We start from the raw sequence: 72,089 nt of genomic DNA, 5'->3' as shown, positions 1-72,089 counted from the left end.
AGTTTCAAGAACGAAGTAGTCAGGTTTCAAAAATCAAAGAGTATGGAAGCCGTCTTGTCTTATCATTCAACTGCATACATTATTCACTTGCTTGGTTCAGTAATTAAAATACTCAACAATTACAAGTTACACTTGACAGTTCTTTCAGAGACACCGTGTATCTGGTTCCATGGTTGTCTCATTATCAAATATTTATTTTCTATAAACCCTCTTAATATTTCAAAACCAAATCTAACATTAATATAATGTATTCCACAATCAGATTCCACAAACTAACCCTTACTAAGATCCTTATCAATTCATGCCACATGACGTTTGATAATATTTTTTACTTTGAACATGATTGACAGAAAGCAATACAGTTTAATAATAGGTTGTGTAATATCACACTTGTGTAAAGCGAAATCGGGCTTATTCTATTCTATTCTATTCTATTCTATTCTATTCTATTCTCTTCTATTCTGTTCTATTGTACTCCACTCTATTCTATTCTATTCACATAGTATTTTTGTATAATTATATAGCAAATTTAATTCCCGTTTTATATTCTTCTGTATCTACCTTATACAGACTTGACATTGAGTATGGAATATTTCTTCACAAAGTGCCAAGACTAGTTGAAAGAGCTCTGCATAAACCGCATGGGCTAAGTAATAATTGGGGTGTGTCGGTAGATGTAAAATAATTGTTTGATATAAAATGTGCTTTCCATGAGTTTACATTGTGGTGCATTTGCCTAAAATTATAAAATTCTATAATTATCCTCTGCTATACTGTTGTATTCTATACTAGTTTATTATATTCTACATAATTCTAAGGATATTCTATTCTATTTCATTCCATGATTTTCTATTCTTCTAAATCCACATAATATACTTATTTTAACATTTCATTCCATGCAATTCTTTTATTAAAAAAATATATTCCATTCTATTATATATGCTATGATATGCTATACCATTATATTCTAGTTATCATGGTTATATTCATTTCATTCCACTCTTCTATATCTTTCTTATAGTAGTTTTTTCTACGCATAGGCCGACATAATAATAACATCAGACAACATTACAGATGAATTAGACTAATTTTATACAATATGATTTATATATTTTACGAACAAAATGTCGTCATAAGATATGGTTTGTGGGTAGCTTAATTATACTTTTTGTACACTTTGTTTTGGTCACTTTTATTGACAAATTTCGGAGTAACTAAATAGATCACTACACTGTGTACTTTTGTGTTATATGTAAATATTCGCGGTTCCAAAATTGTAACATATTCCAGGTTTGTCCCCGGCAAATTCACCGTGACCTTTCCAGCAATAAACCCGCTTAGTGAAAATTAAACCGATATATGCCGTACTAAACCATTATAGTAATCTAATGTCCAATACAAATTTATTACCACGTGATAATATTAATCCAATGAGCGATCGAATTGTCCGCTACGGTCGACTAATCCAATCGATAATGACGCTATTGATATGTACAAGCGAAGCTCCACTGAACATTATGACCATATTTTTCCATTGTACATGTACTCATAAACATTTCATATATTCAGTATTTGTATTCTATTCTATTTTATTCTATTCTATTCTATTCTATTCTATTCTATTCTATTCTATTCTATTCTATTCTATTCTATTCTATATGCTATGCTATATGCTATGATATACACGTATGCTATGCTATATGCTATGCTATATGCTATATGCTCTGAAATTATTCTATTCTATCTTATATTCATTCATTCCATTCTATACTATATCTTTCTTACTAGTTAATTTATATTCTACTCCGACATAATTATAACACCAGGCAACATTTAAACGTGATTATAATTACTACTAATTTGATACCGACTCATGATTTACATTTTTATACAGATCATGATTTGTCATAAGATGTTGTATACATGATGGTTATTTATAATTTTTGTACACTTTGTTTGTTCAAAGCTAGAGAGACATATCTGGCTGCAGCAGATCACCAGTTATTACGCTGTGTACTTTGTGTTAAATGTATAATTCACATTTCACAATAAAGGATAAGCATATACACCACTGTTGTTTCACACCATAGGACTATAAAGGATTCACAGTGTTGTACAGTCATTACAATGCCTATGCATTAGACTTTAAGGCCCCGTATCAATAGGCTGTTCCCTTGTGGCGTGTGCCCTTGTCCGTGTTCACTTGTTCCCATGTGACCTGCCACCCAGACAACGAACCTTTGTTTTGCTTAGTGGCCGTATCCATAGGTTGTCTGTGTGGCAGGTCACATGGGAAAAAGTGAACACGGAACAAGGGCACACGCCACAAGGGAACAGTCTATGGATACGAGGCCTAAGAGCCACTACCAGTACGACCAGAGGTGTACCGTCAGTACCGACCGGGTAGCGCAAGTTGCCTCCTCGTCTGGCTCAAGGTTGTCTGGTGCATTTTACGTGTTTTAGGCCACAATTCGTCAGCTGAATGCAAGAAGGTAGTAACTACTTTCTTATAACTATGCAATTACGACCTTCTTACAGACAGATGACGAATTGTCCTAATTTGTGGCCATTTTTTATAAATTGCAAATTGTCGCGCGCTTCGTCCTGGTAAAGTCATTTTAATAGCGGGTCAGTGGGACGGTTTGGAGATGTTGCCCGTACCCTGGGCTCACTACGAAATCCGTGCGCGTTTTGCGCGGAAGGCATTAACTCTAGACGTCTGCCCTTAAATGTCTAAGTCTTAACAGAGCTTGTGAGTTGTTGTCCTTCAACCAATCTGGACATCTTCTCTGCTCAATTGGCGTACAATAATTCCTTATAGTTGTATTTTATTCGTTTCTTCAATTTCTCAAGAGATGTGAACAGTTGTTTTAAGCAATTTTAGGTACAGGCTGTAGAATACAGCGGAAGACATTGGACGATTGTATAAATGCAAGATAAACTATAACGGTTTAAGCATCCCATTACCATTATGTTTAACTTGAATTGTAATCCTGGTTTTTAATTATCTCAACTGTAAACATATGTAGTATATATTTGATATTCATCAAAGTCATTTACTGCTCGTTTGGTTTGCTTTGCCATGGCCACACTTGGTCTTTTTGATACTTACTCTTCTTCAAATAGTTTCTCAAAAGCCACCTCAAACTCGAAGCGTGTTCTGGCATCCATGTTGCATTTATAAGTAGCCTCAAGATCGTTGTAGAAGGCGTTCTTATCTTCGCAGTATTTGCTATACCATTTTTCCAGATGTCTGCCCGTAAATGTCTTGAAGGCTTTACAGAGTATAGTGAGTTCCTTGTTATTCTTCAGCCAATCTTGGACATCTTCTGTCTCCCATTTACGTACAAGCTTCTTCGCCTGTCTGCTACCCTTTTCTGTGGATTTTCCAGGAGTGCCTTGGACCTCTTGTAGGGTAGGGTGCATTGGTCCTGTATCGAAAAAAGTATACAAAACGGAAACAATTATTACAAACTGATTCCTTTACTTATCGATCGATATCAGTGCACATAATTAGTCATAGAAGTAAAACAGATTTGTTCACATATTGTTTGCAAGTGCCACGAAATTGACCTTGAATACAATAAAATATTGTTAAGTCCAAGGTTGATAAAAAGGGGAGAATATGCTCTTCCCCTGTTACGCAATGTACTTTAGAACGGACTGACCACCGACTTTATCAACGTCATATCTGCAAGACTTCCCGCCATCTTAGCGTCTAATTGATTTAGTGACGTGATCTCATGGTAGAGCTTAGTGATGTTAAGATTATTTACGTTTTACTCAATAGTACTTTTACCACTGACCTTCAACTTCGTCAACGTCATTACCAAGAGCAGATTGTATAGATGCACAAATTCGAGGCATTTTGGATTCTAACTGACTTGGTGACGTGATATCATGATATAGGGTGGTGAGGCCAATGGGTCCCAACCAGCCGTCAGGTTTATACTCTTTTTCTAGAAGTAGTGGAACGATGGGTTTCTTCAATGCAAACGCGTATTCCGCCTCTACGGATTAACAATATGACATTAAAAAATAATGGTTTTCAATATGTTTGTGATTACAAATGAAGGCATAAGAGAAAGATTTATTTATTTTATTACCATTTTAACCATCCCAGCAAAAAGATTCGAGCCAGGTATACCAACTTGGTGTGGGGAACAAAGACAAAGACAAGAAAAAAACCTAATGCAGTATGTAAACCAGAATGGTGTACATGCACTGTTACGTCTGCATTAGAAAAAATCCAAATCAGAGATGGTAGACAAAGTTAACAAAAATACAACCCACGTTTCGAGCAGATAAACTGCTCTTCTTCAGGGACATACAAGAAAATATAAAAGCAAACGTCGGGTTATATAAAGGACATACGGGGTATAAAACGTTTTCATAACATTAAAAAACATTTACTGATAACCTAATGTAAATATTCTAACTTAATATTATTAAGTGTTAACAAAATATTTGACAACAAATATTTGCAAAATATATTTTACAATAACAATATTACATTTTGAAAACATTTTAGAAATATAGTTGTAGTGTGTTTTCGTACATAACGTTTTAAAACGTTTCCATGACACTTATATAACCCGACATTTTAATGTTATTAAAACGTTTTTGTCTAAATCGAAATCCAAAATATAACATGTTTAAAACGTTTTAAAAACATTTTTGTGTCAGCCAATACAGCTAAGGTTAAAAAATTATTAATGTAATTGTCATTGAACTCGAAAAGAAACATAGGAGAAACCAATATTGTGTGGTGGTCATGTTCTATACCAACCTAGAGCTAGAGATCATTTGGTTTATTTATAAAGAATATCCTCTATGGGATTTCTTAATTATCTCATACCAAAGAAAAATGCCTCTGACAACAGACATAAACATAATCTGCGCGTATTTAAAGGCACAGTATTTCTCATGACGTTATTATCATTAATAATTTAAATATGTTTGACTCCATGGTAAAATGCCCCCTGACCATTCGTTAGATGTGTTACAAAAATGCCCCAGAGGAGGTTTTTAATTTGTAAATACGGTAATGTAGAAAAAGTATGAATTATAAGGGAATAGCATGACTTCTACTTGTATTGTAATCAAATGTAGTTGAGTATTCTTTATATTACCTGCTCGACAATTAGTACTTCTCTTGTATTTTTCGGACATACATATAAGCACAAGCGATGATGTTACTACAGCTTTTGACATTGCACCCAGCAGACTGCCATCTGTTATAAATAGGGGGAACGAGAAAATATCTTATGAAAGTTATAGCCATGAGATTTTAGAAAGAGATTTCCGTGGGTGATTTCTGCCTAAGTTGCAATGATTTATATTTCATTTTTCGCCATATTCCTCTTTTTCTCCCACATCCATCATTTTTTAAATTTTGAGAGTCATTTCCAATAAAGAGCACACACTTTCTGCATCCCTGCGATGGGAATATCACAGAAACATCTTACTTATTCCTGCTATAATATATTGACGCACCCTCACCATATCCACCATCATCATATTTGGTAAAAAAGCTATTTATATAATTATATTTATCCTTAATTTGTAATAAAGCTATAAAAGCAGCAATAAGATGCCATGCCATTTGCCATGGTGTCTTTCTTTTGGTCGATTTATTTTTGTTATGAAATATCAAAAAACAACTGTAGATACTTTTAAGACGTACCCATGTGCGTGATATCCATCCACACTTGGTATCCGGCGTTCACCAAATTATCTCTCAGTCTTATTGTCGTGTCCTGGTTATCCCATTGGTAGCTTATCATTAATTGTTGACCCTTTCTGGATGAAGCAGACTTTGCAGGATGCGAGATGGCATCTTCGTAACTTGGCGGCGCTTCTTTTAATTGACTCGATGCAGGTTTCGTACTTGTAAGATGACCTTTGATTTGCGCCAGAGCATTGGCACAGATCTCTTGTAAATTTTGGTTGTCGGACATTGCCAATTTGTCCAGTGCTGAAATTATACAAAAGAATATAAGCTACTTAAGAAATCTGTATTTTCACAGAATGCTTTCAAATAGATCATTATTATGCGTATCCCATCAACAACATACAGTGTTACCGTAATGTTTTACATTACCTACCTTTAACCGACGTCTGTAGTTCCTTGGATGTCCTGATCTTGTCTATAAATGCCAAATTCCATAGAGCTTGTACGGCTTCACGCTGATCGTATTCAGAGAAATCATTACCTAGCATTCGAGTGAACACAGGAATCCCTCCGTGCTTTGCGATTTCTGTCTTGATTGTATCATTAACAGCTAGCATATTTAGCCCTCGGAGAAAATTACCTGCTGAAAATTTGGAGCCCCCAACACCCGCGCGATGGTATTGGTTGGAGATGGCATCTTTCAAAAACGACAACAACACAACAACTCCGGCGTTAGTTCTCTGAAGAAGGCTACTCTCTTCCTCATCAACTATATATGTGAGAGTAAACATTGCTGTTAATTTGATAGTCATGGTTTTACAATCCAGATACCTTGTCAAGACTGAGACTGCATCCGCTTCTCGATAAATTGGCCTGCTGAGGTTTTCGGTATGTATAACAACGTTCAATAAAATAATAGATATTAGTTCGAGTGGGCCTTCCCCACCACTATACTCATTTCTGTGCGTTTCCATAGCTTGCAGCATCAAACGTATGCAGCCGCCTTCTACCATCTCTTTCGCAACCTCAGCAGATATTGTTATGATGTGGGAATACATTGTAAGGATCTGCCAAAGTGCATTATACTCGTATACGTATTCTTCACCAGTATTTGTGACGAAACCTGACAGTGATGGCCAAATCTGTTTAAAAAACTTGCCCAAATTAAATTGGGTTACATGTTTGACAAGAGCTTTCTCTTTATCAAGTTGATCACGAATGCTCTCCAAGACTCGATTAATGGCCAAAGCAGCTTTGCATACCTCGTATAAACCGACAGACGAAGTGTAATCCGCGGACTTTTGTAGGTACTCAATGTTTTTTGTTACCTTCGCTTTCAGCTCTTCTATAGACATCTTGCGTCTGGACTTGATAACCTGTCATATAAAAATAAAAGATGAGAAAAATGTTTTTAGAAGACTGTAAAGGATATCGAAGTCAAATATTTCAATTTGATATTGGATTGCGATAAACGTCATTTCTGATTATGATTGTAATCGCAGTATCTAAAACAGTTAGTGCAATACTTTTGCTCCTTAGTTATTTTTAGTTAGCATAAAACAAAATATTGTCCTTTTTACATTATGACTTTTCATTAAGGAAAATAAACAAATTTACAAATAAAAAATGCATAGGGTTTAATTTTTCAGGGATAGGAGTAAAAGTTGGACGATGGTTAGCGCTACATAGGATAAGGAAAACATACTATCACTATGGTTAGGATTAGCCTATAAAAGAGGGTTAGATTAAAGGCTGGGTGTCACCCATCATGCTAGTTGATAATGCTTCAACAACTATAATTATATTGTTTGCTGCAGGATTTCAATATCCATGGTTGCACATAGTTGATATTGTATCTAGTTTAAGCCCTGAACGTTGCTTGTCATGTCATCATTAAAGTGATCCCACAGACTAATTGTGTAATATTTAAACACATTTAGTGACGCTAATAAAATATGGCTGTCATATTCGGCTGTGACAGTGAGAGGGTTACATCATACCATCAAAGGCGTCTTTAGCTTTGCTGACGCTTTCAGCAATACATGTATACGTACAGTGAGAACTTGTTACATTAAAAAAACACTGTTATCTCACCTGAATAATTGCAACCCTAGACTCATGGATACAGCATGGTCATTATGGTTTCCGTCAATACACGCCTACTGATAATCTGAAGTATATAATCAAACATTTAATCACACTATGCAACTCTTAGGTTCAATCTAAGGATGATTTTACTTCTTACAATATGTCCTTCAATCATGAACGTAGACCAGTCTGATGCTGTAATACATGCAAGTTTTCTCAAAAGAGAGAACTTTTACAAAATAATAAAAAACAAGATAAAACGAAAATATCTTCGAAGTATTCAACCTATGGTATTTGCCATAAATGAACAGTTGTGATACTGAAATACCTGGTTTCTTCTCTGAATCGTTGACCTAGAACCGAAGTAAATAAATACTTTCATTTTGCACAATTAGTTTTTTAAGTATTAACAATGTTGGCAGCATTTTTAAATGTGGTAGCATTTTTAAAAGCAGATCAAGACCTGCAAGAAATCATATAATAATGCGCTGTCCATTATATGTGAAAGGAACCTCTGTCCGTTTGAAAAGCAAGATCATATTAAAAAAGTTTTAGAACCACACACTGTTCAAATCTAAGTACAAGTATCTATTCTCTATGTTTGTGTCATGGTTGCCTCGTGAACATTTTGGAATAATTGTAGAGGAATAAAATAAACTTAGTTTATCTCAAGATATACTGGATTGTTTATCAGGTGACAGAAATTGCTTCTTGAAGCGCCCCACCAACCTCAGACTTGATACCTTAACAGTGCTACACATTTTAAACGACATAAGGCAGTTTTTAATTGCACCTACGAATTTCTTCCACTCATAAGGCGATATGACAAATGAAGGAGTTTCAGTGTTCATTTGAATAAAGTTAGCTTCCAAACTAAGTATCATTGTTATACTAATTCAATCTCATATCTGATCTAAGTATTGCAAAGGATGTTTATTTAGGGTGCTCCAAGATGCAAACTAGTAATAGGGATAACCATCAAAATTTCATGTTGCCCCTATTGCTACAAAATATTGTTTTCTGGATAGAACTCATCAATAGAAGTATTTTGGTGGTTAAATTGTCAAAATCGGTCAAAAACTTATGAATTTTCAAAGTTTCCCATTCTGACCGGTCATTGGAACGAAATAAAATGACAAGGTCCAAAAATATCAATTGGGAGCAAAATTGGCATAAGCATATATTTACCTTTATATATTTCTTTATTTTAACATATATGCAAACATGAAACAAGCATATTGTGAAAGTATCAAAGGGGTTTCTTATGAAATGGCACTTTACTAGTCAATGGCATAAATTATTTTTTCAAACCGAGGCATTGAAATCATGTATTTAGAGAACATTTTGCCAAAAATCATCCAAGATGGCCGATATGGCACAAAATCAAAATTGCAAAATCAAAGTCCACTTTTTTTTTCACAACCAAAAATTTCAATGTTATTAGGTTTAATATGACCAATTAGTAGGTTTATGCAAATTAAATCTTAAGTGTCATTGAAGGTCATTGACTCATTCACAACAATAGAGGTTATCCACTTCACTCATCATGCTCATGTGTGACTTCTAACAAAAGGTGCTGGTTCCCGTAGTATTCATCATTCAAAACAATTCAATACATGACCTTGGAGTCACCTGCATGACTTCCGCGGGCTATTTTGAAACAGTTATGGTTGCACATTCAGGTACTTCTTTTGAAAGTTCTAAACAAGGTATAGCCAGCAGCAAGTTGTATATGGTATAGGCCTAAATATAAGAAAACGTTTAGGGTTGAAATCAGGTGAAAAATACATCGAATGGGCACCACGGTTGTTTGATGTATATAGAATTGGCTTCATTATTAACTAAATGCAAACTATAGATGGCGCTATTTATCCTAAATCATATTTTTTAATTGCAAGGGATAGGTGATTAATACTGCCATTAAAACAGCTGGAATAGGTGAAACAAACAATAAGGAAATTTTATAAACATATTTTATCAAACAGCAAAAGGAATTATTTGTATTAAAAGCTTGAAAGAGTAATTTCCAGTAACTAAATAGCGCCACCAATTTTGTCATTAACAGATACATTTTATATCCAAAAAAGTTATAAAAATGCTATAAAAGTGAAAAATTTTGTAAAAGAGGGGAAATTAAAGTTGAGAATAACTCAAAAGCATATGTATACATTAGGGTGATATCACATTTAGCTGTTTAAACCTAAAATTTGATTGTACATGATGTTTTGTTTGAAAAACTAATAATTTTAATTTTATTTAACTGATAGTATAGGTATTTCCTACCCAAAATGCAAGCCTCGATTTAATCACACCTACCTTTACACTTTGCGACTCGTAGTTTCAATCTATTGTCTTAAAACCATTGGCTTCTATACATTAGGTCGGTATCATGAACGTATAGTATACAGCAGGAAATACACCACAGTACATACAAGAAAACGCTAATAATGAGACAGGTAGATCATAAAGTATGTCAAACCGAGTTTAATATCTCTTTGCAATCAACTGCATTTAACATAATGACCTTTTTTATCAAAGGGGAAACGTTACTTTTCATCAAAAAATAGACATCATATCTGATAATGATATCGATATTAAATAATCATACCAAACAAAGTAAATATTGAAGGTTACACGACACAAAGGGCATTGTTCCTTTACATGACAATAATTTGCTCCTGATTCCAGAAAAATACAGCACTAATATTTTGGTATAAAAAAATATATTATCCTGTTTTGTCTAATGAAACATAGTTTTAAAAATCCTAATCCTTTAGTTTAGTTCGAAATAACTGGCAATAAAATAAACTTATTTTGGCCATTGTTCTGGAAAGAAAGGCCAAAAAGATACAATTTTGCACAACTGTAGTCACAAATTTTACAGATTTGGTCCAAGTCTAAGCATTCAAAATCTTGTGTTTAGGCTAAGGGTTTACTCATAATTGTAATTTTTTATGTTAATTTTAATAATTGATTATAAATGATATTGGAAAATGTGTTTTCAAAAATTAGAATGAATAACTTGAAATTAAATCATTGTTGAAGTCTTGGAACTTGAATTGATTGTTACAGCAAATGGAAAACACCCTGAAACGCATGTTTTGGCCCTTATTATCAACATGTGTCCATACAGTGGCGGATTTAAGCTGTCAGCAAGTCAGCAGTTGTTTTATACCATATTGTACGCTCGTCAAATGTACACAAAGATGAAGTTGCTATCTACTGAAGATAGTAACAGTTCTGTTGACCCTTGATGTGTCCAGTCTCTAAAATCTGCCCGATTTAACATTTTAAAATAAACAATACAGCCTTAAAAGCATTCATTGCAATTGAGCAGGCCTACGGACAAGAGGCTTTCACTCAAGTATATTGAAAACTCGTTTCGTTTAGGGTCATAATCACACAGTTATTAATGATATTTTATATTATATGCATAATATTGTAGGCTTACACGACAATTTTGTTATATTATTATATTACCTATGTTGGTGTTTGCAGGTGGTCATGTGTTATAATACATGTAATACCAAATAACATCACTGAACATGTGGTACACTTCTCTCATATATATACAAGGTTTTTTCGTTGCAAATGTCATTAAGATACTTGTAATAATATGCACCAGTTTTTACTCAACATTTCAGCCTCTTTTGTAATATGTGTGATTTCAATTGACCATTCCCTAATGATCTGGAAATATTTGGCAACATTTCTTACACGCTTACTAAATTGTTAATTCATTGTGAAAATATCACTGAATTCCTGCATTGCGAGTTGAAGTGACGGTTGAAAAAGTAAAGGTACAGACACCTGTTTTTATAGGACTCAGACAATCCGGGACAAAATTGTTGGATGACTTTTAAGTTTTAGTATGTGCTTTGTAATTGATCCCCCTTTCCCTTAAGTCCTTGAATTTCGTTTCTGATGCTGAGTACCCAACACTGGGGGAGAAGGGGGAGGGGGAGGGGGAGGGATTGGGGAATAGGTATTGGTTTAAGCTCTGTGTTACAAATCAACATGTTTCCATGGTGACTGTGAGGTCATTTGAAGCTTCAAAAACACCTTGGGTGATCTAACACATTTTGTCCTGGATTGTAGAGAGCAGTTCTGCACCGTTTCGTAGTACCTGAATGATACTGCAATCCAATTATTTCTAGAAAATACCAATACTGCCACCTACGGCACTAGAAGCCAATACCAAATACAATACCAAACGCATCGACTCAAGATGGCGTAATGACTGAACACATATACAATCAGGGGATGACATATACTGTGGTGTTTCATTCTAATAAGCCTACGTGTAGGGAGTTCAGATATAGGCCTACTATAATTATACACTTTTTGGTGGGTATTTCTATAAAATACAGACTTGATATTTAGTATGGAATATTTTTTCGAAAAAATATCAAGACTGGTCTGGAAGGGACCTGCATAAACCGCACGGGCTAAATATAAATTGGGGTGTGTCGGGAGATGGTGTAAAATAAATGGCGGGTTTAGGAAGGTTGAGTTTGAGCTATGTGGGGGACACAATTTCGGACTTTATGCAGCATTGTTCTGTTATTATCAAATTTATAGGGGTTTGAGGTGATATTTCCAAAACTTTGCTAGCAATTGGTATTTATCACAGCTGAAATACACTTGCAATGTACCAAGTTTTTAAACATGGGAGGAGCTTAAAATGTGGCTTTTAAAAGTGGTACGTACTCTGAAAGTTTGATTGGCCTCCCTGAGGTCAAATGTTATAAACTGAAGGTACAAAACAATTGCGCGAGTTCTTGGTTGTCCAATGAACTCACGCTGTTTCTTTGTGTACAGTAAGTTTATAACATTTGGCCCCAGGGGCCATTTAAAATTTCTGAGTGCGTACCTCTCTTCAGTGCCATATTTTTAAAAGCTCCTCCCACTTCCAAAACTAGTAGATTACAAGTGCATTTCAGTTCTGACGAACACTTATTGGTATTTAGCTTCAGTAAATATCACCTCAAACCTCAATAAATTGATAACATCAGAATAATGTTGCTCAAATTCAGAAAAATTCAGTCTCCCAAAATCCGCCATTTTAAGCTAATTCACTACATTATGAGAACCATAAGTTAAACTAATGGAAAGCGTTATCTCAAGGACAATATTGTTCAAGGTTGCGCCGCAGGCTTACAAAGAGACAATATTGTTCAAGGTTGCGCCGCAGGCTTACAAAGAAACAATAGCAATCAAGCTTAAACTTTAAATTAGCACCCGATAGAGGGCAGGGCCTGAAGAATGAGGGAAATTATGGGGTAATATTTAACGGAATAAACTGCATAATCATATTATTTAGATTTATTCCGTTAAAAATCTTATTTTAACTTATCAAATTACTAATTTTTATATTCTATGGTGTCAAATATTTAATATGTGATCCTGTCTTCTGGAGTACAAGAGTATACTCTCACATGATACTTAATATGTGATCCTAATACAGTATCTCATATTAGTTTTCATGTTCTCCTACCCACTATGGGTGCCAGACCAGTCTTTAGAATTTTGCGAACAATTATTCCATACTAAATGTCAAGTCTGTATTACTATAAATTACAATATAGGCTATATGAAGATTAAACGGTAAATGATGTGTTTGTGTAGGCATATGTGACGTATGTGTACATATGGGGTGTGTGGGGTGGATATGTTGGTGGGTGATGGAGGTGTGGGGTTTATTTGGTTTCGCCTTAAAGATCAGATGTTCGTCCCTTTTTACTGCCTCTGAATATTCTTGCAAACGACTAGATTGATTTCGTCTTTTCCACGCACTTTTAGATTATTGCCACACTGAACGGTCATTTCCATCTTCTCGATCCCTTTTTATTGTGTTAATTCAGGCGAGAAGTTTCCGTGAACGTTATTTCTAACTATATCAAGGGTTTCACTTTGAGTGGAAGCAGAAAATATCAACTGTTTCTTTTTAAATTAATGCCATGCCAAATATCGCCTAAATGCCATACACTCATAGAAATGACTTGTTCGCCTTGTTGGCGCAATTCAAAAGGAGTAAGTTTGGACAACTCAAACATAGTGTAAAAGTTGCCAAAACAAAATTCATTAAGTTATCCGAACTTAAAAAATGCTGAAATAGCTCAAAAGTTCCGTCAACTAATCAACTTTGTTGGCATTACTTAAAAGTTGATGTAAGTCGTTGCGTCAACTTTTAAGTAATGCCAACTTAGAAAAATAAACAAGGTTCAAAGAACCAATTAGTTGAGTTATTGTAACTCAACATGTAAGTTGATGTAACTCGTTCATATTAAGTTACTGGTACTTATTGTTTTGAGTTATTCCAATTTGGTACTTTGTTACTTAATTCACGTAATTGGATCACTTTTTGCACAATTAGCAGTATTCACATATTTATTTTTGTAATCAGTGCAAAAGTTTGTATAGCACACCTCTAGAAAATTATGCTAACCTAGTTTCATTTTCTGAGTTGTAACAACTCAATAAAGTAAGTGCAAATTAGTGCAACCAACATAATGATATCGAGTCAGCGTTACTCAAATTGTACGCGTTGGCATTACTCGGAAAGTTGACGCAACGACTTACATCAACTTACTGAGTAATGCCAACGAACAATTTCTATGAGTGTAGGCTAATTGCTTTACCAGAAGAGGAGATAACGCTCAGGTCCAATCTTCCAATTCCTTGTTATTTTACAATCTATGGTTTTGATCTGATAATTAAGCAAATCAATGTGGAATTCAAATAATTTAATTTTGCTTTATCATGTTTATTGTGGCCCTATGATATTTACATGTTATTTCACAAGACCCCCTGCTGGGATCACAATTGTAATTATACTCTTTATTAACATATTGTACATGTAGGTATGTACAATCAGCATCAGAACAGAGATGTGATAGAAAAGTGGTGCCACTGAACCTACAGCCTGTCTAAAAAAAATGTGCAAATGAAAAGCGCCCTCTTTGGCATTTAGAAAATACTCTTGTGACATGATGCTTACATCAACGTCACGGGCATGGTCTTAGCTCTAAAATGCCGTTTGTTCTGTTCAATTTGCTTGTTTTAATCTCGAGATATGTTTAGTTAACGACGAAAGGGTAAAATCACAATTGTGCCACTTTTACTAGGGAAGAGGGCTTTACATGTAAACCAGTGATAGCATCAAGTTTATCAAGAGTTCCTTCGTGAAATCAAAAGAATGCATCAATTACACAATACAATTTTTTAACTGTTTTTACTGTCTTATCATGATGCAGGAATAATGATTCTCTGTTTGCACTTAAAAAAGATTAAATGATAAATAGATATTTCACATTCTGCTGTAAAATTAAATACATGTGCATGTTAATGATTTTATCGTGGTAAATACTGTTCTCTTAGTCACTTAAGACAAGTTAAAAGACAAACAAATATTGCACACTTATAATTAATTAATGGTTAATGAACGCGTATTATTTGTTGGGAGAGAAATTAGACAAAATAATGCACGCGCGCTGAATTGTTGATGCGTCTAATGCACGAGTCCCGAAGAGGGAGTGCATTAGACACATCAACATCAGCTATTGATTTACATGTACAGCTCTCTTCCCTAGTAAAAGTGGCACAATTGTGATTTTACCCTTTCGTTGTTAAATAAACATATCTCGAAATTGAAAGCAAATTGAACAGAACAAACGGCATTTGAGAACTCAGAATGCGCCCTTGACGTTGATGTAAGCATCATGTCACAACGGTATTTTCTAATTGCCAAAGAGGGCGCTTGTCACTTGCACAATACCTACACGTTTTTTGTATAGTGTGTAACAACTGCACTGGTACAAATTATCAGATCTTATAATGTTCACAAAACGTGCAGTTTTGCCACAAAATAAACATGTTATATTGAAATTTGCATATCTCTTAGGTTATGAATATTCCTCAAGTGATAAAGTTAAAATATTGATATTCTATACATTTCAGTCAACCACCTTCGCAAAATCTGTAAATGTATATTCAACTACAAACTGATTAAACTTTGTTTGACTCTATATAGAAAAGTTGGTTCGGTTGTCAAGTCTGTCTGTCTGTCTGTTGTTTTGGCTGATTCGATATGGACCACTGAGTGTCAGGGTCAGGTGTATACAATGTAGAAAAGAAAGAAATTATTCAGAAATTCAAGTTCGTTCCCAGTTCAATACTTTTAAATTAAAATTATCTGATTATACATTATACAATCCCAGGGAGGGGGGGGCAGTGGCGTAACTAGGGGGGCAACATGCCCTGGCGCCACCCTTAGGGGCGCCAAAATGAGCAATCAAACATCGATTCTGCGCCCCTCTAAGCGATGAAAGTCAAAATTTTCGCGCCTTATTTGTCCTAAATATCAAGAATTGGGATTGGCGGGGGGGCAATATGTATCCTTAGCCCTGGGCGCCACAACCCCTAGCCTACGCCACTGCTTGCGTCTAAAATATTCTCCGGGGGGGGGGGGGTGATTTGTGCCAATTTTGTTTCTTGCCGCCGTCACTTCCAACCCTAGTTACGCCACTGCGTGGGTGGGGATGGTCTCGCCCTGGTTGAATGTATTCGGGGATATTTATCCAAAAATATTCACGAGAAATGGGCACGAACATTGTACATGCATGCATGCATTGGATCGTTTCTTTTATAAAGAGAGGTAACCATGTTTACCAAAAATGTAACAATAGTCCGAGAGGCACGAGATATCCAATATTTATGTGGAATTTTATCCATTTTATGTTTTAGAAATGTACTTGTTTGTTGATTATCAATTAAAAGCAAAAGTTGTCATTTCAACAAGAAATCCTTTCTTTCTTTTTTTCTTTCTTTCTTTCTTTCTTTCTTTCTTTCTTTCTTTCTTTCTTTCTTTCTTTCTTTCTTTCTTTCTTTCTTTCTTTCTTTCTTTCTTTCTTTCTTTCTTTCTTTCTTTCTTTCTTTCTTTCTTTCTTTCTTTCTTTCTTTCTTTCTTTCTTTCTTTCTTTCTTTCTTTCTTTCTTTCTTTCTTTCTTTTTCTTTCTTTCTTTTTTTTCTTTCTTTCTTTCTTTCTTTCTTTCTTTCTTTCTTTCTTTTCTTTCTTTCTTTCTTTTTTCTTTCTTTCTTTTTCTTTCTTTCTTTCTTTCTTTCTTTCTTTCTTTCTTTCTTTCTTTCTTTCTTTCTTTCTTTCGTTCTTTCTTTCTTTCTTTCTTTCTTTCTTTCTTTCTTTTTTCTTTCTTTCTTTTTCTTTCTTTCTTTCTTTCTTTCTTTCTTTCTTTCTTTCTTTCTTTCTTTCTTTCTTTCTTTCTTTCTTTCTTTCTTTCTTTCTTTCTTTCTTTCTTTCTTTCTTTCTTTCTTTCTTTCTTTCTTTCTTTCTTTCTTTCTTTCTTCCTAGCCGTACATGTATTTTGGTGTTGGACTTTAATACACAACATCAGTCATGCAGGGGGTTCTCAGTGGTTGAAGCTGTACGGGGATTTTTGAACGATTTTCGTATTGATAGGTGCGTTTTCAGTGAAGAGCAATGCGCCCAATTGTGCGCATGTTGGCAAAAGTACCTTTAAAAGCACAAAGGCAGGTGCTTTTTGAGTGCGTTTTGCAAAAACTTTGGCATATTGATGGGTCGCAAAGAAAGCAAAAATTCAGCTTGGCACAAACCCCCAAATGCGGATAGCTTATACACGATAAGTCGCAGGGCGGATCTTCCAATTATTCCTTAAGGGGGTACTACACCCATTGATTTTTTTTTTGCATTTTTTTGCATTTTGTGAAGAAATTACAAAAAAAAATTGGACAAAGTGGTATGCAAAATGAAGGGGCAAATCTTCTTGTTTTATTGGTGGCATCGGTATCAATGTAGCTTACATGCTTTTAAAAGTAGAAGCAAAAAGGTGGTACATCACTGATGATTTAAATTCACTTCATTTTGGAAAGCTTACTATCAACGGATTTCGTTAAATGTTGGATATGTGTTGCTAACACATTAGGGAAATAAAGTTGATATGTAAAATGGGAATAAGTGGTTCCTGATTTCTTTTATGACTTCATGAACTTGGTGCTCCACAACTATCAAAAAGGAACTGGTTAAAATGCTTCTATTTTCAATGTTGAGCTATATTTTGTATTTTTAACTTGCGACATTATTTCACTGAAACTTAATTAAGCCATAGGTAACAGGTTACCACAACCATACTACAGCAATGTTGAAAAAATTGTATTTCTTGTCACCTATATACCACCATATTGGGTAGTTCTAAATTGTACTCACCATTTACATCCCAAGGTATATTAGTATATCCACCTTGCACTTCTCGATATATATCCAGTTTAAGACAGAATATCAAAATTTTGCCTCATTATGATATCACAGACACTCACATGTGTATTCAAAATTGATGCTTAAATTTTACCTGAACCAATTGACCTATAACCTGACATACGGTGACCTAATTGCCTTTTCTTCTCATAACGCCACATTATAGTATTAAATTGACTAATGACTATGCATCCATTGTATAAGTGTTTATTTAATTTATTCAGAAATTTTCTATAGAGAGTATAACAAAGGATTTAATGTATTCTATTCATGTAATCTACTTGAACATGTTGAATAGAATAAATTATAGTTTGTTATGAAACACACTTCTGAGTTACTAGTATACAGAAAACAAAAAAATATATAGGGCTAAAATGACTTACTAATCTGGTTTAAAAGCACTTTGTATGTAGATATATTTTATAAGTTCAGGACATGAGGTGATGAACATATTTATGTACTTCATAAATTTGCAAGAAAAAAAAGAAGAGGGGTACTGATGAAAATCAGGGTATTATTCCCCCTTAAGCTGTTATTTTACAGCTTATGCTTAGTTGATCCGAGTCAAGCAAAGTTAAGTCGGTATTCAAATAAAATAAAGGTATTATATCACGCATGTTTTATGAGTGACGCACAATTTGTCGAAACGACAGAATACGTGGAACACAGCGAGTATGAATAAAACCCAGTTGAACTTACTTAACCAACTTCATGGTTGAATAAATTCGGAATTTTGTTGATGCACACCATCAATGAAAAACTCCACGTCAAGGGTGTTTTATTTGGTTATTTTATTATTAAGGTCACTGGGTCACTAGGTGCATGTATACAAGAAAATAAAGAAATTATTCAGATTGTCGAGTTCATGAATTTATTCCCATTTCAAGTGTAGAAAATATAATAAAATTTATATATATTATTATTCAACACCACCAGTCACATCACTAACAATTATATTACTTTATATTGTAGACACATAAGTGCTGACCTGGCTGGCGATGGTTCAAAATGAATGATATCCATACTGAAAAACCTCCTCAAAATGCACTTAATGTAGCCAATTAGACTTCCAGGGAGGGAGCTGAACAGGGCAATTATTTAGGCATTTAGAGGTTTTTCCATGCATTATTTTATTCTCAAATAGGTGGTTCTGTGTTTTTAGTGATATTGTTAAACATGTTAAAAGGTGTTTTTTTTTGCTCATTCAGTTGGTGATTTTTTTTAAAAACTTCCAGCCCCAAGTCTAATGCCAGGGTCTAACGGTGCGTCCCTTATATTGCACTCTCTTGCATTGACCAGAACTGGTCAGAATCAGTATTTTAATTTTTTTTGGCAACTTTTCCCATTTCCCCCAACCCCGTCCAATAGAGACTCGTGCAAGTACTGGTGCCGCAGGTTTTAACCTGCATAAATGCTACTCTATTACGAAGCCACAAATTATACAAAATCGAAGCTTTCATGGTACGTGATTTAGTTGGAATCTGGAACACTGAACGGGACTTGCTAAACGTAAACACCCATAATATCAAAGCCACGTTAATACTATAAAGTATGTGAGCTTTGCTATACCACTTGCTATAGTTCAATTTTATGCAATTACATGTATGACGATTGCAGTTCGATTCGATATAAAAATAAATAATTTTCTTCTTGCAAGCTCCAATACTGACCCCCTGACTGACTGTCTAACAAACACAAAAACCTTTTACAGACGAACGCACAAAGGTTGCCTGAAAGGTTTAAAGTTGGGTTATTAAAGGTTGTTCAATGCATTGAGAATATTTTCAAATAATATTTCCAAATGTCCTAATACATCAATGTGGCACCATTTAGTCAGGTGGAATATGCAAAGGCAAAGACTGCACTGGTAGAAGGGAAGAGTTGCGGAGAGGATGGTATACCACCAGAGGTACTGAAAAGATGTGATCTGGATGGCATAGTTCTGGAGTTTTGCAACAATGCACTGATTAAAGGAAGCAAGCCTGACCAGTGGTCTATTCTCAACATAGTACCAATTCCTAAGTCAGGAGAACTTAGTCAAGCAAGGAACTATCGAGGGATTAGCTTAAGCTCAGTTGTTGCCAAGATATTCAACAAAATGATACTCAACAGGATCAGACCTGAAGTAGACAAAGTTCTTAGGATCAACCAGAATGGCTTCAGGGTTGGCCGAACAACAGTAAGCCACATACTGGCCCTAAGGAGGATCATAGAAGGAGTGAAGGCTAAAAACCTGCCTGCAATAATAACCTTCATAGACTTCAGGAAAGCCTTTGATACCATTCATAGAGGAAAGATGCTGCAAATTCTCAAGGCCTATGGAATCCCTAATCAACTTGTGGAAGCAATAGCAAGAATGTATGAAAACACCAAGGCAAAAGTAGTTTCACCAGATGGAGAAACGGAACCGTTTGATATACTTGCTGGTGTACTGCAAGGAGACACCCTCGCCCCATACCTCTTTGTGGTTGTATTGGACTATGCATTGAGAGAGGCAGTTGAAGGCAAAGAAGAGCAGATTGGATTCCGGGTGGAGAAGAGAAGAAGCAGACGGATCGGACCTGAAGTGCTAACAGATTTAGACTTTGCAGACGACATAGCCCTGTTGTTTGAGGAAATCCACCAAACACAAGAGCTACTGCAAAGGGTTGAATCATCGGTTGGAAAAGTAGGCCTCAAAATGAACGCTTCAAAAACTAAGTTCATGTCTTTCAACCACAATCAACAGATATCTATCCAGACAAACAATGGCACCAACCTAGAAGAGGTGAGCGACTTCAAGTATCTAGGTGCATGGATGGCTAGCACGGAAAAAGATGTAAAAACACGCAAAGCAGCTGCATGGAGAGCATGTAACAGCCTGAACCAAATCTGGTCAACTCTCCCAAGGAAATTCAAGATCCGTTTGTTTGCTGCTACCGTCGAATCCGTCCTAACCTATGGATGTGAAGCATGGACTATGTCTCCCAGACTATGTAAAGAACTTGATGGTTGCTACACAAGAATGCTTAGAACAGTATACAACATCAATTGGAAGCAGCACATCACGAACAAAGAACTGTATGGTGACCTATCGAAACTTTCACAGAAGATCAGAGAGAGAAGGACACGTTTCGCTGGGCACGCGTACAGAAGCAAAAATGAACCTGTAGCTAAGCTGATCCATTGGACACCAAAACATGGAAGCAGAAAACCTGGTAGACCCCCTCTAACATACGTGGATGTATTGAAACAGGACACTGGACTGGATGTTATGGATTTGGGAACGGCCATGCAGGACAGAAGGGTTTGGCGTGCTGTTGTAGTTCGAGGACACCACTCATCTTAAGCAAGTAAGTAAGCAATACATTATTGTGTTTGCTGTGGATCTCCAATAACCAATTATATCATAATTAGGCCTATTACTTATTTCTTTATAGTTATATATATATATACTATTGCAAATTATTATAACCTCATCCAAGCAAAACCAGAAATCATAGGTACTAGTTGATATACCCGACACCTTCTACATTATTACATAATCATATTATATAGCAACATCTCTTATTACCTTCATATAACCAAAATTAATATCAATATAGGATGTTTGATATAGGCATATAATGTTATCAATACAAATAGTTTCGTATTGATATTATTTTTTAACAATACAGTAAAATACACTGTTCGTATTCGTATTAATGTAGAAAATACAACAATACCTCATTTCAGCATCTTATCTCCCTTAATAAATCGACTCGTTTCAAGTTTCAAGTGTGCGATATCATTTTTAAATGTGTTGTTTGAAAGACAACGCAGGCTGAACGCTAGTCAGTCGATGCCTATTGTTCAACAAGACCCACTCAGTCACTTAATTAGGCGCTTGAAACGATCGAATTCGGTGTTGAAATAAGCTAAATTTTGAGTTACACCTGTTCACGCAATAATTAATTTTCATTTCTTCGGTAAATGTCAGAAGAAAACTATAATGCTTGGTACTGTATAATTTTTTCAAACCCTGGTGTTTAAACTTAGGTGTGAAATGTAGGCTTCTAGTGTAACATTTTCGATTTTCACAGGCTTCATTTTGCCCCGCAAGCTTTTTCTGGGGTTAACGTTTTTGCTTTTCAAAGTAACATAATTCGCTGACGAAAGATATTTCCCAACTTTCTAAAGCACATCATAATGGGCTATATGTCATAATTTTGTCAGAATTTCGGTTTTGATTGCACCATTTTTCAATTCCGACTACCAATTTTGTCAAAATCAACTCGCGAATGTACCCATGGATGGATGATTTTGCAATCCACAACAGAAATATCGATTATTTCTCCTGGTTAAAAAAAAAAATAAATTAGAAATGAAGCACTGGTTGGACATTTTGGGAGTCGCAAGTGGAAAAAGGTGAAATCAAAAACCCTAAAACATGAATTCCGAAATCTTACAGTAAAAGACACAATTTCATGCCTAATTTTAACACCAGGATTTGTTTTTTAAATGTATATCCAAGCACTATGTTTTTAACTGACATTACTGAAGGAAAAAAATATTGCTTTATATTTGACCGAGAAAATTAATTTCAAAGCAAACAGGTGTATTTCTGAATTATGCTGATTTTAACATGTATCGATCGACTTTTTGCGCGACTAGACTAGGAGCCCAGACGATTTATTCAGCTGAGAAGAGACAAAAGGTTTGATGGCCTGGTTATGTTAGTATAGGCCCAAGATTCAATATTCCATATTGCTGCCGGGTATAAGGGGCCAAAATAAGGGGCCAAAAAATGCATTTATTCAGCTCAAGAGAGACATGGACAAAACTTGTTGGATATCACTCCCAGGAGGATACTTATCATGCCTATATCAATGACAGCAATTTTGGCCTGTACGGGGGCCCAGACAGTAGCCCCAAAGGGGCCCGCCCATATGGTGTTATTCAGCTGAAGAGAGACAAGGACGAATCTTTTTGCATTGGAACTATTACACTTTGGGGTGCACAAAATACCAATGGCAGCAACTTTGTCCTGTACAGGGGCCCAGACAGTAGCCTTAAAGGGCCCAATGTCCCATAGCTGATTTATTCAGCTGAAGAGAGACATGGATGAATCTTTTTGCATTGGAACTATTACCCATTGGGGTTTACAAAAATACCAATGACAGCAACTTTTTCCTGTACGGGGCCCAGACAGTAGCCTCAAAGGGCCCGATGCCCCATAACAGGTTATTCAGCTGAAGGAAGACATGGATAAATCTTTTTGCATTGGAACTATTACACATTGGGGTGCACAAGAGTACCAATGACAGCAACTTTTTCCTGTACAGGGGCCCAGACAGTAGCCTCAAACGGCCCGATGCCGTAACAGGTTATTCAGCTGAAGGAAAAATGGATGAATCTTATTGCATTGTAACTATTACACATTGTGGTGCACAAAAATACCAATGACAGCAACGTTTTTCTGTTCGGATCCCAGACAGTAGCTTCAAAGGGCCCAATGTCCAATAACTGATTTATTCAGCTAAAGAGAAACATGGTTGTATCTTTTTGCATTGGAACTATTACACATTGGGGTTTACAAAAATACAATGACACAGCAACTTTTTCCTGTACAGGGGCCCAGACAGTAGCCTGAAAGAGCCCGATGCCCTATAACTGGTTATTCAGCTAAAGGAAGACATGCATAAATCTTTTGCATTGGAACTATTACACATTGGGGTACACAAAAATACCAATGGCAGCATTTTGTTCCTGTACAGAGGCCCAGACAGTAGCCTCGAAGACCCCGATGTCCCATAACAGGTTATTCAGCTGAAGGAAGACATGCATAAATATTTTTGCATTGGACTTTTAAACATTAGGGTGCACAAAAATACCAATGACAGCTAATTTTTCCTGTGCGGGGGCCCAGACAGTAGCCTCAAAGGGCCCAATGTCCCATAACTGATTTTTCCAATTTTCCAAAGGGCCCAATATCCCATAACTGATTTTTCTAATTTTGTCATCTTCCAAGAGAGAACTACACCAGGAGTGAAGAAGGGTGAAATTAGACTCCGAAGATGACCGCGCTGGTGATCTACCAATGAACTACCCATTCAGCTGAAGAGACACATGGATGAATCTTTTGAATTGTAACTATTACCCATTAGGTATACAAAAAAATACCAATGACACCAACTTTTTCCTGTACGGGGGCCCAGACGGTAGCCTCAATGGGCCCGATATCCCATAACTGGTTATTCAGCTGAAGAGACATATGAATGGATCTTGTTGAATTGGAACTATTGTACATTGGGGTCTACAAAAATACCAAGGATAGCAACTTTTTCCTGTACGGGGGCCCAGACAGTAGCCTCAAAGGGTTTGATGTCCCAAACTGGTTATTCAGCCAAATAAACACATGGATCTTTTTGAATTGGAACTATTGCATATTGACAAGTTATGGGACATCGGGCCCTTTGAGGCTACTGTCTGGGTCCCTGAATAGGAAAAAAGTTGCTGTCATTGGTATTTTGTAAACCCCTAATATGCAATTGTTCCAATTCAAAAAGATCTGTGTGTCTCTTTGGCTGGAAAACATTTTTACTGGTTTTTAAATACTAAAGTGAAGAGTGACACATTTCAAGGCACTCGATTATGTAGGCACTATATAAAAGAAAACCACATTTGCCAATCAGTGGTTCACCGTATAGGAACAACAAGTGTGAAGGGTAAAGCATCAGACATGTGAAATAAGATCCTTATGCACGCTGCTCTTGAAGGATGGTGCTCCGTTGTCAGATATGTCTCCGACTACCCCATCTGGTAAGCTATTCCAGCTGAACTGAAGTGTGGATGAAGGTCCTGCCAGAAACTGGTACTGTGAGAGCATGGCAAGGTATGGACAGGCTTCAGCGGGTAACCCTTCTGTCTACAAATGACTTTGGTAGCTGTGCTTTCAGATCTGGTGGGAACCCCCGGGGTGGGAACAAGCTGGTGTGCATTTTATAAAGGACTGTTGTTGCAGCCACTTAACGTTTTTGATGGAGAGATGTGATGTTCAGCTCTGTACTTGCTTCCTCTTCGCTCACGCTTATGATTCGAAGGTCCTTCCTCTCTGGATAGAGTCTAGTAATCCTAGAGTGGATGTGCTGGCACTCATCTTAGACAGTGAGGCATATTCCATCACACTGCAAACTTTAGCCTTGTAAACAGTTGCTCTGCCTCTGAAGCCTCTCTAACATCAAGTTTATTTGCAACTCTCCTCAGACCGCCCAACTTATGTCCTGCTCTGTATGAGACGTTAGAATTGTGCTTTGTCCAGGTTAGCTTGCTGTCAACTGTGATCTCCAGCTCCTTCTCACCCAGTGTGGTGGTACCAAACAGAATATTCATCTTGGTTGGATTCCTCTTTATTGATATTGCCATTGCCTTACGTTCCGATGTCTCGAAGGTCACCATTCGTCTGTCATGTCTATCTGCCCAGATCCTCATTTTCTCCAGGTCTCTGTTTAGGCTAACCGGGCTGTCTCTAGATGTAACCTCACAAAACAAGGTGGAATCATCTGCGTAGATGTAGAATTGGGTTTCACACTCATCACCCAGGTTATCAACGAAGACAGAGAATAAAAGTGGGTTCAATATTGACCCCTAATGGAGGATGGCCAGATACAGACAACTTTGATGGAATGATCTGCCAGGTATAATTATATAGCTACTAATCCAGATGAGCAGCTTGCCGGATACTCCTTTTGCCACGATCAAAGTCCATTATGACAGACATTATTGAATGCTTCTTTGATATCCAGGGCAGTCAGATGCAGGTCGTTGCCTCTGTCCAGGAAGTTGGACCACTCTTGGGTCAGAATGGTAAAGATATCAGTTATATTGTGGTATGGCCTAAATCCAAACTGTCTATCTGATATCAGTTGGGTTTCAAGGAGGTAATTCTGAAGTTGGTTCTGTACAACAGCCTCCTTGCTCTTGCTGATGATGCAGAGCAGAGGTACATAGATGAATTAGACTTCGCATCTCTTGTAAACAGGGATGAAAAATGCAGTCTTCCATTGGCTTGGAAAAACTCCCTTAAAGAAGCAAAGCTCAAACAGCAGACTGAGTGGTCTTGCCAGTTATGCGCTGTATTCCTTCAGGATGCTTGCAATGATTTCATCAGGACCAGTAGCTTTATCTTTTCCTTTGAGCATGTTGCTGAAGCTGAACTTCAGGACCAGATTTTTCTGTGCGGGGAAGCTAACATTAATAGCGGCAAAGGTCTGGCAAAATGTTTCAGCTCTGACTTTTGATGTAGTGTAGATTTGACGCCCATTCTGCAGCACTGGTATATCAACTCTGATGGGAATACCAGACAGGGAGTTAGAATTTATGGGCTATCGAGCCCTTTGAGGCTACTGTCTGGGCTCCCGTACAGGAAATTAGTTGCTGGCATTGGTATTTTTGCAAATCCCAATGAGTAATAGTTCCATTGTAAAAAGATTCATACATGTGTTTCTTCAGCTGAATAAACCAGTTATGGGACATCGGGCCCTTTGAGGCTACTGTCTGAGCTCCCGTACAGGAAGAAGTTGCTGGCATTGGTATTTTTACAAACCCCAATGGGTAATAGTTCCATTACAAAAAGATTCATCCATGTGTTTCTTCAGCTGAATAACCAGTTACGGGCCCTTTCAGGCTACTGCCTGGGTCCATGTACAGGAAAAGTGTGTAAACCCTAATCATGCTAATTATGGGTAATAGTTCTAATGCAAAAAGATTCATCCATGTGTCTCTTCAGCTGAATAAATCACTTATGTAACATCGGGCCTTTAAGGCAACTGCCTGGGCCCCCATACAGGAAAAAGTTGCTGTCATTGGTATTTTTTAGACGTCAATGTGCAATAATTCCAATTCAAAAAGATCCACTCACGTGTCTATTTTTCTTCAGTTGAATAACAAGTTATGGGATATTGGGCCCTTTGAGGCTATTGTCTGGGCCCATGTACAGTTAAAGGTTGCTGTCATTGGTATTTTGTTGACCCTTGAGGCTACTGTATGGGGCCCCGTACATGAAAAAGCTGCTGTCCTTTGTATTTTTGTAATCCTCAATGGGTAATAGTTCAAATTCAGATAGATTCACCCATGTGTCTCTTCAGCTGATTAGTTATGGAAAAGATTCATCCATTTCTTCCTTCAGCTGAATAACCTGTTATGGGGCATCGGACCCTTTGAGGTTACTGTCTAGACTCCCGTACAGGAAAAAGTTGCTGTCATTGGTATTTTTGTGCACCCCAATGTGTAATACTTCCAATGCAAAAAGATTCATCCTTGTCTCTCTTCAGCTGAATAACACCATATGGGCGGGCCCCTTTGGGGCTACTGTCTGGGCCCCCGTACAGGCCAAAATTGCTGCCATTGCTATAGGCATGATAAGTATCCTCCTGGGAGTGATATCCAACAAGTTTTGTCCATGTCTCTCTTGAGCTGAATAAATGCATTTTTGGCCCCCTATTTTGTGACCCCCAGGCTGCCCGTACAGGCTGTGACCCGGCAGCAATATGGAATATTGAATCTTGGGCCTATACTAACATAACCAGGCCATCAAACCTTTTGTCTCTTCTCAGCTGAATAAATTGTCTGGGCTCCTAGTCTATATGCATAACAAAAGAAGCTGTGACCAGCGTTCTGAGTGAACGGTGCAATGTTTATGTGATCATAGAGAAATGCCTTGAAAATAATCCATATATGGGGTCACAAGACAACTTTCATTACTGTCCGCCCCTAGTACTTAAATGTATAGTTAAACAACCAAAAATATTTCAATTATATAGTTACTTCATACCGACTCATACATATTTGACAGACATAATTTCGTCGTAAGATGTGGTATGCATGTGACTTATTAGTACCTTTTGTACACTTTGTTTTGTTCACTTTCAGAGTCACATTTCTGGGTAATATATACGTAGATCACCAACACAATGCAAATACTAAGTTCATGTCATTATTTTTCTCCAATGTACACTATTACATTCAACATGTTCAATATTAATTCTATTCTATTCTATTCTATTCTATTCTATTCTATTCTATTCTATTCTATTCTATTCTATTCTATTCTATTCTATTCATTCATTCATTCGTTTATTTCCACATATAAAAATATACAACTACATCAAAAATATATCAATTACAATAAATTACAAAAGAAACACAATATGGCGAAAAAGGCAGGAAGGCCAATAAGGCCTGAGAATTGCCTTTCCCCGACGAAAAAACAAAAACAAAGATTATGAAATCAACAAATATAAATAAAATGACTAACAGACAAATTACAGTGCTCGAAAATGGCCTAATTGTACTTAGAGATAAGATTTTGTTTAAGCTGTTTGCGGAAATGTTTTATGGACTTTGAGTTTTTAATTTTTTTTTTATCTAGAGAGTTCCAAAGCATGGGCCCGCTCGTTCGAATGGAATGGTCGGAAAAAACTCTTTTATTTTCTGTTAACTGGAGATCATTATTTCGTCTTGTCAAATTGAACAGAACAAACGGCATTTGAGAGCTAAGACTACACCATTGACGTTGATGTAAACATCATGTCACAACGGTATTTGCAAATTGCACAATTTTTTTTGAGACAGGCTGTATATATATTCAAAATTAACCAGAATGGTTTAGTAGGGATTAATTCGGTATGTAAAACTGTTTGTTTTAAATCGTACAGAGCAGGTAGGATACTACACGTATTTAGGTCTCAACAAAACATGAACTAAGCCATTGGCTTGCTTCTCAGTGAGTAATTTCGGGTTACAATATTTGCAATTAAATTAATACGCTCGTCTGGTACTGCTTAATTATAATAAATGGCCAGGGATAACAGTTATATACACAACTTTTGATTCCAATAAAACTCCATCAATCATCAATCAATCAATCATCATCCATGTATTACTAATGATTATTTACAGTATAATACTCCTATCAGTATGATGCACACTTTACCATTTTAGTCTTCGCATGCATCTTCAAGAGCAACTACAAATTCCGTGCGAGTTTTACCATCCATGCTGTAATCGTTCTTGAGTTCCTCATAGAACGCGTTCTCATCCTTGCTGTATTTGGAATGCATTATCTCCAGATGCCTGCCCTTGAATGTCTTGAAGGCGTCACAGAGCTTGGTGAGTTCATTGTCCTTCAACCAATCTTGGACATCTTCTCTGCTCCATTGACGAACGAGTTTCTTCGACTGACCACGGTTTCCCGTTTTTTCGTATTTTCTTGCAGTACCTAGGACCTCTTGTACTGTCGGCTGAATCGGTCCTGTATCGAAAAAATAAATCAAATGGAAACACTTACTAGTTATTTTACTTATGCAGAGACATTAGAACAGTACACATTATTTACAGATTTGTTTGCATACTGTTTGTAAGTGCCTCGAAATTTACAAAAAGTATTTTTTAAATGCAATATTGCATACTCTAAGGTGTGCAACAAGTTGGCAAGAGTATGCCCTTTTCTTTTACAATGACTCTTAACATGTAAGAACGCACTGACCATCTATTTCATCAACGTCATGACCAAGAGCAGATTGTATAGCGGCAAGTATTTCCGGCATCTTGGTATCCAGTTGCTTTGGTGACGTGATATCGTGATACAGGTTGGTGAGGCCTATGATTCCTAACCAGCCATCAGGTTTATACTTGGGTTCTAGAAGTAGTGGAACGATGGGTTTCTCCTTCGTAAACGCATATTGCGCCTCTATGGAAAGAAACGGCTAAAGATTAGACTATGCCATAGTCGAATTTTGATAAATAAAAATATGTTATTATTAATCATGATGAACGCATCATGTTAGAACTCACATAGTTAATAGTAAACTGGTCATAAAGAGTTTATATAATTAGTGACAGTAAAAGTAAAGTATACTTATGGTATTGAATGCAACATATCTTGCATAATGGCTCACTTTAATACTGAACAATTCTGATTTTGGAATCTACCAGTACTGTTTATTGATCGCGAAAGCCCGAGTAAAAAATCCGACTATGTACTTTGGCTTTTAAGCAGAACCTTACCCCGGGACTTTGTTCTCTAAAACACACTGTCAATCATACTTGTTTATCAATCTAATTTAACCACAAACACTAAGCCTGGTAGTACAGGACGCGCTAGATGTACGTCCATCCACCAACTTTTGCGCCAACACAAAAGCGCCGCAAATTACATAGATAGTTGTGTACGATGTATAGTTAATGGTAATGGGACGTGCCCGGAGGATTTAAACCATAACGAGATCTGGGCGACCAATCACAAGCCAGATTCATTTAAAGATGCATTACATCATAGCCAATTTTAGTTAGGCCAGAAATTGGCCTAGCTCTACATAGAGACCCGTGTTAAAAATGTTAACCGCAATCCAAAGTAAGTAGTCTACTTGGGAAGCTAGCAAACAGAGGGAGCACGGTGACTGAAAAGATCAGATGTGAAAATCTATCAATTGCACACAAATGAATACAAATCAGAGTTTCACTGAAATGTAATAGCCAGAGTATGCAAAATGGGCAAATGGACTACGGAGAAGTCTAGCTAAAAATGAACTTGGAAGACTTTATAGCTAAATTGGAAAATCTTCCATAGCATTGATGTTCTTTTGTGAGAAATAGGTGGTACAAAAATGGACAGAAATTAATAAACTACTTAGGTGTAAATACGGTAGTCTTGGTAATAGTAAAATAGTTGAAGAGGAATTATAAAAACACAGTATGGGACAAAACAAGAATCTTAGTTACAATTTATTACCTGCTCGACAATTGTTACTTTCCTTGTACTTTTCTGACATACAGACAAGCACAAGTGATGATGTTTCTACAGCCTTTGCCATTGCATCCAGTAGACTGCCTCCTAATTGAAAAAAAGGAGAAAATATTTGCAAAAGTTATAGTCACGGGAATATCACAGAAACATCATCCTTGTTTGATTCCTATTGGATAAATGTACACGAGTGAAAAAGAGTGCATACACCAATGCAGTGAATTAAAAGAGTAGAAATTGAATGAAAAAACAGTGAAAGTTATTCTAAAAGAGTGATTGATTGCCACTCTTGATAGTTACTCTAAAAAGTATGGATAATGGGGTGAAATTGCAATCCATAAAAAAGTGAAATTTCACTCTTTTACATTTTAGACATAAATTGATATGCATGCATGTTAATCCTTTATAATTTGTATCAAAGCTATACAATTTAATACATTTTGCCAATGTATTGGAAGTATATTAATTGCTTTTAGATTTGTTTTTGGTATGAAATATGCTAAACGTTACAGGTACTTCAGTGGCGTAGCGTGGGCCATCCGATGGGGGGGGGGGGCACCGGGCATGATGGGGGGGGTGCACAAGCCGTTTTTGACAATTTTCCTATGGGATTTTCTAAATTTTGCAACCCATGGGGGGGAGGGGGGCTGGGCACGTGCCCCCGTGCCCATATGACGCTACGTCACTGAGGTACTTTTAAGCCTTACTCATATGCGTGATATCCATCCACACTTGGTATCCTGCCTTTACCAAGTTATCTCTAAGCCTAATCGTTGTCTGCTGGTTATCCCATTGGTAGCTAATCATCACTTAGGCCTTTCTGGATAAAGCGGACTTTTTAGGCTGCGTAATAGCCTCTTCGTAACTTGGCGGAGCCTCCTCTCTCTGCCCAGATCTCTTTGTACTTGAAGGTTGACCCTTGATCTGCCAAAGAGCATGGGCACAGATTTGTTGGAGATGGTGGTTGTTGGACATTGCCAATTTTTCCAGTGCTAAAGTTGAACAAAAATAGATGCTATAAGTTAATAATCTGCATTTCCACCAGAATGTTTTCAATAAGATAAATTTTCCTTATCTGTTTATCTCATCTACCATATTCATAGTTATAGTAATATTTCAAAATACCTACATTTAAGCGACGTCTGTAGTTCTTTGCAGATCTCTTCTATAAACGCCAAATTCCACAGCGCTTGCACAGCTGCACACTGCTCGTCTTCAGAAAAATCGTTTCCTAGCATTCGAGTGAACACAGGAATTCCGCCATGTTTTGCGATTTCCTTTTTGTTGGCATCATTGACGGCAAGCTTATTCAAGCCACGGAGTAATTCTAGTGCTGAACAATTTATGCGTGTAAGTACCCGATGATCTTTGTTGGAGATGGCATCTTTCACTAATGACAACAAAAAGGCCACGCCATCGTTAGTTGTTTGAAGAAGACTACTCTCCTCTTCATCAACTATATATGCGAGGATGAGAAGGGAGCGTACTTTGATAACCATGCTTTCACAATTCAGATACTTTGTGAAGATTGGGATTGCATTTGCCATTCGATAAATACTGATGTTTGCGGTACAATCTTGAATAGCGTTCAATAAAATAATTGTCATATTTCCGAGTGCCACTGAGTTGCCATTATAGTCTTTTCTGTACGCTTCCAAAGCTTGCAGCATTAAACGTATGCAGCCGACTTCTCCCAACTCTTTCGAAACTTCAGGAGATAAGTCTGTGATGCAGATATACATATTAAGGATCGCATTAAGTGATTCATACCCTTGGCTGTTTTTCTTTGTAATGAACCCTTTCAGTGATTCCCAAACCCCATTAAACAGCCTCCCCAGATTAAATTTAGGAAAATGTCCGGCGAGAGCTTTCTGTTTTTCAGGTTGATTCACAATCCTGAACCAGACAGTAGTAATAGCAGCAGCAGCTGCTTCCGCACCAGATGTCGTGTAATCCTTACACCGTTGCAGGTACTGAATGTTTTTTGTTACTGTCGCTTTCAAATCTTCTATGGACATTTTGAGGCAGGACTTGACAACCTGACAAATAAAAATAAAAGATGAAGAAAATGTTTTAAGAAGTTTGCAGGGTTATTATCCAGAGGATGATTTAAGGAAGCCCCATCATGCACTGCAAAAGTGTTATCACTAGAGTTTCAACTGCCACTTTACTTTTCAAATCCCATTGAATTCTGTGCAAAATATGTTGTTTAAGAATTGTGTGTGTGCCATTATTACTTGGTCGATTTCAGAACAAAAGCGATGTATGCATAAAGGATAATTCACACCTTCTGTAGATAACATAAAATGTGAAATCGACCAGCATTTTGAATGTGTTTTTATTGTAAATATATCAGTCCAAATGTGACCGTACAGCACGAATGAGCCGTAAATGTCCTCAATTGTATTCTGAGTTACAGTGTAAAATGGGCATGAAGGTCATATTCATAGGTATTTCAATTTGGTGCTACGTGTATCTCATTAAATGAGGTACACGTAGCACCAAATGGAGGTACCTATGAATACGACCGTCATGCCCATTTTACACTGTAACTCAGAATACAATTGAGGACATTTACGGCTCATTCGTGCTGTACGGTCACAAATTCAAATTAACCATGCACGTCTATGCAGGGTGCGAGCAGTGGTGTCATGTTCACTCACACAGCTGTGCTAACCGCAAGTCAACACAGTGTCGTGATGGGTAGTGCTTAAATCATCCTCTGGTTATTATCTAAGTACATATCCTGTTTTAGCTCGTTTTTGTATGATGTGATAATTAAGCCGAAAGACTTGTACAAAGGCTAATTTCATGTTATGCATCTTAATCTATTTCATAACCAATTTTCAAAAATAACATAACATAACATATTAGAATTATAAGCAAGCTTATAGCCTATACTAATGATTTTGAATGTTTAGACTTGTGCCAAGTATTTAAATGTAGTTACTGCAATTGTAAAAAATCATGCAAAATTGCATGTTACTGGCCCATTTTCCCTCACATTGCAAAGCTATTAAAATGTGACTTTTATTGCCAACTAATGGATTAAATTTAGCTATGTTTCATTAGGATCAAGCTATGTAACCATGGGACTATAGTTAATATTTTTTAGGATAAGGACATTTAATAGCACCTATGGTTAGCAATATCATGATAAGGGCTTGGGCCAGAGCTCGGTATAATTTGAATACACTAGTTCACCCGTATAGCTGTGAGAGTAACTGATAGCCATTTGGACCCCTGATGACCCCTTTTGACTTTTTTGACATGTACCCGTCATATCGAGGATTCTTTTTACCAGGATTCCACCACCCACCAACTTTGAGCCCGATCGGACAAAGTTTGAAATTTGACCACCTCCGTAATGACCTTTGACCTCGGTTGACCTCAATTTTATTTTGGGCATATTCCTCTCGTATCAAGGATTCCACCCACCAAGGTTGAGCCCGATCGGACAAAGTTTGAAATTTGACCCCTCCGTAATGACCTTTGACCTCGGCTGACCTCGATTTTATTTCGGGCATATATTCCCCTTGTATCTAGGATCCCACCCGCCAAGATTGAGCCCAATCGGACAAAATTTGACATTTGAATCCTCCGTGATGACTTTTGACCTTGGTTGACCTCAATTTTATTCTGGGCATATATTCCCCTCCTATCAATGATTCCACCCACCAAGTTTGAGCCCGATCGGGAATTTTGACCTTTGACCTTGACCTCCGATGACCTCGAAAACCACGCGGTCAACATACTTTTTCCGATTCCTATCCATATCCGAAATATCGGATCCCTCAATATAAACTAATTTGGGATACACGGTAGCTGTCGACCAGCAAGTTATAAAATAAACGACTGGTAAAGAAGCCTAAACAGATGCTCCGCGAGACTAAAACACTAAAACTTCCCTTTAATATTTTAAAAACTCATTAATTCCAAAAGTGATACCAATCCTACACAGTCAATCATCCTTTGATAATAAACATGCATTCATGTTCCATTTCATCCGGTATTTCATAGCCAAAATTATTGTCAATTATTGTCAAAATTTGTTAAAGACTGCTACAGTCCTAGCTGCGAATCACTTTCGCTCTACTTTTTAACTTTCAAATATACTCAAGCATATTCTAAGATACCCTACATAAAAATTCTGAACCCCATTCGCCAAAAAATCTAGTTTTTCGCAATTCTTTTATTCTTTCCGGACCACAGCATCCATTCATATTATTAAATGCTTTAATTCCAGGTGATATATCGCAGTGCCCCGGGGCGCAGTGTTTACAGCGATAGACTTCTAATCAATTTCAGATTTTTTGGCCGCAGTTCAAAGCCGGGGACCAACTGATTTTTTTTTCAATGTTTTAGTCACCAATTTATTGACATAAATCAAGGATAACACCATTTTAAACATATATTGCTATTGTGATATTTTTTTTATCAAAGAAAGATGTTTTCATTTACATTTACTTTGACCATGTTTGACCATCATATGCCTCTGTTACTATTCACATAATTTCAATTGGCACCTACTTCAACATTTATTCGCAAAATTCGATAAAGGCGTCTTCGTCTTATAAAACACACATATTCATTCATTCATGTATTTTTTATTGTCATATTTCAAATACAAAACATCAATATTCACATATTTGAAATTTATAAACCACAAGAAAAGTAACAATAAAGTTTACATTCTTTCTCTGAGAATGCTAGGATAACAAAATACTAAATACATTTTATCGTCTTAAATCCGAAAGCCAACATAATTTCAAACATCTCTTTTTCTTTTTATTCGTTTTTGAACTACTTTTAAGGAAATCTACCAAAAACCGTTGACAACGTAAAGAATGCAGCAAGTTAAAAAGACCACCACCTCGGCTCACTTTTTGAAACTTGGTCTCATTTTGAAAATAAACAGTGTTTTTATTTCATTTTTAACAAAATACAACGTTTCCAACAATAACATCACTGCCATTATTCGTTTAATTCAATCATTAATCATGACATTTTTATGTTAAAACTTTCTGGTCGTTCTAGAAAGCTTACAAATGAATATTGCATCAGCACATTAAATTATATAACAGTTGTTTGAAGTTGATAATATGATAAAGTTTTAATCAGTACCTTTTACAAGTAAAACTACGACCATTTCAAAAAGCGAGCCTAGGTGGGGGCTTTTTAAACTTGCTGCTTTCCTTTACGTTGTCAATGTTTGTGTATTAGATGTAAAATCACACCTACCTTTACACTTTGCGACTCGTAGATTCAATCTAAAGATGATTTACTTCTTACAAATATATCCTGTATTATGAATGTAGATCAGGATCAGGATATACCTCACAGTACTGTAATACACTGGCACGTTTGCTCAAAAGAGAGAACGTGTTCATAAAAACAAGCTAAAACGAATTGAATACCTTCACACGCATTAACCAACTGCATAATAGTCACAACTGTACTAACACTCTATATATACCCGATATTTCCTCTGAACTGTTGACCTAGAACCGGAGGAAAAATACTTTCATTTTGAACAATTAGTTTTTCAGTATTAACAATGTTTGCAGTAAATAAATGCTTATTCCAGGTATTCCTAATTCTAGCTAAATAAACAGAAACTGCTAAAATAATTTACTCAATATTTAAACAAAGAATAGCTTAACCCTAACAGTACCAGGTTCAACAAAATACTACTACATTTATGCACTTCGCGTGCGTACATCCCACGTGATGTGATTACGCAATTACCCTAAATGATATATAGGCACGCTTTCGTTGGCCGGGCCAGCGAAAGACTCGTGGGTGCCGGTCGCCGACCTAGTGCTTGGCAAGCGATGGGTCCTGGGTTCGAATCCCTGAGAGCAAACAACTTCTTTGTTTGTTTTCTCTCTTTATTCCTTTCTTCTTTCCCTTCCAGTCACTAAAAAGGCCATTGAGTTAAGTAAGTAATACCTTAATGCATACAGGGTGAGTCGAAATGATCTGTACTCAACTTCTTAAAAATACTTAGCAGTATTGTAAGTAATACGCTAAATGATAAAGGAAATGATATAATAATGTGCTGTCCCTAATATGAAAGTTTCATGAATGAAGCAAGATCATATTAAAAAGACATAAAATTACACCGTTTTCATATAGAGTACAACAAGCATTCTATATCGTCATGTGAGTGTTTGAACGTCGTATTGGCAATGGCTGCCTTGTGAACATTTTGGAATAATTGCAATTTTTAAGATTGTACGACTTTCTTCCACTCACATGACGATATCACACATGAAAGGAGTTTCAGTGTTCATTTGAATAAAGTTAGCTTCAAAATTAAGTATCATTGTTATACTAATTTAACCTCATATTTGAGTATTGCAAATGATGTTTACTTGGGGTGCTCCAAGATACAAACTAGTAAAGTTGAGTACAGATCATTTTAACATATTTTACCTACCACCTGCAGTCACACTTATAGCGATAGATTACGTACCAACTAGCTCCAACTAACCTCCGACCAATTAACAAGAGAACCAACAACCAACAACCAGCCAACATGCAAGACATGACCTGACATGACCAACCATCCAATCACCCTACCATCTAACCAACCAATCAACAAACAAACAAACAAACAAACAAAAAAGTAAATATTGCTTGTAAATCTACTTCTAATCAATCATGCTAATTTAAGATCGTAAAATATAAGAATTGACGACATTGCAAAAGTATCAGAAATTTATTGTGACCTCGCGTGTATGCATAATCAAAAGGCCAACATGTTGCCACTTCAGCATATCTACAGAGCACATATCTACAGAGCTGATCCAAATGCTGAGCTGAAGATACCAGAGTTGCCTTATGGGAAGAGAGGCTATACTAGCCAATCTCCCATCAACACCATCCATGTCAACACTTAAATAACAGTATGTTACGATGTTTGCATTTGCATTTAAACGTTTTCTGGCAACCTTATCTGCCCTTTTCCAACCTTTTACAACAACCCTTTGTATTTGGCGGGAATCTTCTATGTAGGAAATGTTTAACAATATGTAATTTTAGTATTGCGCCAATATTGATGCAATGGATTACTGTAATTATTGGACGTTATTGGCCCGGAAAAAGACGATATGTATCACCTCTTGCCCTATTCGCGCTAAGAGAGGAACACTACGACTCATCACCGTGGTGTTGAATAGCCATCAAGTGTATTTGATAGCACGGTGACACGTACTTTAAAATTAAAAATTCTCTTTAAAAGTATGGTCCTAAAAATATATAATCCGTGGTGTTAAATAGCGTTTGCTCTGCGTTTTATCATCCATGGTTTTGTTTCCTATTATTTCAACTTAGTATAATATTTAGGATTTAGAGGAGGTCCTCCAAACACTAGTACTCTTCACAATAATTATTTGTTACCCAATTATTACCCAATTTTTTACCAAAATTGGTGTGATAACATAATTATATTGGCTGCCAACACGATACCAATGTAAAAAATGCCAATTGAAAGCCAACATTGGTCCAATATGGGTCAGCAAAATAATGCCAAGACTGGTCTTATTGATCATGACGAATGTGGCCCAATATTGGGCCAATAGCATTACGATTGTTGGCTTCATGTTGGCAGCTGTCATGAACATAAGATAAGAAACAGAAACCGACAAAAAAATAAGCTAATTGTGTTATCCTTATATTTGCTGTTCACAACCAATATATTGTGCCTATATTGGACCAATTTAGGCTGCCACAATGATGCCAATATGAAGATACCGATGGAAAGCCAAGATTGGCCCAATATGGCCAGCAAAATAATGCCATGGCCAGCAAAATAATGCCGATGCCAAGATTGGCGTTCGAAAACCAACATTGGGCCAATTATATGCATGTTATCTGCGGTATTGTTGGTCGAAGCAGCCAAATAATCGAGTTTCATTATCAAAAGCAATATATTATTGAAAAATAACACTTCGATGAAAAACTTGCTTGATTTATTGTTGATAATGAGTTCTGTACGTTTTACAAAAGTGTTGTTGTTTCAGCCCTCTTTACAACATAACTCAAGAACCACAGGGCCTAAAAAGTATATATGTAATATTTGAATTCTTCTATTGAATTATTGTAATATTGTATGTTAATTTTGATAATTGCTTATAAATGATATTAGAAAATGTGCTTTCAGAAATTAGAATGAATAACTTGAAATTAATCTTTGTTTAAGTAATGGAGCCTGGATTGATTGTCACAGCAAACGCACAGTGGCGTAGCGTCGTAGGGGCAAGGAGCCGTTTTTTTGGCCCTTATTATCAAAAATGTGTTAAATCTTCAAATTTTACTTTTATTGACAGTTCATTCTTAATAAAGGATTATGATGTAGCTATTTTTCATTTGCCCCACCCCCACCTCCATACCGATGGAAAGCCAAGATTGGCCCAATATGGCCAGCAAAATAATGCCATGGCCAGCAAAATAATGCCGATGCCAAGATTGGCTTTCGAAAACCAACATTGGGCCAATTATATGCATGTTATCTGGGGTATTGTTGGTCGAAGCAGCCAAATAATCGATTTTCATTATCAAAAGCAATATATTATTGAAAAATAACACTTCGATGTTTTGCAAAACTTCTTTCTACAAATCATATACCTTGAAAACTTGCTTGATTTATTGTTGATAATGAGTTCTGTACGTTTTACAAAAGTGTTGTTGTTTCAGCCCTCTTTACAACATAACTCAAGAACCACAGGGCCTAAAAAGTATAATGTAATATTTGAATTCTTCTACACACTCGCTATGAAATGATCAATGCAAATTTTGCCAAAAGATGCTGTGAACTACCAAATCGCAACAGTTTAAAATAGTTGCTAACCTCAATATCTTTGCAATCAACTGCATTTAATATAATGACCTTTTTGTATCAAAGGGGAAACGTTACTTTTCATCAAAAAATAGACATCATATCTGATAATGATATCGATATTAAAGAATCATACCAAACAAAGTAAATATTGAAAGTTACACGATACAAAGGGCATCGTAATTCCTTTACAAGAAAATAATCTGCTCCTGATTCCAGAAAAATACAGCACGCAGTTTTGGTATAAAAATATAATTATATTATTCTATTTTGTCTAATGAAACAAAGTTTTAAAAACCCTATACCTTTAGTTCGAAATAATTGGTAATAAAATCAAATTTTAATATTTGGCCATTTAATGTTCTGGAAATAAAAGCCAAAAAGATACAATTTTGCACAATTAGAATCACAATTTTTACAGATTTGGCCCAAGTCTAAGCATTCAAAATCTTGAGTTTAGGCTAAGGGTTTACTCATTATTGTAATATTTTATGTTAATTTTGATAATTGCTTATAAATGATATTAGAAAATGTGCTTTCAGAAATTAGAATGAATAACTTGAAATTAATCTTTGTTTAAGTAATGGAGCCTGGATTGATTGTCACAGCAAACGCACAGTGGCGTAGCGTCGTAGGGGCAAGGACCCGTTTTTTGGCCCTTATTATCAAAAATGTGTTAAATCTTCAAATTTTACTTTTATTGACAGTTCATTCTTAATAAAGGATTATGATGTAGCTATTTTTCATTTGCCCCACCCCCAATCAAAAAAAAAAGATTGCAGTATTTGTCTGTAGTCAGGAGTAGGCACTGAATAAATTTATGGTGAGAACAATATAATTATTCCAGCATAGTTTTCTGCATGAATATTGGTCTTTTTTAGGAATGGTTTAAAGGAAAAAGTCATAAAGATTGTAACATGTGAACCACTGGTTTATTGTATTTGTATCGGTTTCAGTTCCTTACATGAAAATACTGCTGTGTGTGGCACTTTGGAGTCATTTGTTACCAAACACCAAACGCATGGACTCAAGATGGCGTAATGACTAATATCTATGCGATCCAGGCATCTGCGGCCAACATATCCTAAATGTTGACGTCTTCATTAGTTCATATTACGTAAAAAGAAAACTCTGTCACAAAATTCGCAAGGTATAAAATATATTGTTCAACATTCATGTTGTCAAACAATTTTTTAAAAGTTTAAATCCGTTGGAATGGGAGAATGAACTTCAGTTGTGAATTTTGTTTGTATGACTAACAAATTAATATGGACTATTCAAGAAATTCCGGGAAATGTGAGGCACTAGCTGATTGGGATTATATAGGGATTAGTCGGTTGGTGCAATCCAGGGGTACATGTGTGCAGCGTTTTGTACATGTGTAATTTCTTGACCATGCAACCCATGGATGTTAGAAACAACGAAATAGTCAGCTGCTCACTGCTCTTCTTCAGGGAAATCACTACATAGCATTCGAGTGAACCCTGGAATCCCGCCGTGTTTTGCGATTTCCTTCTTGTTAGCATCATTTACGGCAAGCTTATCCAGTCCTCGTAGTCACTCTAGTGCTAAAGATGGTACATTCCTAGTTCGCGATATCTTCGTTGAAGAAGGGATCTCTGGTGGAGAAGGCATCTTTCAATAGTAAGAATAAATTAGTGGTTTCAAGGCTACTCTCCTCTTCATCAATTACAATTTCCTCACTATTCAGATGCCTTTCGAAGTTAGAGATTGCATTTGCTTTTCGATAAACACTGATTAGTTTAGTTGGAAGAAGGGGCTATGGTGCACCCCTCTAATCGACGTCTCATGGTAGATCAGTAGAAAATGCGTAGAAAACGATAAGTTGTGTTAACCAATTTTAAAAGCGTCTTCCAACCCCGTCGTTAGTTGTCTGAAGAAGTATGCTCTGTTCCTCATCAACTTTAAGCGAGCATAATAAGGAACTTTGCTTTCATGACACTGTCTCCACAAGCCAGATATATTCCAAAGACCGAGAGTGCGTTTGCTTTTTGATAAATACTGATGTTTTTTAATGACCCTGGATCGCCATTATACTCTTTAAAAAAAATATATTTCCACACCTTGTACACTTATACAGTGGACTTCGTCACTACTCTTTTGAAACGTCAGGAGATAAATTGACATCCATTGCCACGATCTATCTAAGTGAATTTCGAATTGGCTGTTCTTTTTTGTAATGAACCCCGACTAGGGTTGCCAAACCTGGTAAAAATTTGGGCAATTTATCAAGTTGTCCGCCAAGAGCTTTCTGTTTACCAGATTGATCCAAATACAACACAATGCTTAACAAGACCCTCTAATATCTATAGTAATGTACTACTATTGATATGCGTAGAGGTAAATGTAAACAGAAAGCAAATTAAACTACTACGCTACTAAAATTTGGTACACTCACCGGCTTTCACCGGCTTCACCGGCGTCTTCAGCAGATATCTACATGTACTACCAATATCTACAGAGATTGAGTGATTGGTGAGTGAATCACCACATGAAGGGACGAAGGGATATTTTTGGAATTCTATCTTTGTATTATTGTCAGGGATTCCTATAGCTTAGATCATTCTTACATCAATGCCTGCCGATGGATCATGTCTATATGCACATGATAAACTACGACATTTAAGTTAATGTTCGCGTCCATTTGTATTGCCTGTCTTCTTCTGAACACATGTATTATTTTAGAAATTATATATCTTAACGCATATCGCAAAATGTCTACAAAAGGCATTGTGTCAATGTGTAAGCTACACGAACACCAGGGAATCATTCCCAGATCAGGGAGGAAACAGCTTGCCAATATATTTTAAAATATTTATTAATTTGTAAGATATAAAATATATGGTGTTTTAAATCTGACAAATATGAAACTGTTAGAATCTAAGAGTAATAGTGCCGTGCTCGTTAATTTAATGATACAAAAATGGATAATTTTGCTTTATATTTTCTCTGATACCCTTCAACCCAATATAAAGATGTATTAATTTGGTTTTATTGTTATTAGTTTCCATTGGTTGAGGATGGTGTGTTAAATGTTGTGTATACCGATAGATATGCTTTAAATCCAATAAATATTTCACTCTGCGATGCAAGGTGCCTGCATGCTGCAAGTCAAGGTCAACATCATTGTACATGGATGATGGATTCATGAATATTAACATTTAGGTGACGTGGATATACACATTATTATTATTACTCGATTTTTTTCGTCAGGCTCAATAATATTATGTGCACCCTGGAAGTGTAAAACTGGGTTGGAGAAAGTACGATTGGCGAACCGAAGAAGGGGGTGGGTAGGGCTGATGATAAGTAAATTTTGGGAGGTCAATTAATGGTTTTCGGCTTAACAATATTTGGCACCCAATATTAGGGGCACCTTTACATATTTCGCAATAAAATATGTCTTAAAGGACTATCAAATTTTATTTTTTTGCACCTTTTTAATAGCATAGACGTGCTATGCATAGCCTGCTAGTGGTTATAAGCCGAAAGCCGTATATTAAAGAAAAAAAGAGGATATTTTATATAAAACTTTTTCAAGCAAAATTGTCATTTCAAAAATACCTAATGACAATTTTGACGATTTATCCTTATTATTTAAGTATAAGATCCATGATGTTTGCAAATTGTATAAATTCTAGCACACTCTAGCATTACTTTTCTTAATTGTTTATAATTATAACTACCATTATTTTCAGCGTAAATTAGCAGCAGAGGAATCCGCATTTCCTTAACAATGCTTGTGCATAAAATACAAATTTGATGCACAGATGATCATGCCATAGAGCTCAATCTAAAATATAGCTCTATGATCAATTTACATACCATATGATAGTGCCCTCTTGTACCTATCTAAATTATGGTATTTTGTATAATCAATTTTATGTCGCATTGTATTTTGAAGAAAAAAAAAACCCGATAATTTGATTAATTGATTCCCTTGTGAATCAGTATTCTACTCGATTACTTCCTTCAAGTGTCAATCTGTCTTTCTCTTTCTCTCCATAAATTTTCTTTTTCTCTCCATAAATATTCCTTTCTCTCCCCTTACTTCTTTTTCCCTTTCTCCCCATAATTCATTCATTTATTTATTTATTTATTTATTTATTTATTTATTTATTTATTTATTTATTTATTTATTTATTTATTTAATTAATTAATTAATTATTTATTTATCTATTTATTTATTTATTTATTTATTTATTTATTTATTTATTTATTTATTTTCTTTCTTTCTTTCTTTCTTTCTTTCTGATTTTCTTTCTTTCTTTCTTTCTTTCTTTCTTTCTTTCTTTCTTTCTTTCTTTCTTTCTTTCTTTCTTTCTTTCTTTCTTTCTTTCTTTCTTTCTTTCTTTCTTTCTTTCTTTCTTTCTTTCTTTCTTTCTTTCTTTCTTTCTTTCTTTCTTTCTTTCTTTGGGTGGGTGATGTTGGTGTGGGGTTTGTTATGTGTATTTTTACTCTAGACTAATTATTTGAGTGTAGGGGTGTTTGGACAGTACGTTTTGTGGGACACGGGGTGACAGGTGACTCTAGTCGTTTGAAAAAACATTCAGAGGTAGTAAAAAATGGCGAACATCTAACCTTTAAAGGGGGATCCAGTTGACCAGGCAAACTTTCAAGGACAACCCGATTAAGTAGGCTTAAAATATAATCAAGTCAATGTTCACCTCAATACCACCAAACTTTGTACAGCTCCCAACTTAATGTGTTTTCCAGATATTTATAGTGGCCTTTAAGGGCTCTGGTATGAGCGTTTCGACAGTATTTTGTGTGGGACATGAGAGCACATCAGACATATCGAATTGCATTCTGAATACGAAGAATGTCCTTCTGATATCAAATAATTCGCAATGTAATACATTTTATGGCAAATGATTAAAAATTGATATTTTTGATATTTAACAGTCCTCGAAGTAAACGTTATCAATCTGCTGATATGTACTTAAAGTGTATGTAGCTGAGATAAAAAGCCAACGATCAATTGAAAATTTTGACCTTTCGTATTGAAGATATCGATATTTTCCCCAGAAAAGACCAACAAAATAAAAAAAGGTCTTTTGGGGAAAGAATGTATATCTTCAATTTGAAAGGTCAAAATTTCAATTGACTCGTCGGCTTTTCCTCCCAGCTACATACACTTTAAAATATATCATTAGATTTATAAAGTTTACTTCGAGGATTGTTAAATATCATATTTAAAAAATGTCAAATTTTAATAGTTTGTCTTAAAATTTGTATTATATCGCGAATTAAAAAAAAAAATCAAAATTATTTGATATCAGAAGGACATTCTTCGTATTCAAAATGCAATTCGATATGTCTGATGTGCTCTCATGTCCCACAAAAAATACTGAGTTTGGTATTACACCACAACTAACATTGTCCACACGTTTATATCAATGTTATTGATTGCAAGTTGCATCTCTGTGATGTATTCCACAAGATAATGAAGAATGCGGCTGGAAATTTGATTAATTATGGGTTTATTACTCAGAAAATCAAACTTGCAAATGAGAAACATGTAAAAATGACTTAGGCAGTTTTGTTATGAGGGTGACGCTTTTATATTTCATTCCCTTATTTTATATTCTGCTCTATCAACGTTATATATTTTTGCTTCTCCATTCCATTCCATTAGATCACAACACTGTAATTTGTATGCTAAATGTAATTATATAATGGAACAGTCCATATTTCATTTCATGAAAATATTCTTTCAATTGTACACTAAAATAAACATTCAATTATGTTTAATATCTGCATTCTATTTCTATTCTATTCTATTCTATTCTATTCTATTCTATTCTATTCTATTCTATTTATTCAACGCCTACATTTGAGAACGAGTCCTGATTTATATTTGTCATAATTTCGTCATAAGAAATGGTATGGTTTGTTTCTACTTTTTGTACACTTTCTTTAGTCACTTTTCGAGACACATATCTGGGTAATTAATTAACATGATTAAGAAGGCCACCATTTATGGACAACACTGTATGAATTATGTAACTTACATTTCGCACTTTTACATTAAATCTATGTATGTATCTTGCTCAGAATAAAAATTCCCTTTAAAAGGGAAGGCCAGCGTCAATGCAGAAGAGGTCTTGTAAATAGTTTGGGTCACCGTGAAAGGCATTTTTAGGATCACGCTTACATCCATGTTACATGACAGTTCACCAAACCATCAATGGTGAGAACATGCACACTGAAACAGCAAAACACATTAACTCCTATAACTCCTGTCAACTCTTTAATTCATTACTCCAAATTGTTCTGTATTTTTGTCTTTACTGCTTTTTACCCATGCTTATTATAAAAATCAAGAAATACACTGCAGTTGTTAGTTAATTCGCTATGTTAACTCAACTTAAATGCACATTTTATTTTAAAATAATTTTATATTATTTCGCAATGTATAGTTTACTATAAAGTAGATAGTGGCAAGCACATGATAAAGGACTGATCATTCACTACAATCTTCACTTTTAAACTGTATTTTTTGAATGTGTTGATTGTTAGTCCGAAACTCCTGCAAAGCTATGGACATGGCATCTTACCTACTCCATTCTGTAGTCTGCATTGTGTGTTTTCTCAGTCTTCAATCATTTTGTTGAATGTAATTTTATGAATCAAATAAAAAAGATAGAAATTGGCCTCACTTTAGTTATGTGTCATTTTACAGTATTTATCATTTATAAAGTAAGACAATAATTTATTTATTTTCTATAAGTGCATGTCAAAATATGGGATATATTGTTCAATATTATAGCTAGCCCTAAAAACTTTATTTTCAATCGGATTTTCCCGTTGAAAAGACAAAACTGATGTTAAAGATAGCAATAATATCATCAATAACATTTTGAGTCAATTTTATCCATAAAACGATACAGGATAGGATAGATAATTAGTTTGACTTCAATGTGGTCCATATAATGAAGATTTTGATTCCACAACATTATTAGATCTGTTATCAACATATCAATTATGCACTCACAGGCAACCAAACATCATGCTATGCTCCACTGATATGACCTCGTGATCATTCCCCCGCTTTTTGATATGCTGATTGCTGAACAAGTTTATGTTTATATGTGTAGGCCTAACCTATGATAACTTTTTTAAGTCATAATTAATTCAAACATAACTTTGGCAATACTCAATCGTTTTCGTTCGTTGAAACGGCAAAACATACTTTCTTTTCCTTGCAAATCGAATTAGCAGACATCAAAAACATTTCCACCACGAGAAGTAAAAAAATAATTCATACCAATAGAAGAAGGCTATAATCTTAGCTAATCTTTAGTGTACACAAACCCCATCTCAGAATTAGGTACCAGCGCCCTATGCGCTGGCGAAAAGGTTCAGGTCATAAAGATCGTATTTGTGACCAGCTCCAACAAAACCCGGAACAAGTCGCCAGGCATGTTTTTGAGCTGAGTTATAGTTACATGTGACATTGCAATAAAAGAAATTTTTGAATTCTTAATTTGATGGTATTTGATCTTGGGACTAAGTAAGTGGACTTTCAAATCCTTGAAAGTACTTATTTAAAAAGAGGTTTATTTGATCAATAATTTACAGTTGAACTATGATAATCCCTTTTCAATCCTGTGTAAAGCAGTAAACTAATTAGCCCATTATTCAGAATAGCCGTTCGGCAAAATTATCAATGTATCATTTACAAAAGTATCCATATCTTGAAAAGTATTGATGCTATGTATATAATTTTGGTATCATTTTGAAACTTATTGCCCATTTTAGGTTCGACGGGTGTCAAAACCTAAATGTCGGACAAAACTGTACCATCATACCCATTAAACCGATTTGACCATGACCTATTTGGCGATGTTACCTATGTACACTACATCCAAGATGGTGGAAATTATTCTAAACTTGAACTGTTCTTCAAGACGAACAATTTGAGATCATTTTGATTAAAATCGGAGCACTGTTTAGGTTTTCAGGCATTATCGTGTTTCTCCACCCGATGACGTCAGCAATAAATTTGACCCCCTAGCTTACTGAAAAAAAGTAATAACATAAAATCACCTCGAATGACCTGTCAGAAATAAAATTCCTCTTAAAAAGGACAAGTAGCGACCAAGATGATTCATTAGTCTCTATAATACTAATCGTGTTTTACCACCGTCGCCTATACTTGCCCCAGTGGCGTACAAGCTGCTTTGATTGGCCACTAGATACATTTAAATGTAGTTGTATTCATACGTTTTAACAATTTCTGAACTGTGATTCTGAGCAGTTTAGGTACGGGTCGTGGAATACAGGGGGAAACATTGGACGATTGTGCTTTCTGATAAAGTACATGTATTACGGTTATAAGCATCCCCATTACAAGTAAATTTATATACGTGTGCTTAAGGGCTGGGGTATGAACGTTTGGACAGTATTTATTGTGTGACATTAGAGCACACCAGACATATCGAATTGCATTCTGAATACGAAGAATGTCCTTCTGATATCAAATAATTTAGATTTTTTGAAATTCGCAATGTAATACACATTTTATGGCAAATGGTTAAAAAATGATATTTTGATATTTAACAGTACTCGAAGTAAACTTTATAAATCTGATGATTTATACTTAAAGTGTATGTAGGTGGGATGAAAAGCCGACGATCAATTGAAAATTTTGAACTTTCATATTGAAGATATGAATTTTTTCCCAAAACACCAAAAAATGAGGTCTTTTTGGGAAAAAATCCATATCTTCAATATGAAAGGTCAAAATGTTCAATTGATCGTCGGCTTTTCCTCCCAGCTACATACACTTTAAGAATATATCATTAGATTTATAAAATTAACTTCGAGGACTGTTATATATCAAAAATGTGAAAAATATCAAATTTTAATAATTTGTCATAAAATTTGTATTATATCGTGAATTTCAAAACTATTTGATATCAGAAAGACATTCTTCGTATTCAGAATGCAATTCGATATGTCTGATGTGCTCTCATGTCCCACAAAAAATACTGTCGAAACCCTCAAAACGCTCATTCCAGATCCCTTAACTTGAATCGTAATCCATGTTTTTAAGTATCTCAACTATTATACAGAGTATAGTTTAAAAAGTTATCACCGTCATTTTCTTCTGTTCGTATGATTTACTTTGCCATTGCAACACCTGGTCTTTACGATCCTTACTCTTCTTCAAATATTTCCTCAAAAGCCACCTCAAACTCGAAGCGCGTTCTAGCATCCATGATGCATTCATAAGTGACCTCGAGATCGTCGTAAAACGCGTTCTTATCTTCGCAATATTTGACATACTAATTCTCCAGATGTCTGCCCTTGAATGTCTTGAAGGCTTCAGAGAGCTTGGTGAGTTCGTTGTCCTTCAACCAATCTTGTACGTCTTCTTGGCTCCATTGACGAACAGCTAGATTGCCCAATGCTTCCCTTTTCTGTAGATTTTCCGGCAGCACCTTGGACCTCTTGTAAGGTAGAATTAATTGGTCCTGTATCAAAAAGATATCAAAATGGAAATAATATTACAAACCGATTCTTATCTTATCGACAGATATTTTAACAGTGCACACAATTCACACATAAACTGTATTTGTTTGCATACAGTTTGCAAACGCCATACACTTTACTATATTTAAAGGGTAATATTGTAGACTGCAACGTGTCAACCTATATGGATGTAGGCAAGAGCATTCCTTCTCTTTTACACACTCATATGGTACTGAAAAACGTACTTACCGTCAATTTCATCAACGTCATCACCAAGAGCAGATTGTATAGCAGCAAGTATTCCCGGCATCTTGGTGTCCAACTGCTTTGGTGATGTGATATCATGATATAGGGTGGTGAGGCCTATGATTCCCAACCAGCCATCAGGTTTATACTTGGGTTCTAGAAGTAGTGGAACGATGGGTTTCTCCTTCGTAAATGAATATTGTGCCTCTAAGGAAAGAAAATTAGACTTCAAAGAAATGAACGGTTTTCAATATTTTGGTGAAAAATGCCTGCTGAAGATGAACTTGAAAGATATGAAAACCTGCTTAACGTGGCTGCCGTGTACAAGTTGATTTGAGATGTATGTTAGAAGCTAAATTGGAAAATATTCGCTAACATTGAGGTTGAAAAAACGGACAGAGATTGATGAACTACTAAGGTGTAAATACAGTAGTCTTGATAATAGTAAAACCAGGAAAAGGATGAATTATAACAATAAGGGGAAAACAAGAATATTAGCTATTTTATATTACCTGCTCGACAATTATTGCTATTCTTGTATTTTTCTGACATACAGACAAGTACAAGTGATGATGTTTCTACAGCTTTTGCCATTGCGTCCAGTAGACTGCCTCCTAGTTAAAAAATGAGAACTTATTTCAGTCATTAATATGAAAGTTATATAGATCGCAGAAACATCCTCTCCTAATGATTCCTACTATCCGTTATCACCGTAATTGTTATTAAACGTAGGCATTTTAGTCCATTAAACCCTTATGTGTAACAATTAAAGCTACTAACAAGATTACATCAGAAAGTATATTTTCATGATGATTTTAGTTGTTTTCTTTTTTATAGCCGGTTTATTTTTGGTATGAAATATTCAAAACTTTACAGGTACTTATAAGACTTACGCATGTGCGTGATATCCATCCACACCTGATATCCAGCGTTTACCAAATTGTCTCGCAGTCTCTTAGTCGTCTCCTGGTTGTCCCATTGGTAGCTTATCATTACTTGAGCCTTTCTGGATAAAGCAGATTTTGCAGGCTGCGAGATGGCCTCTTCGTATCTCGGTGGCACTTCCTTAGATTGACTCGATGCAGGTTTTTTACTTGAAAGGTGACCTTTGATTTGCGCCAGAGCATGGGCACATATCTCTTGCATATGGTGGTTATCTGACTTTGCCAATTTTTCCAGTGCTGAAATTGTACAATATAATATAGATGCAACGTAACAAATCTGAATTTCCACGAGAATGTTTACACTAAGATCAATTATGCTTATCTGCTTATCCCATCTACAACATTCATAGTTGTATACTAATATTTCATAATACCTACCTTTAACCGACGTCTGCATCTCCTTGGATGTCCTGATCTCGTCTATAAATGCCAAATTCCATAGCGCGTGCACGGCTGCACACTGCTCGTCTTCAGAGAAACCATTACGTCGCATTCGAGTAAACACGAAATCACTACGTAGCATTCGAGTAAACACAGGAATTCCGCCGTGTTTTGAGATTTCCCGTTTGTTGGCATCATTGACGGCAAGCTTATTCAGCGCTAGGATTAACTCTTGTGCTGAATCTGTGAATGATTCTGTGCGATGATCTTTGTTAGAGGTCGCATCTTTCAATAGTGACAAACAAAAAGCGACTCCATCGTTAGTTGTTTGAAGAAGACTACTCTCCTCATCATCAACTATATATGCGAGGATGCGAAGGGAGAGTACTTTAACAATCATGATTTCACTATCCAGATACCTTTTGAAGATTGAGACTGCGTTTGCTTTTCGATAGATACTGATGTTTTCGGTACAGTTTTGAATAGCGTTCGATAAAGCATAGTGTATAGATTGTAGTGGTCCTCTATCACCATTATACTCCTTCCTGTACTTATCCATAGCTTGCACCATCAAATGTATGCAGCCGACTTCTCCCAACTCTTTCGAAACTTCAGGAGATGTGTCCGTGATGTTGGCATACATTGTAAGGATGTACCAAATACACTCATAGCCTTGGCTATTTTCCTTCGTAATGAATCCTGACAGTGATTCCCAAACCCTTTTAAAAAGCGTGCCCAAGTTGAGTTTAGATACATGTCCGGCAAGAGCTTTCTGTTTATCAGGTTGTTTCGCAATGCTTAGCAAGACACGACTAATATCGTCAGCAGCTCTTTCTGCGCCATAAGACGTGTAATCCGTGCACTGTTGCAGGTACTGAATGTTTTTCGTTAGCGTTGCTTTCAGCTCTTCTGTAGACATTTCGCGGCTGGACATATAAATACAACAAGAGAAAATGATGTTAGAAGAATGCAAGGCAATTTGAACAGATTCATCAGGTTTGTAGGTAAACAGACTGAATGAATTTCTTTAATTTGCATAAAACCAGAATTTTACTCACGATTGACGGTTTCGTCTATCATAATCATGGTCGATAGACATCTTCAGAATGATGGTGGTTGATCCTCACTTCCGGTTTGTCGGATTCCGACTGTAGATTGTGTATTTTGAAAAGTCAGGAGAGGATGTAGATTTTTTTTACACCTGACAAGGACTGTCTTTCAAAAAGACATTGTGGCACTTTGCATTGAAATATTCTAACTTCACCAAATTTAATTAGAAACCTTGGAGAAAATATATCACCTTTGAAACGTTCTGCTCTCAACAAAAACAAGTTCTCAATCAATTTCAGGCTCCGTTAGTGATCTTTCTGGCTGCCTCCAACCAGTTTAAAGTGATGAAAATTGGGATCAGCAATTTTCTCTATTTATTGTTATCACATCTCTGCTTGTTTAAATCACGACAAGCAGGACCGCTGGCGATTGGATATACTTTAGAGCAGAGGTAGGTGGACAACACTCACAGAGATCAGAATAAAAATAAATCGAGAAGCAAAAAAAAAAAAAAGAAAGAAAAGAAAAGAAAAATCGTACATGATAGCACCCAGTTTTGGTTTGTGGTTTTGAAATATTGCAATTAAACATCGTGTTTGTTTTTAAATATGAGACCCTAAAACCCCAAATATATTTAATACAGTCATTATATTAAAACTATAGCAAACTTTCCATGGTAGAGATTTGACCAAAGACAAATTGGACATAAATTAAATGTAAATTCGGTGTTACACCGCCGCGCTATGGCCGAAAAATTCATTGTGATTTGTAATTATACTAGAATCGGACTCGGGTCCACTGCAAGTGATCTTATTGACAAGCAAAATACAATGTGGTCCTGATCTAGCACCTAAAGACACTTCGATAGCGTTACATAAAGTGTTATCTAACCTGTCTAAAGGGAACTCCACAATAAGAACTTTATGCCCAAATACTTCACATTGCAATGATTCGTCCCATATTTTCCGATCCTCCCTCTTACTTACAGATGATGATCGTTTGGGACTTTCAACAGTAGATCCTGTCGCAAATAATACGACACGTGATGGATGTTTTGCCGACACCAGTTATCAAAATACGAAGTCCATCTTAAGACGGATCTGAAGGAAAATGAAAGATAGCACTTTTTATGTTAATCTTCTGCTGCCTTATCCCCCACTACACTGCAAAATATATTTTACTCCACATTGAGTAAAAAGGTCACAACTCAACAGTTGAGTAAAAATTACTCAAAATTGAGCTCATATAGGTCACATCTCAATTACTCAATATGAGCTCAAATGTTGAGTAATTTTTACTCATTTGTTGAGATGTGACCTATATGAGCTCAATTTTGAGTAATTTCTTACTCAACTGTTAAGATGTTGAATTTTTCTCTGTTTCAAGTAAGAAGACGCTATTTTTTTATTTACTATTATTGACAGAACATGTAGAAAAATGTTAAAAAGAAACTTTGGGGAAAAATATATATATCGTATGTTCCGAAAAATATGCAGTGTATTGTTATGATCCTGCAGATCATGAGGAAACTTCTAATTAATTAGTGTTATGAGTTAATCAATACATTTAGGGTTAAAACCATAATGTACAATATTATAATAGGAAAGTGGTTAATTTTTTCAAACCTGATTTTTTTGGCATATTTGTAATGTTTACACAAGTCCCAAGAGCAAAGTTCGACATAAAGTCATATTATGACTTTAAATCCCCCATAGAACTCCATGTTAAACAACCATAATAGCCAGTAGGATTTCTTTCACTTTACATTGTTATTTATGTTTAAAATGGACAGAATCCCTTCCCAACAGTTATTTCTAATATTATAACAGCATAATAAAATTAAGATTGGTCGTAAATCGTACATTATGGCTTTACTCATTTATATAATTCAATTGTTACACTTCTTAGCAAGCTTAATAGCCACATGCACCACATATGTGATAGTGATTAGCCCTTGCACCAAAATATTAGTGAATAAAACCATGAGTCACACCACAGATCCTGGAACTCAGAGACTGAGCAGATGGTTCGTGGTTGCAGTAATAAAAATCCTTTAAAAGGTATGTACCGGCAAAGGAAGAATTACAATGAGTAACATCAGATTTATTTAAAAAAAAAAAAAAAATGTGGTAAAAATACATTTTTGACTGTAAAGATTATGGTTGTTTGAACATTAAAATTTGAGTCAAAAATCTATTTGTTGTGATTCTCTTAAAATCGGCCACGTTCAAGTTCCCAAATTCTGAATTCTGGTGATTTAGTTGGATTTCTTACGTCATTTGGATTTTTATGTTCTTTACGTTATTAAGATGAAAATAAATTCCAAACATTTGGTACCAAATGTGATCCCTCCTGCATAAGAATTTCGGAATCAAATTCTAAAGCACAACCTAAAAGTGCCCTCCCGTAAAATTCCCAACATCAAATACAGGCACGGAACCTTAATTCTTATTGGGATTTCAGAGGAGGGAGCTCTCTATTTGCAAATGAAATTTACCCCATTTTCTTCGGAGGGGGGGGGGCATGAATATGTCGGTGACCGGAGTCAATTTTTTTATGATCCCCATATCGCGGGCTAATTTTGTGTGTGACCCCACTAGTATCTTGGGTCGAATTTTTTTATGACCCGCCCCCCTTCCGCCTACACAGACTCAAGACAAATTATTCATTGCTGGAACTAGAGCGCGGAGCGCGCGAAAACTTTAGAGCAAAGAAAGTGCACGGAGCGCGTTAACATTTTGATAATAAATGTAAAGGAGGCGCGCAGAGCGCAAAAAAAGGCGTACATTTTGATTCTTGAGCTAAAGAATGAGTCACCAGTCCTTAAAAATTCTATAACCCCCCTATTTTGGTGTTAAAAATTATAACCACCCCCCCTATTTTTGGTCTAAAAACTCTATGACCCCCAGTATACTCATGACCCTCTCCGAAGAAAATGAAAGCCCCCTTATTGACCATGCATATTCCTGTGATGAAGACCTGAATTAATGTTCTGTACTGATTTATAGGTGAATCAGAAGAAGAATACTCAACCTGGTATAATTTGTCTCTAATGCGGTAACTGATGAGTTTTAACATTAATTGCTACCCTTGGGTACACTCTTAGAAAAAAGGGTTCTTCAATGGTTCTTCAAAATGATATAGGGCTCGTTCACGAACCATGTGCGCTTGAAGAACCTTCAAATGTTCGCTAGAAGTCTCAATGGGGTTCTCGCGGTGAAAATAAGGTTCTTCACAGCTATAGGGTTCCACAAGGAACCCCTGTTTTAATTGAAAAGGGCTCCTACACTGTTAAAATAAAATTAAACAAGTTGTTTAAAATTTTAAACAACCACAAGTTACCAGGTGAATCGCTCAATAGTTGTTTAAAAATTAAACAACTCAAAATTGTTTAATTATTAAACAGTTTGTTGTTTAAAATGTTGACCAAGATTTAAACAACTGTTGTTTAGTGGTATAATTAAACAACTTAGTTGTGTAAGCCTAGATTAAACAACAGTGTTTAAATTGTAAACGGTTGTTTAAAGAAGGTTGTTTAAAAATATGTTTTTATTCACTGAATGTTGTTTACGTTTTATCAAACATTTTACTTGTATGTGTACACGTTTTACATTGAAATCGTTCGCTATTCTATGTATACATGCTGCTGCTAAAACTGAATGTGATTTTGTGATCTGTGTGGTAAAAAACTGAGCATAATATTGCTGATGTTAACTATAAGCTTACCTGTACAAGCATACTGTATCTTACAACACAGTAAGCTTACAGGCATAGTATCAATTTTTTTAACCACATTTACATAAATAGAGAGCGATACAGGCCTAAAACTTGTACACTTGCTGTATAAAGTTCAATAAAATTCCTTCGCTTCTCTCCACACATGCATGCTTGTCAAAACGGCCATCTTGGATTATGCAAATAATATTAAACAACTCGATGTTTAAAATGCCGATTTGGCGGTAAATTAGCATTTTTAAACAACTCTGTTTAAATTGATTATTTTGCCTTTTCATTTGTTGTTGTTTAAAACAATCAAGCTCCAATTTTTTGATTTTGAACAACTCTGTTTACTTTTCTGAACAACATTCTTTTAAACAGCAAAATTTTAAACAGTGTTCTAACGGTGTAGTGCACGTATTACATACTACTGAAACGCAGGGCAAACGCTATTTAACACCACGGATTTTATATTTTTAAGCATAATACAACTTGAAGACCGTACTTTTAAGCATAATTTCTAGAGTACGTGTCACCATGCTTCAAAGAACCTTATTGCAGAGGCTGTTTGAAGAACCATAGTGTGCCATATATGCGACAAACTTGAAGAACCTTTAAAGGTTCAACAAATAACCTTTTTGATAGGGTTTTTCAAAGAACCCTTATCATGAAGGTTCTTTGAAGAACCGTAGGGTTCCATATACGGGACAAAATGGGAGAACCTTTAGAGGTTCAATAAAGAACCTTTGTGATATGGTTCTTCAAAGAACCCTATCACAAAGGTTCTTTGGAGACCCTTTAGAGGTCCCATGAAGCACCTTTTTGATAGGGTTCTTCAAAGAACCCCAATGTAAAGGTTCCTTGGAAGAACCCTTGAGGGTTCCATATACGGGACAAGGTCAAGAACCCTTAGGGGTTCCAACTTCACCTGTTTTCTAAGTGTGTACGCAACAGTATAAAGGTATAGAGATAAAGGCACGGTGGGAGGATGAGTGGTAACTCTTTCCCTTTTTTTCATTCTGAAGTTTCATTTTTCCTCAGAGACACTACTCCACATTTTTTATGTCATGTTTCTTATAAACCTCAGAACCAAACACTATGCCAAGTATAAAAGTATCAAAAACTTCATAATTTTAGTGCGTCCAAGATTTAAAACTTCGCGAAGTGGCTCTTGACTGTTTCATGCTATACAAAATAGCTGGATGACTGCACGCGCTTACATTTTTCTTTTGACTTTATATACATACCATTATTTTTGGGATAGATTGTAGCCCATCACCTGATTCTGTTTCTCAGAAACGCATGAATCATCTTCTCTGCATCAATGTAGGGCCTGATGTTCCAAGCACGACTTGCACACAATAATGGCATCTATACATGAACATGAACATTGTATTTTTAATACTACAGCTAAATCATAGCGGGTTTTTGATACAATCTCGTGTTGGTGCATTCATGGTAATGACATGATGAAGCAACAACGCTATTGAATCAGTAGCTTAGGCCGTATAAAATTAATGCTCTGATTCTCGTCCCCTCCTTTCTCAATTTTTGGTATTTCCTTTTTTAGATTTTCCATTTTGTTTTTAAATCTTTGGAATGATTTATGAAAACTTCATACACATAAATAAGTTAATAAATAAATAAGAACAAGGATAATTTCCAAGTCTTTGTTGTGGTACTCTAGGGGGTTATCCCTCAGAATCTCACATTTGAAAAAAAAAAGGCTTCATCCTTTCCTCAAGCACTGTTGAAAAGGCCCGAAAACTACTGACAATGCTCATTTTACATTGAAAAAAACCCCAAAACATCCCTTCCTAATCAATTCATGAAAATCCTCTGGACGAGAACTAAAACATTAATTTTATACGGCCTTAAATTGGTGGTGACGACACCAAAAGTGTTTTTTTTTACGTGTAACCTATATTTCTTCTAAAAAACCCGAATTTTATAATAATAATAACAATTAATGCCCGGGGGGATCACTCACATAAATGGTCTGTACGCATGCGTGACCAAAAAAACAAGTAAAAAGGGGTGTTTTTTTTTAGGCAAGGCAAGTTACTCGCGTGACGCGTTTAGGGTCTAAAAAACAGCAATTTTCAAGAATAAGGGTAGTTTTCTGAAACTGGACAACTTGTTTAGGGTACCTTTTCAAATTTTTGGTAAATTATGAGTCCGAAAAGGGTACATTTGTTGCATTTTCACCAGCCAAAAACTCATTAGGGGGTAAATTCTACACTAAATTACCTTATTAAGGGGCTAAATTTGCTGGTAGGGTAAAACTCGTTTAGGGGGTGTTTGAAAAAAATTTGGTCACGCATGCGTACACTGTCATATTTGAGTGGCCCCCCCGGGAATTAATGTAAGGCTTCTTACCTGCAGTGCTCTGGTTGTTTCCCATTCTTATGAAATTATAGTTTGACACGATTATATTATATCACAACCAGTGTTTGTGCTCTGTTTGTTGACAGTCTGCATTTCTGGTCTGTACAGGCTGCATGCAATGCATTAAAGATATCTCGTTATTATGGTCTATGATTGATCAGTGACATACGAATTCTCGGTAAGCATGGTAAGTGACATTAGGAGGCCTATATGTGTCTCGGAAAAAGGTGCGTATTCCTGACTGATGGCATTAGATTATTTTATGGCTATATGCCTAATATTAATTGGAATTTGTGAGCATTTTATGTGCTAACATAGCCTGCTAGTTTAAGCCGAAAGTCGCGTAATAAAGACAAAATATGATATTTTACATGAAACTAATATATAGCTGCCCGGCAAACACAAATCGATTTTGACATTATTCGTAAAAAGTTATAAAATGTTGCCAGAAAACGTTTAAATGTCGGGTTATAAAAGGGTATATAAAGAGTATAAAAGGTTTTCATAACACTTTAAAAACAAAACATTTTTTGAAACTGCCCGCAAAATATTTTAACATAATGATAATGTTATTTAAGTGTTAACGAAATATTTAGCAAAAAAAAATATTTGCAAAAACTATTTTACAATACCATTCATACACAGCCTGGAATGAGTCACTGCACCAAGATTTCGCGCACATTTAGAAGGATTGATAACAGATTCACCGACAGTCAGAGAAGGTGATGAACAGGCTACTCTCGAAAACCGTGATGTTAGGTGGACAAGCTCAGTCTTGGCGTCATTTAGAACAAGCTTGTTTTCAACGGCCCAAGACTTCACATCAGCAATACATCCTTCCATTACCTTGACAGCTTGCTCGCGATCGGCAGGGTTATAACAAAGATACAACTGCGTTTGTTGATTACAAAGTTCTGTTGCACTCAATGTTCCGGACGACTGATGTGTAATCCTGATTCAAACTATCCTGCGAAGTTCACTGTTCAGCGAAGTCCACTGTTGACTTGAATTTATATATCCTTTGCTTATAAAATCCTCGCATAGATGACAATTTCCAAAATGCTTGCCCCACTCACTCACTTTCTCCAGGAAGCAGGCTTTTTCTGCACTAATCCACTTTATTGACAGATGTGTTTCGTAAACCAGACTTCAGCAAGGCGACTGAAGAATTATATTCTCCTTGTGGGAATTCAGAGAAGATCACTGTGTTGCACTCGACATCTCCTACGTTATAATATTGCTGGAATAATTGCACATTATTGGCTATGTAAATTGACTGGCTCATAGGTACCTCTCTTTGTGAAGGCACATAAACTGTACAACACATTAGAAAGCCTACGTCCACTTTCTGACTCAGTTCTGCCAAGAGAAACCGCCACTTCTCACTTATAATACCAAAGTGGTAAAACTGGAAATTCCCAGCTATGATTTTCCCTACATGATGCAATACAATGATCACATTGAGGCATAGGGAGATTTCCAAGATCCAAAAAGTTTGATTTGTTTTTGTGATCAAAACTTGTCATTTGTTGCGTCTCGTAAGAAAGGGTAGGGAGGAGGAGAGAGGGGCAGTGGAAGTGGACAGGGATGTGAGTTATTGTAAACTATTTTTTGCAAACATTTTTGCCAAATATTGTGTCAATACTTAAATAACATTATGTTAAAATATTTAAACCCAGCAAACTCAGAAATGTTCTTAAAATGATTTTTTCAAAACCTTTTAATAACATCTAAATGTCAGGTTATATAAAGTTCATGAAAACGTTTTTAAAACGTTATTGAAAATATTTTGGGCAACCATTTTTCGAAAAATATTTTTTCAACCCCAAAATAACATTCTGTTTAAAATGTTTTGAATCAAGTTTTCAAGAATGTTTTTGGAATGTTATTAAAACGTTTTTATACTCTTTATACAACCCGACATTTAAACGTTTCTGTAAAACATTTTTATTTGCTGAGCAGTAGAAAAAATGTTTTTTAAGGTTATGAAAACGTTTTATACTCTTAATATACCCTTTATATAACCCGACATTTAAACGTTTTCTGGCAACCTTCTATAACCTTTTGCGAATGATGTCGAAAACGTTTTGTGTTTGCTGGGATAGCAATGATGCTGTACTTTTGTTAGACCTATACCATTTTTTTTATTAAAGATAAGGGATCATGTTGAATATCTCCAATTTGGAGTAGGCTTTATAATCCATTGTTCTTTACATAATAAGTGATAGAAAGAATAAAAATATAAATGCATCAACCCGCCCGAAAAGTGAATCAAGCCTACGCGACGCGAACGAGGAGTGCACATTTGACACAATCAATGCATGGTTTGGATTTTTCTAACGCTTGTTCTGATTGGTTCTCGCTATCTAAGAGTGTATGAAACACCTCAATCAATGCATGGTTTGGATTTTTCTAACACTTGCTCTGATTGGTTCTCGTTATCTTAGAGTGTATGTATCAAGGACATTTGGATGAAATGTTCCTCTCTACACAATTAACTAAAAATCTGACTTGGTTTCTGATCCTGTTACCAGATGTGTTAGACATGACCAGTGAAACGATTTCCATGCTATAAATGATTTTTGACCACTTCGTTGGATGACGCATAACTTTCGTTCTAGAATAAAGCTTATGTTAAAGCTTGATTTTTTTTTCTTTGCGGAACAGTTTTAAAATACCACATAGTACCACTGTTTATCTTAAATTATTTGCCACCCCACATTTGCAATCCCAATTTTGAATGCACTAAAGGACAATATAATGTCATGTGCCATTTCAAAATTATTTTCCTGCAAATCTGGCTTCCAAATATGTATATAGGATTAATTTGAATCAAAATTTGAGCAAACATTTTAAAACTAAATAAATCTCTGAAAATGTACCTTTAAAAGATTGAATTTGTGTGAGTGATACAGGAAGATGGAAAGGTGCATGTCATGGTTATACGTAGTTTTCGACTGATCACAATCTCCAATTTTGACTAACAATAACTGCAGGAAACATGTTTTGGTGTGGTTATGACCATTATATAAACAAACTACACTACGCAAAAAAAGTTTCTTTATGGTTAGGAAATTTACCCACTATTAAAATCTAGCGGCTAATTTTGTACGTTTTCTAAATAATCGCATGCGGGTGATTGTCCTGCGCATTTTGACACCTCAATCGCTACTCTACGACACTCCTGAGAAAAGATATGAATGTTTAAGTGACACGAGGTCGAAAAATGAAAATTGCAAAAAGGCCTATTCAAGTTTTCAGCATAAAAGAACACAAAAAACAACAAACATGCAGATAACATTTTTTGTTTAACTGTTGAGCAAATTTCAGGCATCATACTGCCGCTTCCAACTTCACTTGAGATTAATCTCTTTCTTTACCAGTCTTTCAATACTTTGTGTGTCCACCGTTGGCTTCCCTTACAGCAGCCACGCTGCGTCTCATGCTCCTAATGAGGCGTCGAATGTTACCTTGCTCAACCCCGTTCCACTTGTTGATAACGATGCGACGCAATCCTACCAGAGTTGTATCTGCCTTTATCTTCTTGTTGACTCGTCTCTTGTGCTGATCCCAAAGGTTCCCAAGGGGTTAAGATCAGGGCTTCTGGAGGGCCACTCAGGTGTCTCAATTCCTTCTGCTTCCAGGAATGCAGCTGTAATCATGACCTGTTTTGAATCCCTTTTCCAAATCCATCTCTCAAAACGTAAATGTCTTAGTACCCATTCACCTTTTGTCTTTGATCATTCATCTGCACAATACGAAAAGGATTATCCAACATACATCAATTAAAATGCTTTAAATTAAAATTGAAAAGGCGGGAATAATGATACCGTCTTGGATCAGTGAATCAGCTCTAAAACCATTGAATAGGCTTCTTTGCCATTTTCATTTTTCGACCTCGTGTTACTTAAACATTCATATCTTTTCTCAGGAGTGTCGTAGGGTAGTGATTGAGGTGTCAAAATGCGCAGGACAATCTCCCGCATGTGATTATTTAGCTAATGTACATAATTGGTCGCTAGATTTTCATAGTGGGTAAATTTTCTAACCATAAAGAAACTTTTTTTGCGTAGTTTAAATCACCGTTAATATTAAGATGCAATGAAATAAGTTCTTTCGCAATTCCAATTTATCTCAGAGCAGAGTGTATTGTGGGTAATATCTGTGGGAGATAAACCTGAAAGGAAACTCGCACAGTATTTTAATGGCAGTGAAGTGTGCAAAGTTATATTACGAGCATTTTGGTATGTGTATTTCTTCTCTCTGTACCATGGTTGTCTCATTATCAAATATTTATTTTCAATAACCTCTCTTAATATTTCAAAGAACTAATTTAATGTTAAAATAATGTACTTTACAATCAGATAATGAGATAATCCTTGTCAATTCACGCCACATGACGTTTAATGAAATTCTTTACCCCCAGTTCAACAAAAAGGATGTAGTGTGATACCACACTTATGCCTAAAATGTTTGATTGGTGTAAACCGACCTACCCAAAAAGTAGGCCCGACTCTGACTTTTATTTTGCACAAAAAAACAAACAAAAAATTTAAAGACATGGTAGAGAGCTGTAGAAGTCCAGATATATCATTGCAAAACTGTGCACGGAAGAAACGGTAAGCTTCTGTATAATTGTATGGCCCTAACCGAAAGTTGGTAATAGTTCTGTTATATATATGTCAACAAGTTCGTAAACATAATCTTCAATCAATCAATCAATCAATCAATCAATCAATCAATCAATCAATCAATCAATCAATCAATCAATCAATCAATCAATCACTAATAACTTAGGTAACCGTACTAAGCGCACCTAATAAATGCCCCTCAAATATGTGTAAAAGTGCTTCCTAATGGGCTGTACATGTAAACCACTGGGTACCCCTGGGGTGGTGAATTCTCAAAATGGTCTGCCAACAATCACTTGCCCCCCTCTCATAGTATGCACACTACATGTATAACTAAAGTCATGAGTTCTATCCAAAGAGATAATTCGCATTCAATTGACAATCTTCACTCAGCCATGACCAAAATTGTGCTGGATAATTTAATGTCGCTGGCCCGGCAAGCGATTTCCTGAGTATATAGCACTTAGGGTGATTGCCTCATCGCATCACGCGTGATTCATGCATGCGCAGTGGTTATCCTCGTGGTATTTTGTGGTAATTTTGGGTGTTAATGTCAATAAACACGAACCCATCGGCGCTCAATGATTAATTTCGGTTAACTTTTAACAATAAATTGATGAACACAAGTATTTATATTCAAAAAGAAAAAGTTCACGGATCAGGTGTATAGTACTTTGATCTTTCAATATTCATATACTAACCTACTCTGCACTGATTGGACAATAAATAAGTGATTTGAGGCACAAATGATACTCGCATCTTGACTCTGGAAAATAATTTTCAAGCAAATCGCCTATGTGTTTCAGGAACACTGCATGTTGGCAATTATGTCAAATTATATAGTTTTATATACATATCGTCGGTCGCAACACATAGTGGCGTACGTGAAGGACAAAATACGTCTCCGAGCGAAACATTTTTGAAGGATATGCTACTAGTGACAGAGTCGATACTCCTCCACTGTTATCTCTCTGCTGCTCGATTCCATTTGAAATTAAAGTTTAAGGTTCAAACTATTAAACTGTATCTTTAATAGTTATAGGATAATAGCTAGCTCTAAACCTATACGCCACTATGTGAAACGGAAAATTTGGGAAATCACTCTACGCCACTATGTGTTGTGACCGACGATATGCTAGATGCCTTAATATCACTATAGTAAACAAATTACACATTGTGGTCTTGCTAGCTTTTGTCAGGGATATTTGTCTCATATCCCAGCTTTTATGAGCACCAATTATTATTTTGTAACAGAAAATACATTATACATTGGATAATGTTTATACACACATTGCTTGGTTATTACATTCAATTAACTATAGAGAATGGACTTATTTTCTGAAGTAAATCGCCTCTTGCAGCTTGCTGAATAGGTTTCTATACAGATGATATGCCTAATCACTAAGTAAACACCAATCAGTTATGTGTATTGTCAGCATGTGATGGCTATAAGCCAATTGCAAACATGTTTAATAAAAAGGCGAAAGATTTCCTACACTGGGGAGTCTCACTGCTGGATTAAATGTGCTAAATAGTCCTTGTCATGGGGAGCAGGATTAGATAAAGGCGTACAAACGAGGGTATGAGATTATTCCATAGCCTCTTAACCACATGGTTGGTGGGTTACAATGTCTATTCAAGACATAGGGTATAATGGATAAACTGTGCATATGCGATGTGGGTGGAAGTGACATTAACGTTCACTTGCGTGAACAAAAAGGATAATTATATACACCACTGTTGGTTGTTTCAAATAATACCACATGACTATTTTAATAAGCCTTAAAAAGCTTATTTACAGTATTATACATTCATTACAATACATATGCTTTACCATTTTAGACTTTAAGAGCTACTACCAGCACGACCAGAGGTGTATCGTCAGTACCGACTGGGGAGCGCAAGTTGCCTCCCCGTCTGGCTCAAAATACCGGGACAAGATTGGCTAAAAGTTGTCATGTGCATTTTACGTGTTTTAGGCCGCAATTCGGCATTTGACTGCAAGAAGGTAGTAACTGCTTTGTTATTACTATGCACTTATGACCTTCGTACACTCAGATGACGAATTGCCCTAATTTTGGCCAATTTTGGCCAAATTTTCGCGCGCTTCGTCCTGGTAAAGTCATTTTAGTAGCGGGTCAGCGGGACGGTTTGCAGATGTTGACTATAGCTCGGTGGCCCCGGTACGCCCCTTGGCTCACTACGAAATCCTTGTGCGTTTTGCGCGGAATGCAATAACTCCAGACGTCTGCCCTTAAATGTCTAAGTCTTAACAGAGCTTGTGAGTTGTTGTCCTTCAACCAATCGTCCTTGCTCAATAGGCGTATAATATATATATTCTTTACATAAAGTTGTATTTTATACGTTTTATCAATTTCTCAAGTAATGTGAACAGTAATTATTTTAAGCAATTTTAGGTACGGGCCTTAGAATACAGCGGAAGACTTTGGACGATTGTATAAATTTAAGATAAACTATAGCATCCCATTACAATTATATACATTTTGTTTAACTTGAATTGTAATCCTGGTTTTTAATTTTCTCAACTATAGACATAGTATAGTTTAACTAATATTCATCAAAGTCATTTACTGTTCGTTTGGGTTGCTTTGCCATTGCAACACTTGGTCTTTTTCATAATCACTCCTCTTCAAATAGTTTCTCAAAGGCCACCTCAAACTCGAAGCGTGTTCTGTCATCCATGCTGCATTCATAAGTGGCCTCAAGATGGTTGTAGAAGGCGTTCTTATCTTCGCAGTATTTGCCATACCATTTCTCCAGATGTCTGCCCGTGAATGTCTTGAAGGCTTCACAGAGCTTGATGAGTTCCTTGTTCTCCTTCAGCCAATCTTGGACATCTTCTATGCTCCATTGACGTACAAGCTTCTTCGCCTGACTGCTTCCCTTTTCTTTGGATTTTCTGGCAGTGCCTTGGGCCTCTTGTAGGATAGGGAGAATTGGTCCTGTATCGAAAAAAATCAAACAAATAAAATATTACAAACTGATTTCTTTACTTATCGACAAGCATTATACTTTCGATTCCAGAAAAAAAAAACAGAAACAGATTCCACCAATTAAAAAACATGTTACTGTTTTGCTACATGAAATATAGCTAAATCCTAATCTTTTAGCTAGTTCTAACTGCCAATGCAAGTCAACATTATCTTTTGGGTCAATTCCTGAATATAAGGGCTAAAACATGCCTGTTAAGGGTGTTTTTGTATCTTGTGACAATCAAGCCCAAAAAACCTGTACAAAGGCTAATCTCAAGTATTACATTCTTGGAAAGCACATTTATTATTTTCTTTTATAATCAATTAACATAAGATATTAGCATCATGACCAAACCAAGATTATGAGTGCTTAGACCTGTTCCAAGTCTTTAAATTGTGTACGAGAACATGCAAAATTGCACGTTTTTGACCCATTTGACTCAAATTGCAAAACTACTAAATAAATACAAAATATATTATGTTTAATTTGACAAAACATGATAATATTTTTTAATGCTAAAACATTAGTGCTGCATCTTTCTGGAATATTGTAGACTATAAGGTGTGCAGCCTAGAAGTAAGCAAGATTAATCCCTTCCATTTTACCCAATTAAGAACGCACTGACCGTCAATTTCATCAACGTCACCACCAAGAGCATATTGTATAGCGGCAAGTATTTCCGGCATCTTGGTGTCCAGCTTCTTTGGTGACGTGATATCATGATATAGGGTGGTGAGGCCGATGATTCCCAACCAGCCGTCAGGTTTATACCCGCGTTCTAGAAGTAGTGGAACGATGGGTTTCTCCTTCGTAAATGCATATTGCGCCTCTAAGGAGAGAAAAGTAGACTTCAAAGAAATAAACCCTTTTAAATATTTTGGTGACAAATGACTTGATAAATTTGAAAAGCTGCTGAAGTGTCATGGCTGCCTTGTATCAGTTGATTTAAGTTCTTGTTTACATTTCATTTATTATGTTTGTTAAGCTAAATTGGACAACCTTCTTTGGGGTTCCTTCAAGAGCAATAGGTTGAAAATGAACAGAAACTGATAGAAACTCTATAAATCCAAAAATTTATTTATTTTATTTATTATTTAAACTACACTCTTATCGGCGATATTAAGAAAACGCTGTTTAGGAGAAAATTGTTTAACATTTTTGCCCTGATTACGATTTTTTGCTTTAAACAGCATATATTACTCGTATTTTTCTTAGGGCTAATCAGGGGCTATTGATATTGTTTAAACATTTGCAAAGTAAATGCCTTAATCAGCATGCTTGATTAAAGAAATAAAATGCGTTAAAGCAACATCAGTATTATTTCGGCAATAAAGTTCGCGCAACCCTTATTTTAATAGAAGATTGTATAAAGAGTACAATAAAATGGTGAACGATATCGACAAGGCATTGCGTGGTGACTGTCGAGCAATGATCATAAAAATTTGCCGGAATATCTACTTTAATTTCCATATACATTATTCAAATGTGTAGCCAGGAAGCCCAGGATAATACTAAATTACCATGACAGGCGATTATATAGAGAGGTTTTGGATGTTTTACATATCGAACTTTATTCGAATTTGCCATTTCAGTGCAGTGCAAATTGTACACGCCATTCGATACGCGATGGATGCACCGTGTATAGTGAATGCATGCATGCATTCGTAGTGTTGCGAATACATAGCCTATGTGCAACGAATACAGAGACATTTCTAGGCATGGATACACATTGATACGAGATGGTATCTGTCTGTTGTTGTTGTTTTTGGGCGGGGGGGCTGATCCTTCCTAAACGATTCTCTTGCTTTATCATGTTTATCACCATATGTATGGACCTCGTTGTGTACATGCCCGGTGTACATCGGACAGAAGACATGCCGAAGGAAATTAGTTAGAAGTGGATATCCAAGCAAATTTATGATCAATGCCTGGCAGCTACTCTGTTGTCAACACAATTGGATTTTTTAAAGAATGAAAAAAGAAAGAAAGAAATGAATACCAATTTCATAGTCCCAATATAATCCATTAAATAAGTAAACAATAGCTGAATTAAAATAAATTATATATTTTTTGTAAACAACTAAGTTGTTTAGATGTTTAATTCTGGATGATTTACGCCAAATTTCACTGTTTTTCAAAAGTTACAAATTTAACCAATTATTGATTCGGATTCTTAAACCGTGAAGAGAGTTACAACTTTTAACCAATAAACGGGTTACCGCGCCATGTAGTGAACCCGTTGCTTATATACGATTGCATAAAGTTTATTAAGGATTTCGTATACGGGAAAATAAGAGTGTAGAAAGGTGTAAATACGGTAATCTTGATAATAGTAAAGCGTGCAAAAGGAAGAACTATAAAATACACACCCCCCACACACACACCCCCATACCCCACACACAAAAAAAACCCCTGAATATTAGCTATATTACCTGCTCGACAATTATTGCTATTCTTGTATTTTTCTGACATACAGATAAGCACAAGTGATGATGTTTCTACAGCTTTTGCCATTGCATCCAGCAGACTGCCTCCTAAGTGAAAAAGAGACACTATTCTATGAACTATAACTATACGGGCATATCGCAGAAACATACTCTTGTAATGATTCCTACTATAATCAACTTGCATCACCGTAACCATCGTCAATTTAAGCCTTATTTGTAACAATTAAAATTATTAACAAGATTAAATCAGAAATATGTTTGTCATGGAATTTTTATTTGTCTTCCTTTCTAATAGCAGGTTTATTTTTGTATGAAATATACAAAACTTTACAGGTACTTTTAAGCTTAGACATACTCATGTGCGTGATGTCCATCCACACTTGGTATCCAGCGTTAACCAAATTGTCTCGCAGCCTAATTGTCGTCTTCTGGTTGTCCCACTGGTAGCTAATCATTACTTGAACCTTTCTAGATGAAGCAGATTTTGCAGGCTGCGAGATGGCCTCTTCGTAACTCGGTGGCACTTCCTTAGATTGACTCGATGCAACTTTCTTACTTGAAAGGTGACCTTTGATTTGCGCAAGAGCATGGGCACATATCTCTTGCAGATGGTGGTTGTCGGACTTTGCCAGTTTTTCCAGTGCTGAAATTGTACAAAAATTATATAGATGAAACGTAAGGGTCAATTAGGCTTATCTGCTTATCTCATAGTCCTCCCATCTAGAACATGCAACGTAATACTGATTTTAGAGAATGAACGATAGGATTTTTGTTTTTACTATGTTTATGTGTGATAGACGACAGGCAGGTCCAATATTTTGAGTAATGGATGCCGGCGCAGCCGGTATCCACGACGATAAAAGTATTGGACCTGCCTGTCGTCTATCGTTTATTCTCATTCTTAGTCAGTTAATTATTACTTTGATAAATTAAACGAGTTTTATTTAAGAAAAATAAGTTACTAAACTTAAGGGTCATGAAAACTCCCCTTATTCTAAAATGAACGAAACCTGTTTACAAATTGCACGTACTACGATTACAACGCGCTACTTACGCGCAGCTAGTTCGCACCTCAAACAAACGTGTTGCGTAACGACGCAAACCATATCCTCTACCGTGTGATAGACGACATGCATGAATTAATAAAATTCAGCGCTTACAAGCTAGACCATTCCCACTGACTAAGAATTCACAATAACTACCTTTAACCGACGTCTGCATCTCCTTGGATGTCCTGATCTCGTCTATAAATGCCAAATGCCATAGCGCTTGCACGGCTGCACATTGCTCTTCTTTAGAGAAATTATTCCGCTGCATTCGAGTAAACACGAAACCACTACGTAGCATTCGAGTGAACACAGGAATTCCGCCGTGTTTTGCGATTTCCTTTTTGTTGGCATCATTGACGGCTAGCTTATTCAGCGCTTGGATTAACTCTAGTGCTGATTCCGTGGCTGTATCTAAATATGCGCGATGATCTTTGTTAGAGGTGGCATCTTTCAACAGTGACAACAACAAAGCGACACCATCGTTAGTTGTTTCCTCCTCATCAACTATATATGCGAGGATGCGAAGAGAGTCTGTCTTAACTTCCACGTTTTCACTATCCAGATACCTTTTGTAGATAGAGACTGCATTTCCTCTTCTATAAATACTTATGTTTTCGGTACAATCTTGTATAGAGTTCAATAAAATAGTAGTTATATAGTAGAGTGGCCCGGCGTCACCATTATAATCCTTTCCGAACGTTTCCATAGCCTGCAGCATCAACCGTATACAGCCGACTTCTCCTAACTCTTTCGATACTTCAGGAGATATGTCAGTGATGTTGACATACATTTCAAGGATGATCCCAAAATACGCATATCCTTGGCTGTGCTTCTTTGTAATGAATCTTGATAGTGATTCCCAAACCCTTTTAAAAAGCGTACCCAAATTCAGCTTAGCAACATGTTTGGCAAGAGCTTTCTGTTTATCAGGTTGATTCAAAATGCTTAACAAGACATCATTATTATCGTCCGCAGCTTCACATGCCGCGTCAGATGTCGTGTAATCCGTGCACTGTTGTAGGCACTGAAGGTTATTTGTTATTTTCGCTTTCAGCTCTTCTATAGACATCTTGCTTGTTTTGCGGCTGGACTTGATAACCTGTCACATATAAATACAACATGAGAAACATGCTGTTAGTGTTAGAAGTATGCAAGGCTAATGAAAGCAAACATTTCATTGTGATTTATGATTATAAATTATATTAGATACCGGTCAAAGAGGCTTTTCTGAGTTTGGTTCCATATCAACTACACAAATGTGGCGGATTTTTAATATAATTGTGACACTGGTGAGTGTCACCAGATGAAAAACAAACACACTACAAACAAGTAAAATCAAACAAGCCAAAACATCAAAAGCCCCCAGCCCCCCCCCCCCAAATACTAAAATATTACTTCCACGCAGCCAGATTTTTTTCAGAGGGGAAGCTCGGGTGGTGGTGGTGGTGGTTGGGGGGGGGGGTGGAATTGTTCAAGTTAGATGGGTGTATTAGAAGAAGTTTTCCAACTACTATATCATCTATAACTTTTCACGTGGTATTTCACCGCCATACATTGACGTGACTTTCAACAAGGATCCTAATTCGCAATTCAGAGCAAAATACAAAAGAAATTAACAATTAAGCACAGTTTTGAAATCACCATGCATGATGTGCACATCGGGGCTCAGGGCCTGTCTATGGGTATGACGGGAGCGTTCTAATCAAGTTCATGGTTCAATGTTCATCGCTAATATAAAAAAAACTGTCTCACTGAACCGCTCACACATATTTTCAATGCATGTCTATGTGAGGGTACTTTCCAATAGTCTGGAACTAAGGCTTTCGACAGGATCAACCATTCAATAACCATTAAGAAACTGATTGATGCTAGTAGTCCGGTGGCAGAGCAAGGTTAGATGGTTTTGCCAGTTAAAGTAGTTTTCTTTGCTGATTATTACTCTTTCAGTGGTACAAAATCAGATTTTGGGGGATGTAAAATGGTAACCCTTGGGCAATTAGAAATATTCAAGATGGCCGCTATGGATACTAAAATTAAGCTGGGTTATTCACTAGTAGTACCAAAATAAATGATAACTTAAAGTATTTTGTGTAAATTATTTTCCTTTTGGATGCTTTAAATATAAACTATATACAGTTTTAAAGATGACACTCTCGCAATTCAAAATGGCCGCTGTTAAACGTCATAAACAAAAACCATTAGTTTCAATGTAAAGTTCTTTTGCCAGATTTTGTTTCTTAATAATTAATGTACACCTAGAATTAAGCAGATCCAGTTTGACATTTTACTTCTTTACAATCGCATAAAAATTCCCAGATGGCCACCACCGAAATGAAAGGTAGAAATATAACACATTTTGGAAGACTTTTTGCAGGGAGTGTATGTATTGAGTGACAGCTCGGGGTAGACAGCTTTCCATTTGGTGATATCTGAACTGATATCTGTATCGAAATTATCTGCCCAACTTGTACCAATCCTTCCTGAGCTAAGCGCCTTCAATTCCTTCACGACTAATATCGACAGCGCCTGCAACTGCATCCTAAATTCTTGAAGTGTAGGACCGATCATTATAGCAACATGTAACCCGGTAGTCGAACAGATGGTTTCTAATCATCTTTGAATCTCCGAGTAAGACACCCAATGCCACTTGAAGATCCATTGCTTGCTTTTGCACAGGAATTTGTTGCATATTAGTAAAACTGACAAGGACTTCTTCAACGTCGGCGAGGAAATTGTAGCATGTCAGATACTGATTATGCAGCCAAATCCTCGTCGATAGCGATATTGTAGTGTGACTTTACAATGCAAATGTCTTTGCACTCTCGTACTACCTGTTTGGCTACTCTTTAGATGCTACTGCCTATAACAGTTTCATTATAACTTAAAGTTGCAACGGAATACGATAATACTAGAATAACTTTGTGATGAAAGAACTAGAAGCTCTTCGGCAAAGTTTGTTTGGAGTTCTTCATTGAGTCACCTACGATCAGTACGAGTTAATGTGATTTCCAAATGTGTGTAGCATTCCTGATACAATTCAGCAATCAGCAGGTTTCAAAGGCGACTCTTATTACCAGATAGGACATCTT

General features: G+C 36.1%; 2 protein-coding genes and 1 long non-coding RNA gene across 3 annotated transcripts; all 3 read right to left on the bottom strand.

Annotated features, from left to right (window-relative positions):
- Positions 1-48,709: 48,709 nt before the first annotated feature.
- Positions 48,710-51,643, bottom strand: LOC140145429 (uncharacterized). Its single transcript, XM_072167147.1, has 5 exons — positions 50,722-51,643; positions 50,293-50,580; positions 49,912-50,013; positions 49,403-49,606; positions 48,710-49,155 (listed from the first exon to the last, which is right to left on the bottom strand). The coding sequence occupies exons 1-5, from the start codon at positions 51,641-51,643 to the stop codon at positions 49,007-49,009; spliced, it is 1,665 nt and encodes a 554-aa protein (XP_072023248.1). The 3' UTR covers positions 48,710-49,006.
- A 1,136-nt stretch (positions 51,644-52,779) lies between these two features.
- LOC140145431 (uncharacterized) lies at positions 52,780-57,981 on the bottom strand. Its single transcript, XR_011858056.1, has 3 exons — positions 57,871-57,981; positions 56,739-56,862; positions 52,780-52,874 (listed from the first exon to the last, which is right to left on the bottom strand). It is a non-coding gene; the product is annotated as an uncharacterized lncRNA (long non-coding RNA).
- A 6,637-nt stretch (positions 57,982-64,618) lies between these two features.
- On the bottom strand, positions 64,619-70,099 carry LOC140145430 (uncharacterized; the record flags this gene model as incomplete). The annotated part of the gene is made up of 5 exons (XM_072167148.1): positions 64,619-65,473; positions 66,130-66,333; positions 67,937-68,038; positions 68,307-68,594; positions 69,154-70,099. Coding segments are annotated over 5 exons (1,863 nt in total), but the record flags the coding sequence as incomplete, so codon positions are not given.
- Between the last annotated feature and the right edge of the window lie 1,990 nt (positions 70,100-72,089).

The sequence above is a fragment of the Amphiura filiformis genome, unplaced genomic scaffold (genome assembly GCF_039555335.1).
Source record: "Amphiura filiformis unplaced genomic scaffold, Afil_fr2py scaffold_264, whole genome shotgun sequence".
In the NCBI taxonomy this organism is placed as follows: domain Eukaryota; kingdom Metazoa; phylum Echinodermata; class Ophiuroidea; order Amphilepidida; family Amphiuridae; genus Amphiura; species Amphiura filiformis.
Note: the sequence above shows the minus strand (reverse complement) of the source record. Positions and strands in the feature narration are given on the sequence as shown.

Excerpts from the sequence above, each read along its gene's own strand:
- LOC140145429 (XM_072167147.1), bottom strand. The coding sequence starts at position 51,643 with ATGTCTACAGAAGAGCTGAAAGCAACGCTAACGAAAAACATTCAGTAC. Across the intron at positions 50,014-50,292 it reads GATGGATATCACGCACATGC|GAGGCAGTCTACTGGACGCA; the intron begins GTAAGTCTTATA and ends TTTTTTAACTAG. Across the intron at positions 49,156-49,402 it reads TGACGTTGATGAAATTGACG|GACCAATTAATTCTACCTTA; the intron begins GTAAGTACGTTT and ends TTTTTGATACAG.